Genomic DNA, 72,089 nt, shown 5'->3' with positions numbered 1-72,089 from the left:
TCGGACTGCTTTCCCGTCCTTCTCAAAGATTACTAACCCTTTCTAAGTCTATCATACTACCGCCTCAAATACTTGAAGGGTTCTCCCCCACTTCGATCTGGCTAATTCCTTTACAACTCATAGTTCAAAAGGATTTCCAATTCTTCCTATCATCTAACGGTTCGATCTGCTATCAACCACGTTTACCTCTGTTGGCCCTCCAACTAACCCTTTACTAGACTTGAACTTGCCAACTAACAGAGCACCTTTAAATCCCCGATTGCATTTGCCTCAGTGACTGCATCCTGAGAACCAACGCTTAAGGGGGAAATGCCTTCGAACCACAATCCTATCGTCCTCTAACTACTCCGCTGGAAACTCTAGCTTACCACTGCTGGGGTTATAACTGGTCTATACTCGAATGACACCTTCTCAAAAGTAGTGAGACACTTCCGAGTCTTACACTTACATGCTACAGTTACTGCATCCGAAGTAACTTGTTCTATAGGGGACGTCCTCCAACTACCATTCTAAAATCCAAGGTATGCAGATGGCATATAACTCAATCACAAGCAGATAATATAGTACTCCACTATATGCACCTACTAACATCGATGCAGTACCCTAGCAATAACACCATAACATAAGCTGACAGAGAGGAAATATATATATACATATATATATATATATATATATATATATATATATATATATATATATATACATACATACCCATAACCTTCTCTGAAGAACCCTCGAATCCCCTTGTCTTTCGAAGCCTACTATGACACCGAGGTTGTCCCAACCGCTGAACGGGACAGTTCGCCCTAACATGGCTAGACTGATGACAACGATGACATAACTCTACTTCTACCGTACATTCTTGATGTTTGTGACCCTTCCACCCGCATCTGCCACACTTGGACCTACTACACACATCACCTCGTGTCCCTTCCTTCCTTAAGCAACCATCCCGACTCCTCGGGTCCTTGGCACTATCCATGGTAGCGTCTGTCTGTCCTGCTTGCTGAGCCAGACCGGAAACTCGCTTCCTCTTTCTCAACTGACTATCAGAACCCATCTCCTGCTCCCAGGTCACCCTGACCATTTCACCCACTGCCCGGATAGCTGAGGTCCACCTTTCTATCCAGTCGATCACTTTATCAGTGACACGTCCGATGGTGTCGGGTAACTCCTCGTGGAGGGCCCGTGAAACCTCCGCAACAATCCAATCCTGCAGGGAGCTCTCTTGGGGGTAAGGTGTACCACCCACTCCCGACCCCTAATGGCAAGTGCTAAAAATGGGATTCCCCTCCCTGATGGATCCTTGGGATCCATAAGAATCGGGCTCTAGACGAGCCCCAAACTGTCCTGAAACTGTCTCGACCCTAAAGGCCTTAAGTCGACTGTCCAAAAGCTCCACGATGGCCTCCATGACTGAACCGAATATCACAGGAGTCTGATCAATGATGTTGCACATAATTCTTGTAGAAATAAAATCTCTCATCTGATCGTCAAGCTGCCCGACTCCAGAGCTCGAGCCAGATCCCTCCCCGACACTTGGACTGCCAACTGGTATCTCGCGCAATGTCACCATGCTGAAAACATATCACATTAACTATCAGAATACTCATCACTGCTAAGGGATCTATACACAGTCTACAAGTTCCCTGGTTTTGTCTTGACCCCTCTTGAATCGAGTACGGATCCTCTGCTTTCAGTAATACGGGCCCATACTACCTTCCACATCTATACGTACTTTCCTCAAGAACTGCCTCGACTCCACCAAGTCCCTTCTACTACTACTACTACTGATATCTGATACTCTCATCCTCAGCTTGCACTAGGGAAATCTCTGACTCTACCCAAACCAGTCCTTAGCTGCTGCAAGTCTCCTTGTAACGCCAATTAGCCATCACCTGAATACCATCACATGCAGCGAGGCTCAGATAATCCTTTGAGTAAGGGACTCATCCCTACAACGGTTAGACTCAAATGAGAGCTGCACAATAGGGTCAAATGCAATACTCTAAGATTATTTAACCCTGATTACATGTGACTTGTCGTATTCACCTAATGGCTAACTCCCATCACTCGAAGTCCCACAAAGCACAAAGCAAGCAACATTCAGACATAGGAAACTACTCAAGCAATTCTATCCTCATATCAAGAAACTGTACTAACATACAATGCTAAGCTCATACTATCAGGCATAATCTAAACATGCTATCCTACTACTGTCTACTCAATACTAGCATGCAATTCTCATAAAAGTGAAACACATATATAGCAGGCACATAAACCATCATCCCTAAATCCTTATTCATATTCTAGCATGCTGTTCTATTGAAACTGAAACTGATAATCATAACATAAACTTGTATGGGTAATTTGGGAGTACTTACTTGAGCTCGGTTGATCACATGCACCACACCCTTTTTCTTGTTTTCAAAACTCTTTTCTTTTTAAGTCTCTTTCTCAAAAATTCTTTGAAAATATTTTTCTTTCGAAAATCTTCTTACTATTTCCTTAGTTTGAGTTCAGTCACACCCGTAAGCGTGCCTGAATCCCTCAAACCAAGGGTCTGATACCAACTATAAACGTCCCAAAATACGACCCAAAATTTTTTGTTTAAATAATACTAAAATCATAATGTCGAATGTCATAAAATAAAAATCACACATCAGTATCTCAAAACCATTATAAAGTGTCGTGATAAAAACTATATCAAACTGTGTCAAGTCATATCTAAGAAAAACTGAACCAAACCCCCAGGATAGAAAGTGAATTTGTGGTGTGTGCGATGCCATCATCCCGAGCTCTTCCCTTTACTTGCGGAAGTGCCTGAAACCAAAACTGAAATTGTAAGCACGAAGCTTAGTGACCCCCACCCCAAACTACCACATACCATACTAACATATAAACAACTACTGGGCCTTGCCCACTGCATCGGACCGAAGTCCGGAACTAACTAGGGTCGTGCCCTCTGCATCGGACCGAAGTCTGGAAACTGCATCGGACCGAAGTCCGGAACTAACTAGGGCCTTGCCCTCTGCATCGGACCGAAGTCCGGAAACTAAATGGGCCCCTGTCCCCTGCATTGGACCGAAGTCCGGAACTAACTGCATCGGACCGAAGTCCGGAACTATCTGGGACCTTGTCCCCTGCATCAGACCGAAGTCCAGAACTACTGAACATAGCATGGCATAAACATATCAACTTGTATAACAACATATACTGCATACTGCATCAGACCGTAGTCCGGAACAGTTAACATATAAATCCTGTCCGAGCCACGAAGGCATCAAACATACTAACTACTGCATCGGACCGAAGTCCGGAAACCACTGCTAACTAAACGGGCCAGCATTGTGGCCTTAGACCCGTTCCTACTGGAAGAAAACTCACTTGAACTGCCGAACTCGACCGATAACCCTCCGGCTGCTAACCGACAACTCTCCGAATTGCTGCTCCTCTAGCTCCCTGAGCAACCAATACCAATAACAACACTTAGACTAAATTGTCTTCCCGGGGTCAATTAAGTCAACTTTGGTCAACGTCAACCTTCCTGATTGACCCTACTCGCCGAGTCAACCCGTCGACTCGTCGAGTTCTTATACTTAGAAAACTCCCATAACACGACTCAACTCGCCGAGTCGCCCCAGGACTCGTCGAGTTGAACGATCTCTAAATTCCGTCTTGACCAACTCACTGAGTCGCCAACCGACTCACAGATCCGAAGCTTAACCAAAAGAGGTTGGGGTTCTGCGACCTGACTCGCCGAGTCTAAGAACAGACTCTCCGAGTCCAAGGCAATCTTCAACGGACTCGCCGAGTTGTTCTTCCATCTCGTCGAGTCCATGCACATGTTCATACAACTCGTCGAGTACACCCATGTGACTCGCCGAGTCTCTCCAGTTCTCAATCCATTCAGAGGCTTTTCGAGCCATACAGGGGCTCCAAACCATAGATCCACCCCTCTACAATCTAACCCTCACATAAAGTTGCAAACTTTATGTGAAACCAAAGAGATATAGGCCCAAAACACACTATGGCTAGGGTTAAGGACTAAGGGGCTTCACCAACAACTCTTAAACAAATACTTTATGACATTATGGACCATCACAAGCCTAGATCTGAACTCCAAACTTGAAATAGATCTCAAACAAGTTAAAGAATTCCCAAAACAACCACCAAGGATGAACCAAAAAGGAAATAGCTCAAGATAAAGGCTCCTTACCTCAAAGATGTGCCCAAAATTGATGTAGATCCCAGATCTATACAAGCCCCTTGAAGCTAGCTTCCAATTTCTCAAGCTCCTTCCACCAATTTCCTCTTCCAAGCCCCAATCTCCCCAATAATGAAGTCTCACACGAATTTAGGGTTTTTCTTGGAACTCTCTGGGGGATTAGGAGGCTGTGAGAGGGACATGAATTCCTTTAAATAGGGTGCAAACCCTAAGATTAAGGTTTTTCTCATTCCAGCACCAACTCGTCAAGTCCAACTTTCGACTCGACGAGTTGATCACTTAATTCGCGACCCAAACCCTCTCCGACTCGGCGAGTAAGTATACTTACTCGTCGAGTCCTTTCTTCAATTTACACTTTATGCCCGTAACTTAGACTTCTGAAATTTGGGATGTTACATATTAAATGAAAAATGAAATTTTTGGTCTTAAATTTTAGGATGTTACAATGATGGTGGTTATGGCGACGTTAAGGGGTCCACCGTGATGATGGCGATTCTTCGGATCCAGAAATCCTCTACAACTATCTCACTGAAGATTGTGATGATGACAATGTTGGTGGTTCCACCGAACACTATTGGTTCTTCTTCTTGGGTATAAAAAAGAGAGTGTGGTTGAGTTGAGAATGTTGGGGTGGGTGAGGGTAGAGGGTAAGGAGTAGTGGGAAGTGGAGTATTGTTTTTAATAAAAAAAAATCAGAATAATAGACAAAAGAATAATAAATCGAAAAAATGTATTATAGTCTTTTCATGTGACAAAACGTGTAAGTTTTATAAGGGACAATACAAGTTAATTTTTGAAAAAAAAGACTAAACATGTAATTTGACGCTTAGACCGCGAGCGAATCATGTAATCTCCCTATATTAATAAAAAAATAATTTTGTTTGTACTTGTTTCATTCTCCTAAAGCTCTGTATTTAATGTTTGCAATGTGTCGATATATCATAGCTTTTCTAAGAGTTTATCAGATGTCAATATATTTAACACAATCTTTTGATATGAAATTCTTTAATTTAACAATACACCGAATTACCATTATATCTTTCGTTGATACCATAATTACTTCTTAAATGTATTTTACTATTTAGCTTATGATTTATACAATCCCTACATATTAGGCATATAATTAATTCACATTGAATATCAAATTAAAAAAATTAAACATACTTACAACATAAATATATGCTTATCTTCCTTTTTTAAATCACCGTTCATATTTTTTGTATAACTATATCACGTAAATGAGAAGATTTTGATTTCCATTTCATTTTTTATCCCGCTAATTAAGTAGATTTTTATTTCTACGATAATATAAACGATCAAACACTGAATTTCTTTTGCCATTCTTCATCTCAAGTTGTATTCTTTACAATCGACAATAACTTCTCTAAGTGATTTATAAACACATGTACATGCCTTAGTGTATTCTTTTCTTATTGACAAAATTGCAAGAATGGTCCCTGTGGTATGTCAAAACTAGCAACTTTGATCTAAAATGAGTTTGGCTCGCAAGGATGGTCCAATAGTTTCGTTTTGTTGCGAGTTTGGTCCAATTTCCTATGAACTTTTTTATAATGATGGATTTGCCCCTTATTATTTTATTTTTCATTTTTTTATTACAACAATTAAAAATAAAAAAAAAATAAAATACCCTCTCTGTCTCTTATAAAATACCCACCGTACACCACCAGTCTCCTTCCCTTGTTCCGACCTCCACCTTCATAACCCCCTTCATAGCCACTATCGACCATCACTGCATCACATACTACCTATCGACTCCGACGGCGAAACCACCTCCTAGAAACTCTAGCGTCATCGATTTGGATTACATCTCTCAACCACTGCCGGCTGCTTATTTTCGTCATCGACTTGTGGACGCGGTAATCACCGCTCTTCCCCATATGTGTGTGCGTGCTTTTTTTGGTTCTGTTTTATGTTTGTGTCTTAAACTGGAAATCACAAGTGAATCGTGAGTAGTTGACCCACATTCCAAATTTCATTTTTGAAATCGTTGTCAACGATGGTGGTTAACATAGTTCTATGGTTTTGATTTTTAGGAAAATAGATGGCAGGTTGAACGTTATATGTAGCATATGTAGCATTTAAACGTTCCAATCTACCCATATGTAGCATAATTCTTTTAATTTAAACGTTATACTTTCAAAAAAATTCAAGAGATTGTACATTTTTTAATCTATTTAGACATTGTACCATGATAATCTGAGCTTTTTATTTTTAAATAAAATCTATTGTCTAACCAGTTAAAATGATATACCATTTTTTCCTTATTAAGACAATGCCATTGTGAAAAAAGAAACTTTAATAAAAGTACAATGTCTTAACAATTTAGATTTCTTAAAAATCAATATTTTAAATGGAAACTTCAATAAAAGTACAATCTTTTAATAATTTAGATTTTCCAAGTGCAATGTTTAATGAGAAAACACTTAATAAGACAACGAAATATTGATAACCTATTCGGTCCAACATACATTCAAAATTTGTATTTTGACAACTTTCTTTATTTTTTTTATTGAGAGATTGCATTTTAAAAGTCTAAACTTGCTTCGGTTTTATAAGTAGCTTTAAAAAAGGTTACTTTTAATATTGCTCTACATTTTCAAAAATTAACAATCAAATCATATTTAAAAAGTACAATCTTTTGAAATTTTTTCAAAACTTTTACAATCAAATCATCTTGAGCTTGGCTTCATCGTTGTTGATCCCGTTCTCAGTAGAAACTAAGACGGATGAGCAATCAATCGTTTTTTTCCTTAGTGAGAAGTGAAAATGCCGATCATATTTTTTTAAAGAGCAGCCGATTTTTTTGTTTATTTTTTGTTTGGGAAGTAGTAGCACAAGACATTTAAAATTTTGGTTAAAAAGTTTCCTACGATTATAACGGTGAAAAGCATTTCCACTAGCCTACAAAATGCTTCCCACGTAATTTGATGTTTGAAGAAGCCGTGATTGACGTACAACAAAAAATTGATATCCTCAGTTGGTGGAGACTTAACATGTGAAGGTTCTCGATAGTTGCTCGAATGATAAAAGAAGATACTGACTTTTTTTTTTCAAAACTTTATCAATTTTAGTCGTAGAGTTTAGAGTTTTAACCGACTATCGTGCTAACTTGTCGAAGGTGATAGTTGAATATTTGCTGTATATCCAAAATTTAGTTAAAAAGAGAAAATCCCATAATAACGATGATGTAGCTTTGAGAAAGTTTTAAACTCTTTAAACAACGATAAGGCAATAAGGAAGATGTCAATGGAGAATTAGATGGTAATTACTTTGGTAAAAGTGATATTAAATTGTTTTTTGGGGTTGCTGACAACCATATCTAAAAGTGCATTGCTATTCTCAATGCACATCACAAAACCGGTTCCATTTCGACATTGATGTCCCAGTTTTTGTGTGGGTTGGATGTATGAATACAAACTATTTAATTTAACCAATTTCTTCTCACATTCTGAATATATGAATATGTATTCCAATTCTTTTTTGCGGAAGAGCTACTAATAGGTTCTGAATGTACCTTCTTTGCTACAACGGCCAAATTTGGGGTTTCACCACCAATCTATTTGATCCACTGTCAATGCAGCCGTTGTGTTTTCGCCATTGAGGAGATACCTTTCTTTATTTGGAATGTTACAAATTGCTCTTGTAACAATGGTCACTCCTCATTTTCAGAAAATCTATTAAAGGATTCCATGACACCGGTGGTTTACTTTGCATAAAATCATGGGTTTATTTAGTACTTTCTTGCATTATGTCTTTGATTTCCCCTAACATATTATCCATTCTCTAATAAATCTCACTTATTTTAGGGCCTTCACGATCACAAAACTTTATAAGTAGAAACGAATCATCTTTAATTGTATTGCACACTTTTGCCCCATTAATTTGTGTATTTTCATCCCAAATTTAACCCTATGTCTCCAAGAATTAAGGAGTGTAGTTGTGGCAAAAGTCTCCCTGCACTTCATATTTCTTTTTAAAGGAATAAAGTACTTCATAATTGCTTTTTCCCTTCCATATGTATCATTCATCCAATATAATTCTTGTGTCATCTTTAAACATAAAGTTTAAACTATGAACAAAAACAAGGTGACTAAAAGATATGTTTGAATACCTTTTCGATCCTGTGTCCGGTGGCTTTTTGAATTTAGGCGCATTGTCCGTCACCACTTGCAGGACATTACTTGGACCAACAACTTCAATTGCTTTTTTCTGAAACTTGGAAATCGCCACTATTGTTTCTCAACTCTCGAATAATCTTCTGCATACATGAAACACCACACCACGAGCATTGAAGGCAACAACAGTGAGAAGTGGCTTATGTTTGATATTAGACCACCCATCCGGAATAATAGAAATACATTAAGTGTACAAAGTATCTTTCACTTGGATTAGGTCTTGATCACTTATCTAGCAACACAGTTCTTGCTTTTTCACTTCTTGATGGCTTGTATCATTTCAATGAATTGAGTATTCTGCAAGACATTTAAGAAGACACTTCTAGCACACAAGCCTCTCATGATTTTCATGTCTACCATATTATGCTCAATGACACCAAAAGCTACCTCAAGTCTTTTTTTTGATGTTGAATTTTTTAAGGATCTTGAACACCTCTGGCTTCTTTGACCTTGCTTGATGAAGTGTTTTTTTGGTGAATAATTGTTTTTTGGAATCGTCAATGCAATTGCTGCCCAATCGCAAAATAGATCGTTCGATCGTTGTACCATAAACACGAATCAGAGCGATCCGAGTTGATAGAAATGCGTTCCCACCATCGTACCGGTTGATTGATTTGATCGTCGTGTTGTCGTACTAGAAAGCGTTTCGGTCGGCGTTGGGTACGAATTTTTATCTTGTTTGGGTATGAAACGTTCAAAACGTGGTATGCGACCTACAGAGCGACTCCTGTGACAATGTATAAAACATTTTCTCAATCCATATATCCATGTTCCAAACATGACTACCCAAACGCGATATGTTTGCAATCTAGTCGCCTCCAAAATGCACTTAGGTATACCTTCTAACCCCACCTAATCTTCTGAACGACCATGGAAACATGATTTTATCGATTTTGATTTTCTAGAAACACGATTGGGACCGCTAATTGCAGATTAGGGTTGCCGATTGTAGATTTTGGCGGGAAATAGGTTGCGTGAAAAAAGATGCCGACTCATGATGGTATCCAGGTATTGTACGTCAAATGCAGATTAAGACCATGCAACTTATCCCACATCACCACCACTCCATTTCTTTTTTTCTAGTGCTCTGTTCTGCACAACCATAAAACATTGTTGAACTTGGGGTGAATGATGAAGAAAAACCATCAAATTCTACAGCAGGAAGCCAAAGACTTTGCAAACATTGCAAAGTCCAATATACAAGCTCATACACTAGAATCCACACATTTCTTTGGGGCTCAAGTTGGGTAGAATGCTGAAATACGAAGATGTCTAGCATTGATTAAGGATAAGGAGAAACTACAATGACTTTGGAGCAAGGTGAACGAAGTCGAGATCACAGGTGTTTCAAGATCCTTAAAAAATTCTATACTTTCAAAAAAATCCAGCATAAAAAAAAAACAACTTGAAGAAGCTTATGGTGTCATGGAGCCTAATATGGTGGACATGAAAATCATTAGAGACTTGTATGCTAATGATATATCGTTCAATGTCTTGGGGAACCCTCAGGAGGCACTTAATGGATATAAACCTCCATCTAGTCAAAAAGCAAGAATTGTGTTGCTAGATATTTGGAACACTCAAAAGGTTTTTATTGTTTCAGATGGGTCGTCTAATGTTAAACATAAACCACTTTTCAACGATGTTGCGGTCGATGCTCGTGATGCGGTGTTCATGTATGTAGAAGATTATTTGAAGGTTGAGAAAGCGGGAGCGGCTATTTCTAAGTTTCTAAAAAGTGTTATTGAAATTGTAGGTGCAAATAATGTCCTGCAAATGTTAACGGATAATGCAACTAATTGCAAAGCCACTGGGCGTGAGATCGAAAACGTATACAAGCATATCTTTTGGTGAAAATTCAAAATAAGAATTGTTGAAGTTGGCTCAAACTCGGTTTGTATCACACCAAATTCTGTTAAAAAAATATCGATTGTAAGGAGGCTTTTGTCACAACTATAGTCCTTAATTCCCGAAAAGATTGGGTTAAAAATAGGGACAAAAGTTGTAGATACAATTAAAGACGATTCAAGAAATTGTTGAAAGTGTTTTGGCTTTCATTAAACCTTTTTTTCTACGTATAAAGTTTTATTATGGTGAAGGCCCTCAAATGGGTGAGATTTATAAATGAATGGATAACACTGTTTGGTTTGCATTAAATCCACGATTTTCTAGCTGTTATTTAAAAATTCAGATAATAATTTTAATTATGTCGAGAAAATGTATATTCCATTACATTGTTTGGTTTGCATTAAATCCACGATTTTTTGATAAACAATAGCTTCAAAAAAAAAATGGAACAGAAGGGTATGCAAAAAAGTTATGCAAGATTTCATAGAAGCCTTTCGTAGAATTTCTTTAAATGAAAATGAGGGATGAGTGTTACGAGAGCAATTCGTAACATTTCATATGAAGAAAAGAGCAAATAAATGGGTTTACATTCACTCCAACATTTGAATCCTATCTAGTTTCTCTGATTCATATAAATTCGGCCCACACAAAAAGTGGGACATCAATCTTGAAAGCACTTACATTGAAGGCTCAAGAGTTCACGACTAAAAGAAATGGGTTGGGAGAATTTAGATGAAAAAATGTAGAGAATGGACAAGGGAAAAGAAAACAGATAGATTGACTTCTTAGTGACCAAACATTCTTGTTTTTTGTTTGTTCCTGTTTCTGTATTTGGATTCTATTTATATAATATGTTGCTGGTCCAATTTGTCTTATTAAGGTTATACAAATAAAGATTACGACATAGTTTAGAATTCAGTAACATTTTTAACGTATTGTTGGACATATTTTTGTTTTTTTGGTAAACGATTTGTGTTATTGCTGGTAATATTTATGAAATATAAACTCTATTACTTTATATGAAGTATGAATTGGAATTGTGTTTTAAATATCGATACATCGTATTGGGGCCTTGGGACCTGTGGTACCACTGTATCTTTTTCCTACCCTCTTAATACATTGTATGGGGGACGTAACGAGATGAACCTAACCACAAACTATGTGACTATGCCTCAATCCATCTGCTATCTTTTTCCTTTGCTCATTCTCAATGTCTCCTTTGTGTGGGCTCAATCTATATGAATCTGAGAAATACAAAATGAGTCAATTGTTGGAGTGAATGAAACCAATTTGTCGGTAAAAATACGTATTCTAATTTCTTTCGGCCAAAGAGCTACTATACTGTTGGGAAAGTATCTTCTTTGCTACTCCGGCTAATTTCGGTGTTTGGGCGCCATAGGTTGAACATCAATTTATTCCATAAATTGTCACCACATACGTTTGTCTTGTCGCCATAGCTCCCTGTTTTCACATGGAATTCATACCTCTAACCCATTTTTTATTGTATCAGCAACTTTTTTGATCTGATAAATCTTGTGTTTTCATCTACTTTTTTAACAAAACATAATGAGATGCAAACCAAGTTTTAACCACCTTTAACAACTCTAATTTTGAATTTTCTCGAAACTATGACAAGGTTGTGCTGTTTATCTTTATCTGTGACCACTTGCAACACGTTACTTGGTCCGACAGATTCAATAGCTTCTAGAATATATTTAGAAATTCCCACTGCTATTTTTTGACCCCCCCCCCCCCTCGGAGAAATTGTCTGCAAATATGAACATCTCACCACAGGCATTCACGAAATCATTGAAAAGTAGCGTATGCTTGACAATCGGAAACAATACAAAACCTTGTGTATACCAAGGACAATTAGGTTTTTCTCAACATCTTTTACACAGTCATCTAACAACACAGTTCTTGCTTTTTTACTAGATGAAGGTTTGTATCCCTCCGGTGCCTTGTTGGGTGTGTTGATCTTGTCAATAAATTGCGGATTCCGCGAGGAGTTGAATGGGATACCATTAACACACAATCCTATAATGATTTTTGTTAGAATATATATATATATATATATATATATATATATATATATATATATATATATATATATGCAGATGCAGACTAGGGTTTTGGTTCTTTCTAAGTAGCTTTATCTTGATTTCCTTTCATGGTGTGTAGTTTGTGTATATATAGAGGCTTTAACCTCGATATCAAATGCAAGAAGCATATTCCAGATTTCTAAATTACATGGTATCAGAGCTAGTAGATTAGTGCATTTCCGTGTTGTGCCCTGTTGGTACAACTAAGATCTGCGTTTGTTTTGAAGTGTTGTAACCCGACAGAACAATTCAGATATGATGGGAAAGATAACGTCGGTCTAAAGTAGCCTTGCTCACATCCCCACGTGTCGGCGCGTGAGAGCGCGTGGACCACTGTTTCGGTGCTGGATTTTCTGTACTCCGTCGTTTTTTTTATTCTGACGACACCCACAGTGAGTATTCTTCCAAACGTTTCTGTTTGAAGTTCTGATTTGGTATTCGTGAGAAATGAGAGACTGTAAATCTTGCTTCCACGATTAGCATTTTAGCTGTTGGAAGAAGTTTGTTTTTTTTGGGGTTCAGACGTGTGATGTTCATCCGACAACACTGTTCATCTGGTTAGCACCTGTGAGTGCCTTGTTTCTTCTTCAACACCACGTGGAGACTTGATCCCCGTACCCGTAGATCAAGAATGACTCGTGTTATATGGTTTTGAAATTACAAATAAAATTCCCACCTCTAGAATTTGGTTCTATATGTACGAAAGAGTATGCTCGACTTTTGGAATACGAAAATCGCATACTCCCGCTGTCGTTTTTGCTCAGACTAGCAACTCTAGTAACTGTTTGTTATCTTCTACTTCCAAATGGATTATTGATTTGGGTGCTTCAGATCACATGCCAGTAATACAAAAGAAACTTTAACACAACAAACATACAACATCAACAGTTCTTATTTCATAAAGAACCAGAAGGTTTTCAGGATTACTTACAAATCAAACCTCTCTACATAAACACTCTTCTCTCTACAAAAGACCTCACTACAAATCACTCATCTAATCTAAACTCTTCGTGAAAGAACAATTAAGAACAGAAGAAGAACACTCTAAACAGAGAACCCTAAAAGACGAGAGAAAGAAGAAGATATTCGTGCTAAAGTATCAGTACACTTCAATCCTTATACAAATATCAATTTATATCTTTGACAAGTCAATTCGGGTTACGTGATCAATAATATGGGTCAAATATAACCCGCGTGTACATATCTTCACCACATTATTAATCCAGTCCAATAGTTATACAAATTGTCACAATATATCCTCCTGCACAAAATCATAACAAACACAAGCAAATATATATATTTATAATAAATTAAAACATTAAAGGATACTCAAAAGTATACAATGAATTATAGGTTTGTACTCATTAAATTCATATAATTCAACGGTAATCCTAATGTCCCCTCTTACTTTCACACTCATACATCCACATCCCATGTTACCATTGTTGATGGGTCTACCTCTCGAGTTGTTGGATCTGGTATTGTTGATTTGGCACTATCTATCTCATTATCTTATGTTTTAAGCCTACCAAAATATTTTGTTTAATTTGCTATTAGTCAGTAAAATTACTTGTTCCTTGAATTGTAGTGTCAAGTTTTTTCTTGATTATTGTGTCTTCAAAAGTCTTTCAACGAAGCAAATAATTGGTAAAGGACGAGAATCCGGTGGACTTTATGTATTTAAACCCACCATGCTAAAAGCCATGGTAGGATTGAAATCATTATCTCTGTTCGAATTACATTGTTGTTTAGGTCACCCATCTTTCAAAGTTTGAAGAAACTATATCCCCAATTTAGTCATTTGTCATCGATGAATTATGATTCGTGTCAGTTTGCTAAACATCAGCGTGTCTATTTGATCCCTAGGGTTAATAAACGAGCACTATTATCTCATATGGCAGTTTCAAAACTGTGTTGGTGGTGATATTCCATTTTTAGTTATGTTTTCGAATAAATATTTGTTCCATATTAAATCTAAGGTGTTTGGTTGTAGTTGTTTTGTTCGGGGATTCTTGACCTTACATCGGCAAACTAGAACCGAATTCCTTCAAGTGTGTTTTCCTTGGATACTCCCGCCTTAAAAAAGGTTATATGTGCTTTTCTACTATACTCAATCGTTACATTGTTTCATGTGATGTCACTTTTGTGGTGAAAGTATTGTTAGGAAGTTAAATTATCTTACGATTACTCAGTCGGACATTGCTTTTCTAGCAAGTGTTGTGAGTCAATTTATGTCATCACCAAGAGCTGCACATTGGGACATTGTCATTCACATGTTAAAGTATCTTACGATTACTTGGTCGTGGTATTTTGTATCAGAATCATGGTCATCATGTTGTAGAAGGGTTTACAGATGCCGACTACAATGGTGACCCCACAAGTAGGCGGTTGACTACCGGGTATTGTGTTTTTGTTGGAGGAAATCTTGTCTCTTGGAAGAGTAATAAGCAGAATGTAGTTTCTTGTTCGAGTGTTGAGTCCGAGTATAGAGCAATGACTCGATGATGTTATAACGTTCATATTGGCAACAATGTAGTATTTCATGAGAGAACCAAACATATAGAAATAGATTGTCATCTCACTTGAGAAAAGATAGAAGATGAAACGATCACAACTTCCCATGTCAAGATAAGGGGTCAACTAGCTGATGTGTTCACCAAAGTGTTACCTGGGAGTAGAATTAATTACTTTTGTAACAAGCTTGGCATGATATCAAATGCAAGAAGCATATTCTAGATTTCTAAATTACAATTTTCATGTCAACCATATATCCCTCCATGAGCCCAAAAGATTCCTCAATTCCTTTTTTTTGATGTTACATTTTTTTTTGAAAGTATAAATTTTTTAAGGATCTTGAAACAACTCCACTCAGTTTCTTTCACCTTGCTCAAAAGTTGTTTTAGCTTCTTCTGATCTCTAATCTTAACCTGACATCTTCGTATTTCTACCTTCTGTCTTCTTCCTAGGTTGAGCCCTAAAGAAATGTGTGTGACTTTTAATATAGGAGCTTGTGTACTTGACTTTGCAGTGATTGTAAATCCACATCTTTGCTCCCTCTACATTTTTACTATTTCCAGAAACAATAAAAGTCACTTCTTCCAACAGAGGCCTACTAGCATCCTTATCTGAGCTTTTCTAGCTTCCGGATGCACCTGAATTTGATGGCCTTTGGTCCTCATTCTCCTCAAGATCAACAAAGGTTTATGGTTCTTGTGTTTCACTATCTTCTTGGCAACTAAAAGAGTTGCCAAATACCAATTCGAAAGATGCAAATCAATAAAGAAACAAAACATAAGAGAGGGTCTCAGAAAAAAAAACAAAACAATAGAGTAATGGTGGTGAATTTGTGAGTGGTGATGTGGGATAAGTGACACTTGGTTACCACATAATTAGTTATAACATTAATATTTCAATATTTTTCATTATTAATTATTGTAATTTAAGTAAATTACTAAAATCGTCCCTATGGTTTGGTCAAAATTGCACGTTTGGTCCCTAACTTTTATTTTGCACTCGGATCGTCCCCGTGGTTTGATTTTGTTGCGTTTTTCGTCCCTTAACATACATAAAGTTAGGGACCAAACATGCAATTTTGACCAAACCATAGGGACGAAAAACGCAACAAAATCAAACCACAAGGACAATCCGAGTGCAAAATAAAAGTTAGGGACCAAACGTGCAATTTTGACTAAACCATAGGGACGATTTCAGTAATTTACTCTTGTAATTTTAATTTATTCTCTTGTTAAGCACTGGAGTTTGATAACCTAACCATTTATATGAATATACTTTAAGATTTTGTCATTTCAAGACAAATGTACTTTGAAATTTTAGACTTGTTTGATGTTGTTTACTAATTATAACAATATGTTTTTTATTTTTTCCTATTAAAACATTCAAGATTCAACTCTTAACTTTTTTCCTATTAGGACATTGTACTTCGATAATCTAACAACAGGGCATTATTCTTTCAAATATTACATTATTCTACTAAAATCTAACGTGTGATAGACTACTTTTTTCCTATGGCATTGTCTTTTAAAAATTGGAACTTGTTTGATTGATTACACACTTAACATTATACTTTCATCTTTTTCCTATTTAGATATTGCACTTTCAGTTTTCTGTACTTACTGTTTTTTTTTTTTTTTTTTTTTTTTTTTTTTCTATTTGGTCATTATACTTTAAAAAATCTAATCTCTTATGACAGTGTGCTTTTAAGATTCCCCTTGTTAATACATTATACATTAAAACCACTTATAGCTTTATACTTTCAAAATTTAATCTAGTAAGACAATATGTTTTTAGATTTTTTCCTATTAAGAATACTTCTTGCTATTAAACATAATATACTTGGAAAATCTAATCTTCTAAGATGTATTATACCCATAATTATATTTTTTTTCAATGAAGTTATTCTACTTTATTAAGACCTTGTAGATTGAAAATCTAACTAATTATAGCATTAGATTTTTAAAATCCAACCTCTTAAAACACTCTACTTTTAATTTTCTCATATATGTGTTTTACCTTTTCATGAATTTTATTATTATTTGATATGTGATACTTTAAAACTGTGGGATTAATCGAGTAAATCTTGTGAAAAAAAAGCCAAAAACACAAGTGCTCATACTTTCTCTACACGTGTTGAGAGTAACTTTAAATAACATTTTACGAGCACTTGTTTCATAATTTTGTCATTCAATATGGCTACTCATATTTGATAACTTGTGATCATAAATATTTTTATCCCTCCAATATACTTGACCTCCCTTTCAGATAATCATTGTGCCTCATTTAAAAAACCCTTTGAAACCTTTATTGTGTTTTGATCCACATTTTTCAAAATGTTTCATCGAAGGAATTATCTCTAGTGAAACCAGTTTCCCCACCCTTTTTATTCAACAAAAAGGGGGAGAATGATTGATTATTGTTTTCATTATTTGCATATAGATTTATCTGGTTGTGGTTCATTTTTATATTATATTTCATTTTGACCACAAAATTTGCTACATTAGTTTGTCATCTAAAGAAAAGGAAATTGTTGGTCCATGTGATTTTTAGAATCTAGCAATCTATTCGAATTATTACGATGATCAAACAATCAACATGAATGAGTTATATTGTTTAGTAACTAACCATTTTATCTAAAGTTTAAGGTATATTTAAGCTAATCTTTTTGCTAGTAAGCCAAGACATCTTGACAAAACCTAAATGGAGAGACAAAAACTGAGGCAGTGTTGTTTGACCAATTTGCCCCCTTTAATGATTTATTTGATTCTACGCGATCACAATGGATGACATGTGATATATCTCCTTGTAAGCATGATGATACCTTTTAATTTGCTAATAATTCACATGTGGCTAATTACTTTTTTGGTATCCTAGGTAAATCGATGTATGGACTTTTGCTTTTTGACATCTGTGGGTAGGTGGAAAAATTTACTTAAGTTGGAGAAATGAAACCTTGGCTTGGCTTGGGGACAATTTTGGTTCAACCTAGACCACCAAATTCAATTTTTTAATGTAAAATAGTTTTCTAATTTTGTATAACTATAGTTGTATATGTTATGTAGGCTAGAGATCATGAAATGTTTGTTTGCTTTAGCAACTCGTGCGATTCATTATCCAAGTATGAGTATGTGATTATACTTGGTATTCGATGCTTTACATCGTGGAAGTTGTGTGAAACTCAAAATCCTTTGGTGACCACTCGAAACCTATTTCCAAAAATTGTTCTCATCTTTTTTATTTCATGTGCATGTAAATATTAGTCACTTGATTATCCAACAGTGGTAAAGAAAGGTATTGTTGTGGTTAAAATGAGATGTTGATGTTGATGATGATGCTTGTAGTGTTTTTCATTAGATGAAACCAACCAACTTTGTTGCTTTATTGGAGATTCCTTCCTTACAAGCATATATATGAATGAACAAGAGTTTTGAATCTATTGACTTGTCATTCATTGTACTATGTATGTATCGAATTTAGGAATTTTTGAATCACTAGCATCGACATGACAAAAAAACATCAATGGTGAATTAAACTGATTAGTGTTTGGATCTCCATTTTCTTATGGGTTGCATTTAATACATCACGTTTTGGTAATTGACTAATTGTGTTGTGAAATTCCATTTTCAATGACTACTGATCAGTTTGAGTTATGACAATGAATAAACTAGGAATCAATCAAGTATTATTATATAATTATGACCTGGTCTTGAATTCTATATTCCAACGACTTTGTCTTGCATTCCATATCATACATAGGAAACAAACAAACAGCCCTCTAATTCAAATAACCAGAATCTAAAACCAGGAATATAAATCCTCCATACATATATATCATATATCCTTAACAAAATCAAAAAGGGGTTTCAAAGTTTCAACAAACATACAGTGAAAGTGAAATGGAAATGGCAGAAGAGCAGGTATCAACTGTGAGGAGGGTTAGGAGGCAAGGATCATCTGGTTACTATTGGGATGATGAAATCTTGTCAAGTGAACCACAACAAAAACATTCATCGGATGATTTTGATTTTGATTTTGATCTTGATCAAGGAGAATCACAATCACAAACGGATGGACAAGATTCGTCCACAACAACCATCACCATTCATCGGGACCCACCTTCCCCAAGGGACCCTACATGTGGGTTATGTATGTGGTTTTTTCAAGTGGTCAAGAATTGTCAAGGCTCAAAACAAACCTAGATGTCCTAAGTTTTCAATTCTAAACCCATGTTTTTTTTTCTCGATAGAATGTTGTCCAGATAAATGGATAAATGATGTCTGAAAAATATTTGAGAAAATGATGACATGTTTTTGCAAATAAAGGAAAAATAAACAAAAACAAATGTGTAAAAAGTCGTGACGTTATCGAAAAACCTCATTTTCCCAACTTGTTTTTATTATGTCGTTATTTATTCAGCATTAGAGCATCTACAACAGTCGACCTATACTATTAACTTATTATTTTTGGCACATCAGTTTTCCATTAATTTTAACCAATTATCCAAAATTTCTCCGATAGGTGAAGTCTTTCAAAAGTTTCCCTAAACTTTACCCATTTATCAAAAATGGGCTGAATGGGTAAAGAAGAAAGGGATATTTTTGTAAATGATGATGGCTGAATGGGTAAAGCTCACATTTCTCATTTAACAATCCTTGAGGTGTCCAATTTAGTCCATCAAGCACTAACAAAAAGAATAATTCATATATAGGTTACCAAATTATGGGTTTGTTTCTTTTTTTTTTTTTTTTTTTTTCTTTTCCATCATGTGTAGTAGACTTTGTATAAAATGCTCAATTGATAAAGAGTAAACGACTATTTTACCCTCATGTCTAAAAGATGATGCCAAACAAAAAGGATGTTTATATGAGAATGGTCAAATAATGAATGGTTTGGGTGTGAATATGAATCAAAGAAAAGAAACTGACAAATAATTCAAGTTGCATTACATATTAATGGAGATCCAAGTATTTTCATTTCACAAGAGACATTTTTAAGCTTCCGTTTTCACAGTAAAAGTAAATGCTTAATTGACATTGTCACAGCATATTACACTCTAATTTGTGTCCCTCTCAATAATAAGTATTTTCACAGTAAAAATCAAGGGGAAAATGTAAGATGAAGGACTCATAGATACTTTCTTGCAAGGGCTCTTACCTTGGTATCAAAATGTGAAGATGTTACACGGGATCCTGGTAGGTAGAGAGGATTTAGAAGTATCTGCAAAAAATTGTCATGTAACCATTTTATATTATATAACATATTACCTAAATGATCCATTTAACATAAAGTAATTACAACCCTTATAGTATTTGAGAAAAAAGATAGACTTCATAAATGTCACCTTTATATAAAGCTCATGGACTTCCTGAAAAAAGCTCTTAATCCCATCATCATTACGTGAGTCATGAAGCAGCATCAATCGTGTATGTGTAACTTGAATTAAGGAATATACATATTGTTCTTCCATGTAATACTATATAATTAAGGGTAAATTCACCAATTAATTACCAAAAATTAAAAAGGATATGACCAGCTGTAACGTATACTGACACCACCAAATCATTGAATCTATCGATAGATTTCAAAAACCTAAAACCAGAAAAGTTGGGAACTTTATGAGTGAGAAAGATGAGCTAGAGAGAGAGAGAGAGAGAGAGAGAGAGAGAGAGGGTCTTACATGGCACTTGTAGTCCATGCAAGATCCTGGACAACATCCAAAGCTGCATGAAGGATGAACTGGTGCTGATGTGCAGCCTCTTCTTTCTATAATGTAATTAGAAGAGCATATGTCAGAGTTAAAGCTTTACAATTCAATTCAAAATGTTTAAGTTAATTAGAAATAAGCCTTTTTTGTATGTGTAATCTAACATGTTTGGTGAAATCTTGAATTGATTAGTCACAAGAGATCATACTTTAGGAGCGGATCCAACTTCAGCTTCATAGATAGGAATGTCATTTTTGCTAATGATCATAAAGCAAGCTGTACTAGCCATTTTGATCCAGTATACAGTTGCTGATTAACTGGATTTTTTTTATTGATCTGCATCAAGAAATGGAAGTGTTACCTATGAAGCAAAGCAATCAAATTCCCATAACTTATTACTTAATAGAAACCCAAGATTTGCAAATAATCAATTTCAAAACATCAAACTGCAAACTTAAAATCAGACTTCCAACAGAGACTTGGGCCAGTATGTTGGTATTCTACTTTCCACTTTCCAATTCCTATCATGATTCAAGCTTTTAACCCCATTTACTTAAGAAACAACTACTTAAATGTGCTCTATAAACCTCTAAGCACTTGAAATTCTATTATTTTGCAGGAATTCAGACATAGTTACATCTTAATTTCATAAATTCTTGAGAATTTGATACCTGGAAATCCACATAAATACATCATCCAACCAACCAGGAATTGAAATTAGCAACCCTAGCCTTTTTCATGATGATCAAGCGCAATCTTTATGCATTACCAGAAAGATCAAAAGATAGATACAAGAATACGACAATGTGACACATCAATTGGATCATCTTTTCAACATAGACACGTACAACTACACAACTGTGCCCTAGTTAGATCGGAGTGAAGCAATGTCCGGCAGGTAATTAATGTATTCAATTCTAGAACGTGTATGTATGTGTGCCAATTGGAATTAAATGAAATCGGCAGGGGAACTTACACTATAGTCTGATCGGAGATCTTCACTGAAGAGGGATAGAGATGTCGGGAGGGGAGGGTATAAAGATCTGTCTTATGCCCTGCTAATATGAAGACGAACATGGATAAAATTTCACTTTGGCCCTTGTAATTTGAACCAACGACGTTATGGTCCTCTTCAACTTCAATTAAGGTTGTTAGTTAGATGGATAAAACTTAATTGTCTAATTCAACATTTTAGATTAGACTATTATGTTAGGTAATCAAATATTTAGATTGTTTTTCAGTATTATTGTCTTGGATTGTTTTTTTTAGGGAAGTTTATGGGTTAATTTAAACTTTTATTTTTTATCAGAAAAGTCTTGATTATTTTATATTTTGTCAAAATTAATGAAATAATCTTAAATTTTTTTTAACATAAAATGACAGATTATTGTATAAAATTAGATAATTGTTTCTGTTCAAAAAATAAATGTTGAGATTAAAATATAAACTGATCCAAAGTATTATGACTTTATTGAAGATTTCTCTTTATTAATTTACTAAATTATTTTTCAAATAGATTATAAACGTTTCACCTAATAAAAAACCGAATTATCTAACGACATTATGGTCCTCTTCCATTAGGGTTGTTAATTAGTTGGATAAAACCGGATTATCTAATTGGACAATTTAGATTAAACTATTTGGTTTTAGATATTCAAAATTTTAGATTGCTTTTCAATAAAAATGTATTATTATTTTGGATTGGTTTTAGTATTTAAAATAAGAACTAAATAATCTAAAAAACCGAATTATTATTATTTATTAATTTACTAAATTATTTTTCAAATAGATAAAAACGTTTCACCTAATAAAAAACTGCATTTTTTCTTAAATGTTTTTTTATATGTTAAATATTAAACTATAATATATATTTTTTAGTAGTTGTTTATAAATTCTAATACACAACTAGATAATATGTTTTTGTTTCTTTTATGAAGTTTTCAAATTTTATATTTTTTTCTTAATGTTCCAGCTCTTGAAAACCGAATTATAAAAGCCAATCAAACTGAATAGTAATTTGGTTGGATTCACTAAAATTCAGATTTATTTTGGACTATTTTGATCCATGTTTTGACAATCAAAATCAATTTAGATTCAATTGATTGTATCACATCGAATCAATCCATCCAAACAAACACCTCTGTCACCAAGTTAATATAGACCAAAACCATTTGGACATCTATTTCTGATGTCGAATCTATGATATGGCTAATCGTGTGGGGTTTTAAAGATTTGAATTTTGGATCTTTAGTATGAAATTCCACACATCAACAACTTAGCTCTCATCGTGAGGATAATAATATCAAATAATGTATGTTGAGTATGTAGGTTAAGTTACTTATGGAAGTAGGGTGATCCGCATACGCAGTGCTGCTTATGGCAGTAAGAAGCCAACATTGCTTAAGCGATCAGTAAGTGCTCGAGCAGCATGACATGTTTTCTTAAAGAGCAAGTTTTGACTCACACGTTCAATGGGGGGCAATTTTGTCAGTATTGACTTCGGCCCATGACCTTTTTTTGGCACATTTTATTAAGTCAATCTCTCTATAAATAGTGTAATTTATTGTAAATCTAATGTATCGTACGAAAAAAAAAACTTTACAACAGGAAATAATAAATCTCTCTCTCTCTCTCTCTCTCTCTCTCTCTCTCTCTCTCGTGTTCGTCGTGAACGTAGCCGATCATCCTCATCGTGTGGATCACATAAATTGATTGTCGTGTATTTTGATTTTACATTTATTACTCTGATTGAGATCATTTATCATTTATTGAAGTACTGTTTTAACCATAACAATGTCATCTCGTATTCGGTATTTCTAATATCTGTAACGACCCAATTTTCATGACCAAAAATTTCGTTTTAAAAACATTACCTTTAGAAAATATTAACAACTAAAACATTGTCCGATCGAATTATCACACAAGTGAACTATGTCTAAAAGCCAATTCATACATTCAATCAAATATCAAAGTACAAATCCCAGTGAAGCTCGTAAATGCGGAAACCGGAGAGTGTGTGTGTGTGTGTGACGTGCCGCTACCGCGCCGGCTCCTTTCCCCTAGCTGAGGAGGTACCTGAAACCAAAACTGAAAACTGTAAGCACAAAGCTTAGTGAGTTCCCCCATTATACCACATACCATGCAACATATAACAACCATTGTTCAGCTAGGAGTTACGGGCCTTGCCCACACTCGGGAAGATACGGGCCTCGCCCACACTTGTGAAGATACGGGCCCTGCCCACACTTCGCTATCTGGGAGATACGGGCCTAGCCCATACTCCAACCTCGGAGAGATACGGGCCCTGCCCACACTCAACCGCTAACTCATAACATACAAGTATCACGCAGACAACAAGTATTAGCAATTCTATCATATTAACACATATATCATACTTGACTAAACCCAGAGATACGGGCTCGGCCCACACTCTAGTACTAACATCTCGTCTACACGGGTCGGCCTTGGTGCCTTGGACCCGTTCCTACTGGAAAGGAAACTCACCTCGAAATAGCTGCTGGTCTGTGTGGGAATTGATCACCTACTACTGCTGCTGCTGCTCTGGAAACCCTCCGGCTGCAATTCCCACAATAAACTCAATCAAACACTGCTCACTGACCTTTGGGTAAAATGACCATTTTACCCCTGACCTTGCCCTAAGTCAAAGTCAGAGTCAACTTTTCAGTTGACCTCGACTCGCCGAGTTGGCTTTCCAACTCGCCGAGTCCCTACGCAAACGACTGTCCTGAATCCTGATCCTACTCGTCGAGTTAGGCGACGACTCGACGGGTTCACCTTCTTAACCAATATCCAAGTCCTTCATCCTACTCGCCGAGTTGTATGAACAACTCGCCGAGTTCATCTTCATCCGATGAACACTTATGCGAAGACTCACCGAGTTGTATGAACAACTCGTCGAGTCTGTTCTTGATCTAAGGAGATTGCCTTGAACTCGCCGAGTCAGGGCATTGACTCGCCGAGTACCTCCATAGATGAGTTAAGCTTCCGACTCACTGAGTCACACCCCGTGACTCACTGCTCACTCGATACTACGAAAAAGGGGACAAACTCGGAGACTCGCGAATAGACTCGCCGAGTCATATGAACGACTCGCCGAGTCGTTGCCATGCACCTACTGAATACACGGATTTGCTCGATTCCAGTCCATGCCATTCATAGATCTGGACTTCTAGGACACGAATCACACGTAAAGTTTCCAACTTTACGTGTGGATATTCACCAATATGGATTTTAGGGCTCAAAATGTCTCAAAAGGGTAGATCTAGGGCTAATAAGCAACATGGGGCCAAAAAGCTAACAGATCTGAGCCCCTGGAGCTCAATCTTGCCTAGATTCAAAGGCCAAACGCCTTATTACAACATACAAGGCACATACAAGCTTGGGGATTTGATCAAGAAGGACCCAAATGAAGTTTTAAGCATAGAATCAAGGGGAAAACGGGTTATACCTCAAAGGAACTGCTGGAAGAACACAAATAACGCTTGGATGGCTTCCCTTCTTCTGGATCTACTTCCTTCCTCTTTCAAAGCCTTCAAAAACACACACACTAACCTCAAACTCTCAAAGAATAGCTTAGAACGAGAGATACAGGGCTTTAAGGGTCAATGGGGGCCGGCTTGGGGCTGATAAGTCCTTTAAATAGGGTGCAAACCCCTGAAACTTAGAGTTTCATCCAACAGCTGTGACTCGCCGAGTCCAGGATATGGACTCGCCGAGTCACCAACTTAAACGTGTCCCGGGTCCCGCATCCACTCGGCGAGTCGGACCTATGACTCGCCGAGTCCAAGGCTAAATGAAAGGAAATACTCAAATAACATTTACGTACCAGGAACCGGGTGCTACAATATCTTTCATATTAAGATAATTAAATTTTAAAACCATTTAGTCGCCTACCCACTTTAAAAAACAAATTACTCTTTTTGCGACCCGTTTTAAGCCTTAAGTCTTTTGTTTATTTAAACGAAATAAAATACTTGAATTCACCAAGCACTATCGGTCACCCAATCTTAGGTTTTTATGAGAAAATTCTTCCGTGATTATTGATTTTAATTTGTTATCGTGTCAAAAGATGTGTAGTTGTAAAAGCATATAAAAATAAGAAAAATACTAGACAAAAAGGGGTAAAATATAAATAAATAAACAAGGAAAGGGAAAAAAAAAGAGTACCAAAAATATAAATAAATAAACAAGGAAAGGGAAAAAAAAGAGTACCAAAAAAATATATGGTCCTAAATATCAATAAAGACCGAATACATCTATTTAATCAAACCATTCATAGTTAGGGAATATTTCTTTTCCCTTCTCTTTATCTTTCATTTCTTATGTTTTTCATTCGTTTTAATCTAAAATATTTCACTCATGTTTACCAAAACATTCCCCTTGTTATCCATAGACAACATTACAACACGAAAAATAACCTTTGATTGGTGTAATTGCATGTTACTTCGTAATAGATATAGGAAGTTATAGAAAGCCTATGGTAGGACAACCTCTAGTGACCAACTCTTGAGTTTATACACTTAACCTTGTTTTAAACGTACAAGAATAAGTATACCAACGAGCTCTGTATTGCAAATTTTAAATGTTATAACTTTCTCCAGTACCATGGTTATTCTATTCTTTTGTGATTCTTTTTTATTATACCAAACATACTCCTATCATGTGTGTTAACACCTTAAAGAGAAAAATATCGAAAGAAAACACTCAGTTTTATACAAATTTAACTTTATCATTTCATACAGTTTCCTGCTATGAATTTTTTTGGTTTAAATACTTTAAATTGTGGGACAAAGGGTGGTGTTTTAAAACCTAATTTGGTCGATTTCCAGTTAGCATCAAAATAATCATTTGATTTCGTTTGTAAGTTCATTTATTGTTGTTTATTGCATTAAATCTTGGAAGTTAAGTGACTAAATCACTGATTTTGACATTTTGTTTGTAATTATATGACAAGTTTTGGATTTGACATGTAAAGTTGTTGATTGTGTTTCTTTTTTTCTTTTCTTTTTTCTTTATGATTTTTGTTTATATAATTCCTTGCTGTCTCAATTTGAATTTGATGATTTCAATGTGATTTAGATAATATATGGTTATGATGGTTGTTTGATCACGTGATCAACTGTTAGATCAATTTAAGTAACAAACAATGTCGTTGATTTTGTAATACATATTGTTTGGCATTATGAAATTCATAGTTTTTTTAAGGGTTGGTTAGTGGTGAGAAGTTAGTATTACTAACTACTAAGTTAGTATAAATTACCAACATTCAGATTAGAACCGGGGACCTCCAATTTAAAAGACAAAGTTTCTACCAACTTATGATCTTCATAGGTTGATAAGTTGTTCGAGTGTTAATGCAATTCACACAAAGTTACTAAAATTTTGTTTAGTAATACTCTAGTAAAGTAGTTGCGTTTGAAGAACTATTCTAATTGGATAATTAAGTAACTTGGTTAAAGAACTTGTTTTAAGTGTAAACAAATATGATCACTAGATCTTGTTCTGACCAACCTACAAAGAATTCAAGAGACCATTTCACAATCACTACTTATAATCATGTTTTTCCGACAATTATACTGAATGTCAATTAGGTTATGCTTATCTTATTGTCTTATAATCTAATTTACTTGTTTTCGAAATCCCCTTATTTACCTGTAATGCATCTTAATTCTAGCATGATTAGCGTGGTGTATTTTTTGAATTAAAAGCAAGTCCCTAAGGATCACCCATGTTTGCAACTACTACAATCTTTGTAAGCCGCATATGTGCAATATAAAACCGTGAACAACACCTTTCAAGCACTATTTTATAAAACGACAATGTATGTGAATCATAACTTATATAACTTTGCATCACTAGTGATCCACATAAAAAAAAACTACACTAGGCTGTTTAGAGTCTAATCGCCATTTTTGGGTGCGGATGAATTTTTTTTAACACAAATGGAACAAGTGAAACCACAAGTTATAATACGTGAATCACAAATTCCATGGTTGGGATTCCATTTTCTTATGGTATGTTTACGTCCAATAACACATGTTTTAGATTCCATCTTCTTATGGTTTGCATTTGATAAAGCATGTTTCAGATTCCATCATCTTATCAAATTGTCAATCGTTCTATATAAACATTTATAATCACTAATTTATCAGTGTTTGACAATATTGTATAAACCGTAAATCAACTTTTATATAATAATGACTTAATTGGTCTTATATTCTATAATCCTACAAGTTGGCAACACGACCTAGTATTATATTCTATATTCCAAAAAGTTGGCAACATGAGTTGGTCTTGTATTCTATATTCCAACATTAGAGAATAATCAGGAATATAAATCCTCCTTGCATGTATCCTTACAAACTCAAAAGAGGTTTTCTATTTTCATCAAACACACAGTGAAATGGCATGGGGACAGGGATCAAGTGTAAGGGTGAGGAGGCAAGGCTCTTCTGGTTATTTGTGGGATGATGAAATGTTGTCAGCTGAAGAAGAACCAAACCAATCATGGTCACCTTATGATGTTGATCAGGGAGACTCACAAGATTGGTCCATTCAAAGGGACCCACCTTCCTCAAGGGACCTTACATGTGGGTTATATACATGGGTTTCACACTACTTTTTCTCTTATCAAACCCATGGGTAAAAAATACTTTTTTTAATTAAATCTTGTATCTATGAAAATGCTGCACAATTTTTTTTTTGTGAAATGGATATGGCCCATTGTGGGAAATTGAAAAAAAAAATGTGTAAAAGTTGTAAAAAGTTAATACAACAAAATATTGTTCGGGTGTGAATCTGAATCTATGACAAGAAAATAACACATGATTCATGTTGGCTTTACATCTTAAATATTTCATTTCAAAAGAGATACATTTAGAGTTTTGTAGTCAAGCTTCCATTGTCACCATAAAAATCAAATATATAACTGACATTGTCATGGAAGATGAAGGACTCGTAGGTATTTCCTTGCAAGGGCTTGTAACTTGGTATCAAAATGTGAAGATGTAAAACATGATCATTATAGGTAGAGAGGATTTAGAAGTATGTGAAAAAAATGTCATGTAAACATTTTATATTATACAACATAGTGCCTAAATGATACATTTAACTTAAAGTAATTTCCCTCGTAGTCTTTGACAAAAAGATAGATTAAAAAATGGTCACCTTTATATAAAGCTCATGGACTTACTGAATAAAATCTCTTGATCCCAGGAGCGGATTTACTATGGTGCCCATAGTGGCATCGGCAACACCTAGTTTTTCCGGACGTAGTGCAAAATTTTTCGATTTTTTTTTCTATTAATGTACACCTACAAACAAATGATTATATTATTATAGTTTAGATAAATTATCAAAAATTGAATAGTTGAGTTGGTTAGATGTCTTGGGTTCAAGTCCCACTCTCAGCAAAAAATCTTTTTGATCTCAAAAGTTTTCACAAAATTAATTTGGGCGACTTTTCAATTCATTTTGGCGCATTTTCGGTTCTAAAATTTTTGGATATCTTTCTCCCTCTCCAATATCAAAGAGACCACAACACAGGTACACGATTTCTTTCTTTCTCGCACTTTAATATGCAAATACGAACGTTGTCATGGAGAGAGACGAAGAACGACTACCCTGTACCATCGGTAGAGAAGAAGCACCACCACCACCCACCAGAATTCATCTAAGCACTAGGTATATCTCCAATATAACCGAAACAAAAATTTCGTTTTTAATGTTCTAGTGTTGAACTTTAATGTAGTTGGGGTTTACCTTTTTAGATGTTTTAGGGTTAATAAAAAATTATTGGAAATGGCATCTTTTGTGAAATGGATTTCCACAGCCTTGGTGACATCGATTTAACAGTCAATTAAGGTGGTGTTAATGGATAAATTGACTGATTGCCCCTTTATTCGCACAAAACCAATATCCCCCTGCTTTAACAGTTTGTGACCAAACTGCCCCTATATACAGTTTCTTGACTTTCTTCTATTGCAGCATCATTAGGATTTTCTTAATAAAAGCAAGTCATGTTAACTGCTTTGTTGGTTTGTAATGATACTCAAGCTTGACCAAACTGCCCCTGCTTTAGGGTCTGTTTTCTTTTTCTTCTTTTTAATTGAAATAAACAACCTGCACTAAAAAATCATATGGATTCCAATATTGCAGCTTAACAAAGAGCTTGATACATGGACTTTAACACATCTACTTGATATAGCTTTCGGCTAGTCTTGGAGCTGGATTGCATTATGATAAAAATGAAACATATTTACCCTTATAAAAGCTTTTGTTCACTTGGAAAGTAAAAATATACATATATGATTTCCCTTATAAAATAAAAAATATAAATATATGATAAAACTGAAACATCCTCACCCTGCTTTTCAAGTCATTTTCCCTTGCTTGGAAAGTAAAAATATACATATATGATTTGCCTATTAAAGCTTCTGTTCACTTGTTGATAACTTGCATCTAAGTATTGGACTAATTTTCCTTATTTTTATTTATCTAATTTGATACCCATTTCTCACTCTCAAGTTTACCCTTTCCTTATACACAAGTCATGGGTTTGTTAATCTTGACCGACCCGACACAAACCCGACCCAACACGAACCCCTTTTCCAGGTCTATGTTATTTTATTTTATCGGATTTTTTTGTGCAACTACTGCTAGTTATTCCTGCGTCCGCGCCTGCTTGATCCCATCATCATTAAGCGAGTCATAAAGAAGCATCAATCGTGTATGTATTACTTGAGTGAAGGAATATATTTATTGTTCTTCCACGTAATTAACCAATTGATTACTAAAATAAAAAAGATATGACCAACTGTAACGTATACTGACATCACCAAATCATTGAATCTATCAATAGATTAAACAAACCTCTAACCACTTGAAACTCTATCCTTTTTTTGGAATTCAGACAGAGTTACATCTTAATTTCATAAAGTCTCGAGAATTTGATACCTGGCAATTTACATAAAATACATCATCCAACCCACCTGTAATCTAAAACTATCAACCCTAGCCTTTTCATGATAACTTTTACATGAAGAAAATTGATCATAAATTCTCATTATTCATCTCTGTAAGAAACAAAGGAGTATATATAAACAAGAAGAAGAGCATCTAATTACCAAAATTTACACTCTAATCCTTCTAATAACATAAGTAACAATTAAGCCCTCAAAGTAACTCTTTCTTGCTATATTTGTTGATTCTGCATAAACTTTGACTTCCACGATTATTAACTCCCAATATCCCCCCTCAAGATGGAGGCTTAAAAATATCTTTAAGCGACATCTTGGATGTAATCGATTGCATCTTTGAATATGGTAGGGGTTTGATAAAATATATGCTAGTTGTTTGGAAGTATGAATTGGCATCAATTTGATCGTTTTATCCACAATTTTATGGCGTATAAAGTGACAATTTATCTCTATATGGTTAGTACGTTCGTGGAATATAGGATTTGTAGCTAATTGTTGTCACAAAAGATTAAAGTAGGATTTGAAGATTGTATGCCAAAATCTCGTAATAAGTTTCGTAACCAAATAACCTTAGCAGTGGTAGATCCTAGAGCTCGATACTCTGCTTCTGTTGAACTTAGAGAAATGGTTGTTTGTTTCTTTGACTTCCACGATATCAAAGCTTCACCCAAAAAGATACAAAAACCAGTAACAGAACGTCGTGTGTCCAAGCAACCAGCCCAATCTGAATAACTGAAAGCTTTGAGAATCAAGGATGACTTTGAAGACAAAAACAATCCTTGACCAGGACTTTGTTTTAAGAAACGAAGTAAATGTTGAGCTGCTTGAAAATGAGATTGTCTTGGAGAAGACATTCCTTGACTTAAACGATTAACCGAATATGCAATGTCTGGTCTTTTTATAATAAGATATAACAATCGTCCAACTAAACGAAGAAATTGAGAAGGATCATCAAGAAGATCTCCTTCAAAATCAGAAAACTTGTGTCATGGATCCATGGGATAAGAGACTGGTTTTGTAGCTAACATGCCTGCATCTTGTAACAAAATACAATACATATTGGCGTTGAGAGATAACAATTCCTTTAGGTGATCGTGCAATTTCAAGACCCAAGAAATGTTTCAATTTTCCAAGATCTTTTAAGCGAAAATGATCACTCAATCTCTATTTGATATCATCAATTGCTTGAATAGAAGCACCAGTTATAACAATGTCGTCAACATATACAAGTAAAGCCATAAAATTACCATCTTGTCCTTTCGTAAACAAAGAAAAATCTGCTTGAGATTGAGTATTGTTAACATCTAATTGAATCAAAAGCCAAGATTTTTGAGCAGCAATTGTTAATATCATCTTAATTGTTACCAACTTTGCAACAGGTGAATAAGTATCCAAAAAATCAACACTTCGTGTTGGTTAAACCCTTTTGTGACCAATTTAGCCTTGTATCTATCAATAGATCCATCTGCCTTTCTTATGAGTTTAAACACCCACTTGCAACCCAAAGGTTTTATATATGGAGGTAGGGGTACTATTGTCCATGTGTTGTTTATTCCAATGCATGAATTTCTTCCTCCATAGCTTGTTTCCACTCAGGAATTAAAGCTGCTTCTTTGTAATCTGAGGGTTCTTTTTCAGTTGAAATGGCAAGAGTGTATGCTATATGTGTGCTGGACAATTGAGAATAAGATAAGACATCAGAAAGAGGATATTTAGTGAAAGGAGGAACAAAATAAGGATTTGTGGATTCCATTAATTTCCAATGGTAATCTTTAAGGTATGTAGGAGGACCCCTATTTCTGATTGGTCTTTGATGAACAATAGGATCAGGTGTATCTTATTGATCGAAAAGAGTTGAACTTTCATTGGAATCCAATCCAGGAATAGAATTGGAATCATTTATAGGACTTGAATCATGTGTATATGGCTCATTTGTTGTTTTATTTAAATGGTTGTTAGGTATAGGAGAATCAATATCATATTGAATTAGTTTAGGGACAACATGGCCAATGAAAGGATTTTCAAAATGAGTGGACTCCCAAATCGTCGAGTCGAGCCTTCTGACTCGTCAAATAGGTCTCGATCCAACGTCCACCAAAATGTCTCCACTCGCCGAGTCTATGCAGAAAACCCTAAAACTTAAATAAATTAAGTAATACCTGGAACATGTGTTACAAATCTCCCCCACTTGAACTAGACTTCGTCCTTGAAATCTGTTGGTCCAAATAAGTCCGGGTAGAGGTCTCGCATCTCGTCCTCCGGCTCCCATGTCCATTCAGAGCCGCTCCGGTGCTGCCATTGCACCTTTACTAGGATATGCATACATCCTATCCTCGCCCTCTAGAGAGCGGCTAAGCATTCCAAAACTGGCCGACTACGTCCATACTCACTCATAATGATACTCTCAACCCCTGTAAAAAGTGCATCATGAGCACTACATACTCCCAGACTATCCTAGGATCCACATCTCACCCTCCCATCAACTTCAGAACGAACCCCATTGGTGCTAGTTAACTACTTCATGAATAAAATCACATGCAACATACCTTAAGTAATCTTAGATTAAAAGATTCAACCCTACAACGGTTAGACTTAGACAAGAGCTATGCAATAGAACTTAATCCTTCACTCTAAAATTATTTAACCCATGTAGTATGTGACATAACGTATTCAATTAATAGTTAATTCACACCCGAAAGAGTCCTACAACAATAAGAAAGAAACTCTCTAGGAATAAGGCATCATTTATCAGGCAATTCTATCATGCAATTCCTGAAGATCCCTAGCCTATCACTAGTATGTTGTTCTACTAGAAACATCTATCAAAGAACAATGTGGTAACTTGGGGTATACTTTCTAGCTCCGGGTGATCGTACACATCACACCTGTAACAACGTGATTTTTCAAAATAATTTTTCATTTTTCAACCACAATAGAATCTCATATAATGTTCTCAAAATCACATGTGCCAATATCATAACGATGAAATGTGTCCCAAAATAATAATAAAAAAAAAACACAATCTGCTGCCAGTGTGTACAAATCATGCCGACGCCTTCCCGTGATCCTCACTGGTCACTGAAACACATACACAAAACACTATAAGTATAAATGCGTAGTGAGTTCTCCAAAATACCACACACAAATAATTAGCCACTCAAGGCTATAACTCTGCATGACCCTCTGGTCAATGTATCTCTGTGGGACCCTCCAGCCCCATAACTCTATGGGCCCTCTGGCCCTAACTCTAAGGACCTTCCGGTCCTAACTCTGTAAACTTTGATACATACACAATATATAACAAATATAATAATATTGTGCATCACACCACACAACATCATATAAAGTACTCTGTCACACCACTCTAATTACCACCCTAGGTAAAGTATAGTGAGAAGACTCACCTCGGGAAATCTTGGAAAGTCTCGAACTCAGGAAACTGATCTAGCCTCCGCCTAATCACATAAATAAATTACTCTAAATAAATAACGACTCTCAAAAGCTAGATAAATCTCATACTATGACCTCTAGAAGGGTAAAAGACCATTCTACCCCTCTACTGAGCTAAAGGTCCACTTGTTGACCAAACCCTAAAAATCAACTGTCCAATTATGACCAGACTCGTCGAGTACATACAACGAATCGACGAGTCCTTGCGTGTTCATGGACTCCTCGTAAGGCCTCACTCGACTCGTTGAGTCAACCCTCAAACTCGTCGGGTCACCACTGGTGTCAAATCGCGGGCAACCCGATCCGACTCATCGAGTCTTCTCATGGACTCGGCGAGTTTCCTCCATGGTTATGCTCATTCGACCTTCTGAGGTCAGATCTGCTTCTCTAACTAATAGATCTAACCTTCTAGCACTCAAAAGTCACGTAAAGGTTTAAACTTTACGTTCATGCAACACACATATAGCCATAAATGGAGAAATAACCCTCAAAATGGTAACCTACTCTCAAAACTCTCATGAAACGACATAAAGCTGGAAGGTTGGGACTCTTTGGACCTCTCATGGTCCAGATCCAACATCTACACCACCTTGGGACATCACATGCTTCATAATCCAACCCAAAATGATACAAAGAAACCCTAGATTCAAGCAATCTATTAAATACATGAAACGGGAAAGGATTTGTACCTCCAGAAGTGAATCTCAGGTTGAATAACATAGATCCAAGCTCCACAATCGATCTAGCTTGGACTTTCCCACTCCTTCTTGCAAGAACACACAAAAAGGATGATGAATTAGCCTTTCCCTTGCTCTCTAAGCTCTCTTTGCTCTCTAGGGTTTCTCAGGGGTGTAATTGGCCATAAGGACCTTTAAATAGGTCCCAAACCCGAGAAATTAGGGTTTTCCTCACCAACACCGACTCGTCGAGTCCAATCGCTAAAACGCGTCAAAATCGATGAGTTGAGGCACCAACACGCCGAGTCCTTCCAATAACTCCAAAAATTAAATGATTAAATAATTAAAATAGCATACCCGCAATTCCAGATGTTACAACACCCTTCCTTGGTCATTTTTGAAAACCGTTTTAAAACTTTTGCAGTTCCTTATTTTGAGTCTGGATTCACACGAATGCTCCTCCAATTCGCTCAAACCAAGGCTCTAATACCAACTTGTAACATCTAAAAAATCACAACAAATTTTAACTTTTCAAAAACAATAACTCAATTCATAATGTTTACAAAACCATTGTTTCAAAAGTGTTTTTCAATAATTAGAGTGTCCCAAAATGCAGATAACATAAAACGGAAGGATGTACGCAATCACGCATGCCCTTTGCCACGATCCTCAGAAGTACCTGAAACAATAAGTAAAACTGTAATTCAATGCTTAGTGAGTTCCCTCAAAGTACCACCACATAACATAACAAACAACAATATGCATACAGAGCCTTCAACATGACTGGACCGCCTCATCGGGCCTTCAGTCTATCTGGACCGCTCTTTGGGACTTCGGGTTGACTGGACTGCCTTGTAGGCCTCCAGTCTATCTGGACCGCCCTGGGTGTGTTGTCCTTCAGTATCAACTGGTCCGCCTCAACCCAGTAAACCATAACCATATCAATATAAACGTCATCACAATAATTAACAACACAGGTAGTCCGAAAGATCTACCAGTCTAATCACATAACCAGTAAACACATATCTCAGCATAATAACATATAACAACCAAGATATCTAATCCAATAGGCCAACCTTGGTGCCTTCGATCCATAAGTACAGTGAGGAAACTCACATCTTAGTCTGAATACAGTCTGAATTAATCTCGAAAACCGGCTCTACCCGACTCTTAATAATCAAAACATTTCTCATTCTAGATTAATAACAATTTCCCAAAATACCCTTTGTCAAAATCAGTCAAAATCAACAAAATTAGCCAAGTCAACCTAGCCGTGTTGACCCAGACCTCGTACGCAGGGCGTACTTCGAATGTACGCGGGGTGTACTCACTGTCCGAGGAGTTGGGGGCTTAACATGTGTACGCTCAGTGTACCAATTGGTACGCCCAACATAGGTAGTTGGACCTCCACTTAATGAATTAAGTGCTTGACTAGGCTATTATGACCAAAATATAGATCTAAGTCCTAAATATCGTCCTTGACCATAAAGTTTCCAAATTTATGGTCTTGCATGGCCAATAAGTGCTAAATGCTAGAAACCCCATCCTCTTAACCCATTAAGACAATCAAATACATACATGGAGAAGGATTAAGAGCCAAAACACTATTTTTATGCTTATAAACCCCTCAAAACATCTGAAAGGATAGCTAGAAAGGACTAGAGCATGCCATACTCCAAAAAGTCAAGTGTTGGGACCAAAATGCTCATGAATCAAAAACTTAGCAATATCTAAGGAAATACAAGCCAAGTTTAAAGCTTTATACCTCTTGGAGGTTGCTAGAGAGGTGAAGATCCCAAATCTAAAGCTCCTTCAAGTGTCCAAGGTGGTTCTACTTCCTTCTTCCTCTTTCAAGACCACCAAAGCACACCTACAAGGTCAAGAATGCTCAAACAAGTGGCTAGGGTTTGTTAAAACCGATTGGAGATGTTAGAGGCTGATGGGAGATGAGGTTGGAGGCTATAAAGATATTTAAATAGGGCCTAAACCCTAAAATTTAGGGTTTGAGAACCTCACACATACGTCATGCGTACGCGGTGTACGCTCATCGTACTAAGCCCTCACACGTCCGCCATGCGTATGCGGTGTACACCCAGCGTACTAGACCTCGGCCTGAAATTACAAAAATACCACTATGGGCCATTTTCCAAGCTTTCTCATACACATGGGCTAAATACCAAAAACCTTCATACTTAATGGTTAAATTTGGAAATACCTCATTGTCTGGATGTTACATAACCATATGAACCATTTTTTGTAGTTTTGTCATTTTTTTATATTATCAATGAACGAATCATGAGTTTTGGAATTCAAACGATGGATGAATGGTCAAAGACGATAATGTGTATTTATTAGTTGAATCGCCATATGTACCAAATTATAGCAAAAAAAACTCAACTTCAATTTAAATTTTTAGGTTTTATTTTTTATATTGATTTAATAAAAGACGAATATTATTTCGCATTATTTTGATTACGTAAGCGAGATTTTAAAACAATCTCTAAATATTATTAAAAGAGAACCTTTAATTCTAAATTGAAGAAATCAGGACCATTGATTGCATTTCAATTATATATTTTCCACCTTTGGATTATTTGATGACATCATCTTTGTCAACCCATTTATTTTTGTTAATAGATTTTATAAAACATATATTACTTTTTAAATTAGAATTTCATTAATGACACTTAAATCTCACCAAAAATAAAATAAATTAAATTATTAATTCTATTAATGACAATTAAATATCATCAAAAATAAAATAAATTAAATTAGGAATTCTATTAATGACAATTAAATCTCACAAAAAATAAAATACAAAAATACCCCGTCTCCCTCAATTCTTTACATAATTTATCTAACCTAAGTTTTGTAGTGGAGAAGAAAATGGAGGAAAACATGTTGTTTTGATTTTTACTTAACAATTTAGATTTGTAGTCGAACAACTGGAATTATAAATACATCAGATAAAGGTAAGAAAACAAGTAACTCAAATTCCACTTGACAACTTTTTAGTCATCTCATATATGTTTATTTCTTGATAACTAATATTTGTACTATTTATCGATATTTATGCTAAAGTTGTGACAACATTAAAATGATTGTTACTCAAGTTGCTTGATTTTTTTAGATTTCTTGTAGGTCGAAATTGAAGTTGACAAACAACAGAAATGGTCGAATTCATCTGGGTTCTTGTGAACGTAAGTAAAATATATTTTGATTTTTATGTTATGAGGGTGTCAAATTTTGTGGTTTGAAAATTAATTGTCACAGTTGTGTTATTTAGAAATTTGAATCGGATATTTCTATGGGATTCCCCATTTTTTCATACTTTTGACGAATTGTTCAATAAGTTGAGCAATCAAATTATAAACGATAGACTCATACACAATGTGTGTAATATCCTTTGCTTTTGGTTGTTAAAATCACAAATTTGTTTTTTTTTTTTTCGTTTTTTTTATGTGTTAGGATTTGAGACCTTGATTTGGATACTTGGAAATTTTGTTTGATCTACCTGTCTACTACCTGTTCGATGAAATGCTTAAGGGAACAATATTGGGATAAACTTGCGGCCCGGTTTAATTTACTTTAAAAATATATTGGTTTAGATTACTTAAAAAATATACTTGTCGATTTTTGTTATCCTTCACGGTTTAAATTTGTATGTTTCTCCTTAAAGTTTAATGTTTCATCCCTAATAGTTCTTTGTTTATGTTTTAATTATAATGCCTTTTTTGACCCTTGATCACATTGGTTAGTTTCTCATACTAAGTTTTATTTGAAAATTATATTTAATTGCAAATTATTACACTATCTAATACCCCCAATAATCTCTAATATTTGTATAAGATGGTGACAATTATTATTTTTTATTGCAGCTTCTCTTCATATTGATTATTGGATGTGGTTTGAGTTATGGAATGCTGTGACTGAGGGGATTCCACATTGTGGGGCGTTGGAATTCATTACAGAAGGAAGCATGATTTATATACCTTATTGGGTATTGATGGAAACGTTTAATTCTTGCTCATGTAAATCAATAAATATTTTACAATGTGTTCTTTTAACCTTATATTATGACCTTTTTTGGAAAAAAAATTGCTTTTAATATTAAACTTTGAAAAAAAAAAGTTCATATATAGCATCATACTCTTAAAAAAATGACTTTTTTGGATTATTTTTAGTTGATATGGAAAGTTATATTTTTTGTATATTGAAACTCATTTAAACGATTGTTTTCTGGAAAAAAAATCATTAATAGCATTAAACTTTGCAAAAAAGTTCATTAGTAGCATCGAAGTTTCAAAAAATGACTTTTTCGTATTCTTTTTGGCTAATCTAGAAATTTTTTTCTACATTAGAGCTAATTAATAGGATTTTTTTGAAAACATTTTATTAATGGAAAATACATTTTCATTTTCTTTCGCTTAATAGACCATTTATGTAAGAAAAACATTTCAAATATGGACCATTTGTGTACTTTTGTTCACATGAACCATTTATGTAATATATAAATTTAATTGTTAATAAGTAGGTCATTAATATGACAATTTTCTAGGGAAAAATTGTTTTTAGTATTGAAATTTGAAAAAAAAAAAGTAGAATGATAACAATATATTAATTTATTATATATATATATATATATATATATATATATATATATATATATATAAGTTATATTATAATATAAGTTTTTAAATAAAAATAAGATAGCAACCAATTAATTGATTCTTTATTTCAATATTTCATTATTATCTTTAAACGATTAATTATGTTATAAAGTTTTGTTATACGAAAATTTTGTCAGATATATAAAAGTAATCATGTTTTAATTTTTCAAATTATAAAAGTAATCATGGTTTATGTTTTTCATATATGAAAATCATATTATGAAAAAGAGTGTTAGCATCTACCCGTTTTAAAATAAATTTCACATATTATTTTAGTTTTTTAACAGATATTTTGACAAAATAACTATTTTTTTTAGGATTAATGTATACTTATATATGAATAAGAGATGATACAAGAACAATATATTACATGTTCTTTAAAGTATAGCATGTTCCTGCTAAGAACATATGAAAATTTGCATTCATAAATAAGTCTCATTTTTTAACCAATTTGCTAATATTTATTGCAACACACCCTCCCTGTAAACCTTAAGCCCCTAAATAGTCGTCTGAAACTTATCATCAAAAGAAACTATTTGGTATCGTTACATCACTAATAGTCAAAATAAACTATCTAGAGATTTGGTCCAAGGTTTCCTCTATGTCCGCATGAAGATGACATGTTACCATTCAAGCTGATAAGAAAACAATTTCTAATCAAATTATGTTTCGCGATGGCAATCTATAAAGCTTACAGAGAAACAATTCCAAATGTAGGTATTTATCTCCCAGAATTGGTTTCACGCATGACCAACTTTATGTGACATTGTCTAGAGGGATATCGCGTGCCAATACAAAAGTATTAGTGAACTCTGACGAACAATTCAACGACAATGAAGTTTATACATCAAATATGGTCAACAAAGAGGATATCATTGCTCTGTAGATATTTATCTTTAAGAATCGTTTGGAGGCAAGACCATTTTATATGGAGATGACTTTAGACAAATTCTTCTAGCAATACAAAGAGGCAATTGTTCGGATACTATGCATGCATCATATTCGTCCAGATTACGGCGTGATGTACAGTTTTACGTTTAACCGTAAACATGAGATTTATTTTGGTTGTATAACTAAGATTTGGATGAGACAAAAGCATTTGATGAGTGGATTGTTAAAATTGGTGATGGTAATATCGGCGACCCTAATGATGGTGAAGCTGAAATTGAATTTTTAGAAGACGTTGTTGTTCGCTCTTTAGGTGACCATATTCATTCAGTTGTATCCATCATTTATCTATCCTTTGAAAATCATCTTGATGATCAATCATATCTTCAAGATAAAGCTATTTTGGTCCCTACAAATGAAGAATTTGATGCTACCAATGAATACATTTTAGGATTGATGAAAGATGAAGGGAAAACATAGTTTAAATTCTTTACGTGATACATAGTTACCAAGTTTTTTTTTGAGGAATCAATTTACTCTTCAGTTGTGTTGAATAATTTTAAGGCATCTAGAATTTACAACCATAAACTTACACTAAAAATAGGTGTTCCAGTCATATTACTTTGTAATATCGACCAAACCAAAAGACTATGCAATTGTACTAGATTATATGTTAGGCTTGGAAGAAACGTCATTGAAACCTGAATCATATATGATAGATTCTTTATGGAGACTACTTATATACCTTGCATGAATTTAACTTCGTCTAATGAAAGAATCTCATTATGTTTTCAGCGGAGGCAATTCCCTATAGTAGTTTATTTTGTTATGGCCACTAACAAAAGTCAATGACAATAATTATCAAATGTTGGATTATACTTGCATAAGCTTGTCTTCACTCATTTTTAGTTATATATTTTTTGTTTCTCGCGTCACAAGTGAAAATGGATTGAAGGTACTCATATATTACGATGAAGAATGTCAAACTAATAAAACAAAATATTATGTTTACAAAGAGGTCCTTCAACTATTATAGATATTCAAGTGTTTCTTTGTTTTTTTTTTCAAACATTTAAATGTTAGCAGTAATGTTAAGTCTGTTTATTTTACTTTATTTTTTTTATAGTGCCAACTTTTTTATACATTTACATGTACATTCTTATATGTTTCCCCGCGTTTTACGCGGGGTTATAATCTAGTATTATATCAAACCTAAGGTCAATAAATATCTCTAAAAACATAGAGATAAAATAATATCACTTCATCTCCGTGTCAAAAAAACAATAATAATATAATAGTTATATGAATATAAAAATACCGAATCATTCCCTATAATCAACCGACAAAATAAATAAATCACACTTCATCTTCATGTAAAAAAACAGCAATAATATAATAATTATATATTGTATACGTATTTGTGTATTAAATATTTATAAAAATGATTGAAAATTTGGGTCAATCGAACTAGCTTTGGAGCAATTTGTGAAAGCCGAAGGAGTCAAAGGGTAATTAAGAAACTATCAAAGGGGAGAGAAAGAGAATAGCATCTACTGTCCTCAAGGTTCAAGCTTGCTTCACCCATCATGATTCTTTTGTGAAATTAGAGAGAAAGAAGATAGAAAAGAACAAGGAAATGATGTTTCTGTTATTATAAATTACAAAAAGTAGAACATGTTTTCTGCTCTAACATTATGAAAATGCCAAAAGCTGAGTAAAATTTATGATATGAAAACCCTGTGAATTTTCAATATAATTTGTCTGTAATCTGACTGTAGAGAGATGAGCGAAACAGGATTTTTGTATGCTTCAGCTCATAAGTTTGTTAGTCTCATCATTTACTCGGTATTTCTCTTTTCGAATTTCGCAAATGCACGAGTTTTTGATTCTTTACTACATCAGATTCAGCTTCCACAATTCGGAGCTTTCAGCAAGATTTTCGAATCAAAAATTCTTCTGAATGTTAAGGATTATGGAGCAAAAGGAGATGGAATTGAAGATGATACACAGGTGAGGTGATTAAGCTTACATCAATAGTTGTTCTTTAGTTCACCAGGTGTTTGTTGAAACGCCAAAGAGGGGTTTTCCAAATGTTACATGGAGTCATAAGGTCTCACGAACAACACTAATTATAAGGTGTTTCTGATTAAATCCGAGTTTGGACTTCAGGCTTTTGCAGATGTTTGGAACAAGGCATGTTCATCAAAGGTAGAATCAAGAATCATAATCCCCGATGAAAGTTCTTATCTTCTTCGACCAATCAATCTCGCTGGTTCTTGCCACTCGAAAATTACCTTGATGGTATGAAAAATATCAATCGATCAATACAATATTCTTCAATCTCATCACAATCTTTTCAATCAAATCACTGTTTCATATCTTCATAGATCTTCGGCTCCATCGTTGCTCCAAGTAATCCCGATGTCTGGAATGGCAACGACACACATAAATGGATATACTTCCATGGCGTGGATCACCTCACAGTAGAAGGGGGAGGAACCATTAATGGCATGGGACAAGAATGGTGGGCTAGTTCTTGCAAGATCAACCCAAAAAACGTATTTATTGTTCATCTTTCTTTCTTCTATCTGTATCATATAAATACAATCTAATTTCTCTCTTCTTTTTTCCTTTTTTTTCCAGCCTTGCAGACATGCTCCAACGGTTAGTACTAATGGAAAATCGAACTTATATCCAAAAGAGAAAAAAAAAATTATGTGATTTTACACATTCATGGACATTAAAATTACCATATTGCAGGCTATAACCTTTCACAAATGCAACAATTTGGTAGTGAAGAATCTGATGATTAGAAATGGTCAACAAATGCAAATGGCATTCACGAATTGTGACAGGGTTTCAGTGTCACATGTGAGTCTTTTTACTCCTTCATGGAGCCCTAATACAGATGGCATTCACATAAGTTCATCCACTCATGTTGAAGTCAAAGACAGTGTCATTAGAACAGGTTAGTTATCCACTTTATCAGAATGTTACGTTTGTAAATTTTGTATAAAATTAGGGTTTTTTACTTTTTACCTAATGATTCAGGTGATGACTGCATATCTATAGTCAGTAATTCCTCAAAAATTGATGTGAGGAGGATTTTCTGTGGTCCAGGCCATGGGATAAGGTAAATAAATAAAACTTTTTTTATGAACTTTTTACAAGAGTGTATAAAAAAATGAATTTTATGATATTTGAATTTGGAAGTATTGGGAGCTTGGGAAAGTCAGGCACATGTGATCAAGTATATGATGTGAGTGTTCGAGGGGCAATTTTGTCAAACACTGAAAATGGAGTCAGGATCAAAACATGGCAGGTATTTCGATGTTAACTTGTTTTTTGATTTATGTTGAGTTAATGAATTATGTGAAGTTTTAATTCATCAGGGTGGAAGTGGTTTTGTGAAAAATGTTAAATTTGATGATATTTGGATGCAAAATGTATCAAATCCAATCATAATCGATGAATATTACTGTGATTCAAACACACCATGTCCAAACAAGGTACATACATGTCTTATCATATTAAGGGGGTGTTTGGCTTAGCTTTTTACAGCCAAAAATCCTTTTTAGAAAAGAAAAAAAAGTAAAAGATGTTTGGTAAACTAGTTTTAAAAGTCACTTTTGAAGTTTTTTACACAAGAAAAATGAACTTTTTGGAAAAGTCAGGAAATCCTGACTTTTTGTAACTTTTCCAAAAAATACTTTTAGGGTTTGAAACACCCCCTAAATGCAAATATGGATATATCTAAAACTATATATACATTTTGTGTAATATTATTGTAGACTTGTGGTATTAATGTGGAGAATATATCATATGTGAATATAAGAGGAACTTCAGCAACTAAAGAAGCTATAAGATTTGCTTGTAGTGATGTTGCTCCTTGTGAAGGGTTATTTTTGGAAGATGTTTATCTTGTGTCAACTTTTGATGACGTCACCACCACCTCTTTTTGTTGGGAAGCCACAGGGACAACTTCAGGGACTATCTACCCTCCTCTTTGCTACTACTCAAATTCAGCAACCTTCATTAAACATATTGTTTCATACATACCTAATCTTCAACCCATAGAATCAATAATGCTATAATGTATTAATTAATTATATTTATGCAAAAAATTTATAATCGGTAAAAAAATGTATGCCTTTGTGTTGGTGTGTCAGTTTGTAGGTTGGATAACATGTCAATACGGTAATTTTAGGATGAATCTAGGGCTGGCAATTCTCGACACAACACGAAATAAATGGGTTTGGGTTGAGTTTTTCAACCCGCCAACCCGTCAACCCGTTTATTAAACGGGTCATATATGGGTTTCTCAAAAAATTAACGGGTTGACCCGCCAACCCGTTTATATTCTTAATAAAAAAATTATTTTATTTTTAAATGTATTTATGTATCAATTATTAATATTTAATAAGTATTACAAAAATATACTATTTATTCATAGACCATTTGACTGTTTTGACATTATGACTCGTGGTGAATGGTCTAATGTCATAAGTTGTAACCTATAAGGCTAAGTTTGTAATATGTTTCTATGAATGTTTTTAATTTTCATTTGGATGTTTAAGACTTAAATATGTAAAATTCGGACCCATAAACCCAAATCTGACCCACAAACCTGCCAACTTGTGAATCCGTTTAAATAAATGGGTTGGTGGGTCATATATAGGTTTATGTTCCAAACCCGTCAAGCCGTGACCCGCCAACCCGTGACCTGTATATTTAAATAGGTTGTGTTTGGGTTGATATATTTTGACATGCCAACCCGCCAATCCGCGACACGCCAACCCGAACACGACACGATTGTCAGGCCTAGATGAATCAAAATAGATCACTTTTTAAAAAAAAAAAAAAAAAAAAAAAAAAAACCTTTTTTGAAATGTTTCTTTTTTAGCTTAACTTTTTAATTATACTCATTTGACTAGTTATCAATAAAAAAGTAACCCAAAATGAACCTTTTAAAAAAAACGTAATTGGAGTAAAATCTTTCTGTCCTTTGTATGTAGTCATGTGAATTTACGCTACATGTGGATTTATGTTCATGAACACATTTCCACATTGGGCTGAATCATAACGAAAAAGGCCAAATGCAAAATTAACCACATATTTTTATTTATTTATTTTATTAAAAAACCTTATCTTTGTCTCTTTCTATTACTAGATAGTAGTGTTAATCTTTTTCATGTATATGCGTTGTATTTTGAATAATCTATTCAATTATCGCATTGTAATAACAAAAAATTCATTAGGATATTGTAGTGTGAATAATTTAATTGGGTAGTTTCTTGATCTTCATTTAACCCTAATGAAGAAGAATAAACTATTTTGTAAGTAATGACTAATAAAGTCTTAACTCAAACAATATATAATCAATAATTTTCGGAAAATGCTCAGGAACAACGCCAAGCTTAGGACAACCATTTGGTAGAGGCAAGTGCAAATTTTTAACAGTTCTAAATGTTTTTTTAATCATCTTGTCAACATATAAAATTCCTGCTAAATGATCACATTCGTCCAGCCCCGAAACCTCTACTTCTAGGAACCTTTCCACCATTCCCCCATATCCATCAACACTGCACAAAACAAATCATACCAATATAAAACATTTCTATCGATGGTATTAACAGTAACATTAATCGTTAATCGATCTTTATCGTTTTTTAAATATGGATAAAAGGTCACCTCAAGCAGCCTTTAAAAAAATGTGCGGATTGTTGCTCTTCTTCCGAAGATTTGGATTCATGGTGAAAATGGGGATTAGCATAAGCACTTGCCAAAAGATCAAAAGGTTGTCTATCTCGTGCCTTGGTGTCTTCCTTTGGTGCATGCCCTATGTATTCTTCAGTGTCCTCCAACACAATGATCTCAATAAAAAAAAATCAATTAATTAAATAAAAGATTGTTAAACATAAATAATTAAAGATAGTAATTATTAAATGTTAATTTTTTAGTTTCAGGAAAATATAAGAGTAAATTGCAAATTTAGTATCTGGTTTCCGGCCCGACCCGGACATTTTCAAGGTCTTGTGTGAAAATGAAAGTGAGGCCCCATAATTTTTTTTTTGTAAAATATTATTTAGTAATTTTGCTACTATTAAATTCAAAATTTAAATTTGTTAACAAACATTTAGTAAATTCACTACCACAACATCATTTCTTCACTCATTAGTAATAAGTTATAATTGTTACACACAATTTTAAAAAATAAAAGATAAAATGAATTATTATTTTCTAAATAATGATTTTCTAGCATTTTTAGAAGAAAATTTAGGAAAAATACCAGGTATAGACATTATTTGGGGTTGAATTCTAAAATATAGACACAAAATATTGAATTATCGGGTATAAACATGGATTCCGCGGAGGTAGCTCCGCGGAAGACACTATAGCTCCACGGAATGGCAAAATCGTAAATAAATGAGGGGAAAAAACTCAAGATCCATTCCACGGAGCTACAGTGGATTTGGGGGAGCTCCGCGGAGGTAGCTCCAAGGAATGGATCTTCAAAATCGATTATTCGGGGTTTATATTCATTCCCTAACTAATTATTTTCAAAAAAAAGATTATGATAGTATTAATTTTTCTTGACAATGTTTGGAATGAATGTGAGGTGGAAAAAAAATTGGTCTTTTAATTGAAGATCATTACCTAAAAGAATCATTGAAGGAGATTTTTTTTTTTTTTTTTTTTTCTGAAGATCCATTCCTCGGAGCTACATCCACGGAGCTCTGCGGAATCCACTGTAGCTCTGCGGAATAAATCTTGAGTGTTTTTTCCCTCATTTATTTACGATTTTGCCATTCCGCGGAGCTACAGTGGATTCGCGGAGCTCCGCGGTATTCATATATATACTCGGAAATTCAATTTTTAGGTGTCTATATTTTGGAATTCAACCCCAAATAATGTCTATACCCGATATTTTTCCGAAAATTTATCTATTAAACTTTCCCAATCAATATTATCAATAAATTCGTTCTCAATTGAAATTAAAATCAAAATGTTTAATCTTTCTTGAGACATGGTCAAGCACAAATAAGATTTTAAAAGATTTAGTTTTGAAAACCCTTTTTGTGTTGATACAATGGTTGTTTTCTCTATGCTTAATCCTAGATTGAAGTTTTTTTCTCTATGCATAGAGTTATAACTTCTTATTTAGGAATGATACGATGTTTGTTGAGAAAAATAATTAAAGAAATATTAAAAAAAATGATGAGAGTGATGTTGGGTCATTAGTATATAAACTTTCAACTCAATAGTCATTGACAATTCAATATTTTGTGTACATAATTGATCGAGCTAGTGGTTCATTGAAACGAAAGTTTGAACAATGCAAGCAATATAAAAAACATTTTTCAGTTTTGGTTTTTTATCCACAACAGAAAAGTTGACATCACTCAATATTAGTGAGTTAAAGACAAGTTGTAAAAATCTTGAAAATAGGTTGCAAAATTGTCACATCTCGAACATCGATGCTGATGATTTATCCAAAGAACTAGAATTGTTACAAAAAGATTTACCAGTTGAAAAATAATACAACTAATACAATACTAAATTTATTAAAAATAATAAATAATTATCTAGTTTCTTGTCTAGCATACACAAAATTGTTGACTGTTTCCATTACCATTGTATCAACACAAAAAAGGTTTTCAAACTAAATCTTTTAAAATCTTATTTGTGTTTGACCATGTATCAAGAGAGATTAAACATTTTGACTCTAATTTCAGCTGAAAACGAATTTCTTGATAATATTGATTTAGAAAGTGTAATAGATGAATTTTCTTCTAAAAATTCTAGAAAATCAATGTTTAGAAAATAATAATTCATTTTATCTTTTATTTTTTAAAGTTGTCTTGTAACAATTACAACTTATTACTAATGAGTGAAGAAATGATGTATGATGTTGCAGTGCAGTAAAAGGTAAAAAATGGTCAGAAGTGGTTTTTTCTGAAAAAACAAACAACATCTATCTCTTTTACATAAATGATCCCTGCAGTTTCGGGAGTAAATAATAAAGTTTAGGGAGTAAATAATAAAATACAAAAATATGAAAGAAAAGGGGTAAAAATATCGTTTTACAAAAATTCAATTTTTTGAAGATGTGTGTCGGAATCCTTCTGAAATTGGATTAGAAGTGCCTATTTCTCCGTACAACAAGGACCATTTATGTAATTTTGTGTAAAGAATATTATTATTAGATAAAACTTCAAAAATGGTCCCTGTGGTTCCCGAAAATATCAAGTTTAGTCCCTAAGTTCAAAAAACCTCACAGATGGTCCTTGTGGTTTCAAAACTTTTAACAAATGGTCCTTTTCGCTAACTCCGTTAGCTTTTGGCCGTTAAGTAAGGGGTATTTTTGTCATTTCACTAACCAGGGACCATTTATGAGGTTTTGTATTACTTTTTTTAAAATAAATAAATAAATAAATAAAATTTAATATGCAAGGTTCTCTCTCTCTCTCTCTCTCTCTCTCTCTCTCTCTCTCTCTTTCTCTCTACACCATTGTTTTTGGACAACATATGCATCTTCGTCTTCTTTGGGATCCACTAAAAACAGCACACATACAAACACTAAATCATCTTAACCTTCATCCATATCATCTGCATCTTTCAGCCAGATCACTTGAAACCCAAGCAAAGATACGCTAAATTGACATCTCCTGTTGGGTTTTTTTCCCCAATATTCGAAACAACTTATTGGCTGATGAGTTTTCCGATTTGAAGTCCTACGAGAAGAACCCAATAAGGAATTCGGTTGATTCATCTCATCCAATGAGATCTGTAGTGGAGATCAGACACCAAACCTTTCTCTCTTCTTTTCCTGCGAGTTGTTGGCCAGAAAAAATGGTTGTCGGAGTTAGACCAGGAACCATCTTCCAGATTGGGATTCAGGGGAGAAAAAAAATGAGTTGCAGAAAACGGAAATCAGTTATCAGTTTCCGTATGTTTCTTTTTTCTTTTCTTAAACTGCTAAAATATATCAGCTTCCTTGGAATGAAGATGGATTTACTAGAGAAAATCCATCGAATTTGGAGCATCACCGGAATTAATATGGATTCACCCGAATCAGCTTCACCGGATGAGTTCTCAGATTCACTCATTTACAAACCAAAAACCTGATACACCGAGTTTTGATTCCCAGATTTAAACAAATCGATTTCGATTATATGTTCAGTTGTTCATAGATGAACACGATGGACACAAATAGACCTGCAAATAAAATTTTATTTATTTATTTAAAAAAAAAGTAATACAAAACCTCATAAATGGTCTAGGGAAATGATAAAAATACCCCTTACTTAACGGCCAAAAGCTAACGGAGTTAGCGAAAAAGACCATTTGTTAAAAGTTTTGAAACCACAAGGACCATCTGTGATGTTTTTTGAGGAACTAAACTTGATATTTTTGGAAACCACGAGGACCATTTTTGAAGTTTTGTCTTATTATTATTATTGTTTTTTTAAGCCTCCAACCTATCAAGTAAGAAGGAACAGACCTTAAGATACCGTTGGTCTAAGATCCTTTTGGTAAAAAAAAGAAAAACAACTATGTATTTCAATTGATTTGTGTATTATATGATCCAAATACAAAGTAATTTTTACTTATATAATAAGAAAAAAACTAAAATTATAATGTTATAATTAGAAAGATATTCCAAATTACTATGTCTTAATAAAAAATGAAAGTACAATGATGTAATAAAAAGAAATGAAAGTAAGATGCTATAATACACAAATATATAAAAGTACATTACCATTTTCTGCACTTAGCCCTTTTCTTTTTTAACCAAACTTTCTAGTTTTACCCATTTGACTCGTTCGCTATAAAATATAACCAAAACTGACCAATTTTCACATAAATGGGCTGAACCATAATGAAAAAGAATAAACTATATTGTAGTCAAGTAATTACTTTTAAAGTCTTTCATTCATTACTCATATATAATACAATTAAGCCTCTACACAATCTGAATAAAATTTGGCAAAATATCCGTAAAACATAATAATAATGCTAGCGAACACCAAGCTTAGGACATCCATTAGCTAGAGGCAACTGCAAATTCTCAACAGTTCTGAATGTTTTCTTAATCATCTTGTCAACATATAAAATTCCTGCTAAATGATCACATTCATGTTGTAAAATACGGGCCTGCCACCCTGAAGCAACAACCTTTATGGGCTGCCCATATCGATCCAGCCCCGTAACCTCTACTTCCAGGAACCTTTCCACCATTCCTCTAAATCCATCAACACTGTATGTATCAAATATCAGTATCAGTATCAGTATCAACATCAATAACAGTTAATTGTTGATTATTTAATGAGGGATAAAATCTCACCTCAAGCAGCCTTCAAAAAATAATGCGGATTTGTTGCCTTTCTTTTGAAGATTTGGGTTTATAATCACCTAAATTTTCAAGATTTTTAGTTATTTTATGAGGGAAAAGTTGGAGAATAAATACTTACCAAAAGATCAAATGGTTGTCTGTCTTGTGCCTTGGTTTCTTCCTTTGGTGCATACCCTATGTATTCTTCGGTATCCTCCAACACAATGATCTAAATAAAAAAAGGAATTCAATCAGTTAAATAAAAGACTGTTAAACATATAAGATAATTCCTAAACAATAACTTGCCAAAAAAAGTAAATAATAGGTATATTTATGGATTTAATATTTAATCTTATTCAGAAAAAAAGGTTTAAATAAATAAATAAATATATAATTACTTTTAAGGGAATACCGATTTGGGGAGCAGCGAGGCCAACCCCAGGTGCTGTCCTCATGACCTTCACCATGTCATCAATAATCTTCTGGATACGCTCCGACCCGATTTCCTCGGGCCGTACTTCTCCGGCGGGTTCGTGAAGAACCGGGTCACCGGCTTTGACAATCTCCGGTATATCTGTAATGTTCTTCTTCTTCTCCCCCAGGCCTAGAAACCAGCCGGCCCGAGCAGGACCGGTCGAAAACGAACTGAGACCCAGACCTGTGTTCTTCTTCATGAAATGCACTTTAATGGCGGATTTTGACGGAGAAATTTCGGGTCTTGCCATTGGTTTGTATTGGGATTGGAGAACTGGAATCTGTGTATGAAACGGAGAGGTTTTGCCGAGTGTGGAACATTTTCCGGCGAGTGGTGCCGGCGAGAGATGATGTGATAGCCGCTGAATTCCATCCATCATTGACGATTTTGCTCTCGCACAGCTGAATCGTAGATAATGTGTTCTGGACACCGGCCCTAACTGGATTTATCTGGATTCACTTTCAATTTTTTTTTCCTGGTGTCAATTATAACACAAGAATTTCGTATTTACTTAAGTCAAAATTTCATATTTAAATTTAATATTATATTGGTCTTTTTAAAATATTATATTTATCTAAATTAATTTTTTTAATACTTTTTAATAATTTGTAATCATTTTTTATGTTGTATAATCATCAAAATTGAAAATAATAATTAAATGGGCTATATTTCCCTTACCTAACTCTCACTCTCAAGGAAATCTTAACACCAATAGTTATGCATTAGCATTAGAAACCTTGAGTTATATTTTACACTCTCATCTTCTTCTTTTTTGCCCTTTTCGTCATCTTCCTTCTTGTAATCGCCAAACAACCGAAAGTAATTCGAAATACCGTTGCAGGTTAATTTTAGAACATGAAAGTGATCAAAATCTTGGGTTCATGATTAGGTTATGGATCTTGTGCAATTAAGCTTCTACCACCTGACCAAATTTTGCAACACCTAATGTTTTTATCCATCTTCATGTTGGATTTGTCATTTGTTGTTCAAATGGATGTAAAACATATGTTGAAAGGACATGATTTCGTTTCCCGTTCTAGTTAACATGGGACTAATCTTGTATCTATCCACCCTGATTATAGATACCATTATCAGACTCTGTATCTAGCATTGTAATTTCATATTTATTCAGTAAAGATCCAATTACAGTAAGTGGATATGGTTAAATTGTAATCTAGAACTTAATCATGAACACAATGTCTTTATCATAATCCAGAGATGATGATAAAATCTTGAAAATTCATGCCCGCCAAGATGTACACTTCAACACTTATTTAACATTATAACATGCTAATGATATTATCAAGAAATTGCACGCACCACTTTACTCATTTTCGATCTCCTTAGGTTTACTTTCTTTCACTCTGTCAAAAACCATATGATAATTGAGCCATATGATTAATGAAAGAGAGAAATTCAAGGTTCTTGATGAAAGTATGAAACCAAAAAACAAGAAGAAGGGGAATATAAAAGCTAGCTAATAGCTTAGACCTGAAAAGAGGGGTGCCAACCGTGACCAACGTAGTCGTGACCAACAATGACTCGGAGTGGTGGCTAGGACCAAAAGGGGGTGCCAACCGTGACCAACGAGGACGTTGGCTCTTCAAAGCGTGGGGTATTGTTATGATCCCACATCGGCCGAAAGTATTATATGTTGGTGGCTTATAAGTCTAAGTGTCCCCTCCTCTACACTTGGGCTTATGACATGATGTGAGCCTAGTATGGGATGGGTCTGTATCAATTGGTATCAGAGGCGTTCCCATCTTTCGGGGTGTCAACACTTGGAGTGGTGGCATACGGAGTGGTAGCTTGGACCTGAAAAGAGGGGTGCCAGCCGTGACCAACAATGACTCGGAGTGGTGGCTTGGACCAAAAGGGGGTGCTAACCGTGATCAACGAGGACGTTGGCTATTCAAAGCGTGGGGTATTGTTATGATCCCACTCTCAACACCAATTGGTATCAAATCCGTTCCCATCTTTCGGGGTGCCAACACTTGGAGTGGTGGCCTACGGAGTGGTTGCTTGGACCTGAAAAGAGGGGTGCCAATCGTGACCAACATAGCCGTGACCAACAATGACTTGGAGTGGTGGCTTGGACCAAAAGGGGGTGCCAACCGTGACCAACGAGGACGTTGGCTCTTCAAAGCGTGGGGTATTGTTATGATCCCACATCGGCCGAAAGTATTATATGTTGGTGACTTATAAGTCTAAGTGTCCCCTCCTCCTACAAGATGGTTTTTGGGAGTGAGTTCTACACTTGGGCTTATGGCATGATGTGAAGGGAAATTTAACACAGAAGTTGAATTTTTTTTAACACATTTACTAATGAATTTACAATAACGATTGTGTTTGAAGTGTTGTTTATCCATGCACTCTTAATCTTGTAACAAAATATATTATTGTAACCATGTTTAACGACTTAGGGGGTGTTTGGCTTAGATTTTTTAAGCCCAAAAGTCCTTTTTGGAAAAGTTACAAAAAGTCAGGATTTTCTGACTTTTCCAAAAAAATCATTTTCCTTATATAAAAACTCAAAAATTAGCTTTTAAAATTAGTTTTGCCAAACATCTTTTGTCTTTTTTTCTTTTCCAAAAAAAACTTTTTGATGTAAAAAGCTAAGCCAAACACCCCCTAATTATATCTAATGTAACTCATTTGTCGTGTGATCTTGTAACAAGAGAGGGGGATGGATGTTGGCATGTTGCCGTATTTTTAGTAATGGACCGTCCAAATCCATAACTTAAGCCACAACCAACTCGTAAAAGTAAATGTGCTACTTTTAATTTTTTATTTTTTTTAAGGGAGAGGTTTCTACTTTCTACAATTTGTACTCCTTTCAAAGTCCCTTTGTTTATACGGCTACGCAATATATTCCATTTTGCACAAACAATTTTCATTAGACAAACTGTAAGATGAAGTACAATCAATGAAAATAACAACATCAAAAGAAATATGCAAATTATAATAACATAATTGGATTAAAATCGGTGATACGTATTTATTCTTGAAGATTGCAAACAATAAAATCTACGGGGCCAAACAATATCGTATAGACAAAAACTGTTTCGGTATGTGTTTATATTGAGTATACAACAATTGAATTTAAGAAAGATATTGACAAAATTTGATCAACCCTCAAATCTATCAATTGTTCGGCTTTATATAGTCTACCTTATGACAATTATTAACGTCCGAACGACCAATAACCGTCAAAAACCGAAATTAGTTGTTAAGACGATTTATAACCGAATTAGTAGAGTTTTTATTTTAACTAGTAAATAAATAATATTGGAAGTAATATATAAAAACAATTCAAATTGTCAAAAAATATATATATCTTTAACCATTAAATATGTATTAATTCAAGCTTAATATAAGCCTGATTTAGCTAACCCACCTCCCAATCCAACCCATTACCCAGTAACTCAGTTCATTTTGATAAGTTAAAATGTTTAATAAAGCCTTGTAAGGAAGGTTTAAGTTCAAAGAAATTAAATATCCTTCTACTTTTGTTCCTACAAATCATCCTATCCAATTAAGGGCGTGTTTGGCACGGAGCTTTTGGAAGCGTTTGAGAGCTTCTAGCTTTTAGCTTTTGACAAAACGCTCTAGTTTAAACAAAAAGCTTCGTTTGGCAGTACGAACGTTTAGCTTTTAGTTTTAACAAAACACTACGATTCTAAAAGCTACTTCATGTAGCTTTTAACAAAACGCTCCGGAGCTTTTGAAATCAATTTCTATAATTACCCTTAAAAATATATTTATATATATATTTTTTTTATTTTTAATCAATTGTCCTTTTATGTAATTTTATATATTTCAAAAGCTTCCAGCTGCTTTTGCCAAACATTCATTTAACAAATAAAAGTTACAGCTTCCCGCTACCAGCTACCAGCTACATGCTACCAGCTACCAGCTACCCGCTACCAGCTAACCGCTACCCGCTTCCAGCTAACAGCTACTTTTGCCAAACACGCCCTAAATGATGAAATATGTCATTTTAGTATATTAAAATATCATTAAATAAGCATTAAATGTAACACATGTCGTCATTTAATTGGGTAGGAAGATTTGTAGGAAGAAAAAATAAGAGGATATTTAATTTCTCTTAAGTTTATCCTTTATCCTCCTTACTTCCGTACAAGTCCCACAAGTTTCTTTTCTAACGACAAAGTTTCTACACAAATAAGGCGTTCTAAATTTGATAATCTTCTATAAAGGTGATTGATTGGGTATAAATCCAAAGTTATATATATATTATTACAATAATCTCTACATTAATTTAAAATCATGTTAAAATATATTGATAGCATACGGTTTGAAGTTTCTAAAAGTATCAAACAGATTTTTTTACCTATGTCACTTATTTTGTAGTGCGGAATATCATCATTCAATCATTCATTGTTGTGTGTCCCAAAAAAGTTGTAGCGGTAATACGAACCCATGTTAGAATACGTGGAGTCTATCAAAGTAACTAAAGAGAATTTTAAACTTGAGTACGTACCATTAGAAAAAAAAAATGCACATGTTGAAAGGATAGGTTTGCCCCTCATCTAGCGGATGGTGGAAGAGATAACATGGGATCCTAATTCTTTTACGCCACAAGTTGACTTTTTAAGGTTTCATCCTTATTGCACACTTATAAATATGAAGGACAAATGATCAAGGCTCTCTGTGTATGAGCAAAGCAAATCTAAAAATGAAGAGATCCACCAAGTCGCTTCTTTCCCACAACAATATCAACACCAAGAATTTGCAAATAGGGGTTCAAGAAAGAGACCCCATGGCGAGTTTAAATAAGAGGGAGGTGGTGTTGCCGCTAGCAAAGGTGGTGGTGCCGGTGACAAAGGCAGTGGAGGAGAAGAACAAGCCACCAAAAGCAGCGGATATAGATCAGAGTGCGGAGGAGTTCATCATGAAATTTAGAAACCAATTAAAGATTCAGAGGATGGAGTCCATTGATAATTATAATAAAATGTTAGCCCGGGGAACTTGACATATATGCATAATTATATATATGTTGCCTCTTTGATAATTTTATAATGAAAACGCATAATGATTGATCATTTCATTTGTATTTGTATATGTATTTGTTATTATTTTGTAGTTATTGTCATTTTATGATTGGTATACTATAGTTATTGTCATCTTATGATTGGTATACTATCACTTTTTATGACTTTATGTTTTGTGATTATTGCTTAAAACTTAAGTTTGTTCCTTTTTATACACATACACATAGGTATCATGTACTTTCATGCATGATACATGCATGCAAACATGTATGTAAGTATGTATGTTAGGATGAGCAGAGAAATTTAGAAGTAATTTCAATCAGGGACACATCTATATATAAAGATGACAAAAGATGGACTCACAATCTTAAACGAGCTAGCTTCTATGTATATTAGCACTTAACAATTCAGTTTTAACAAACTCTAACTTAAATTAAAATTATTCATATTAGCAAATCGTATCAATGATATTTTGATTTTATGTTGGAAAAAAAAATGAGTTTTCTCATTTTAGAAAAATGGATTTTCCCATCTTTGAGCACAAATCACCCTCCTCATATTGTTTCTATCGTTAAGCTTCTATCAAGGTAACATCTAAGCCTTGTAGAGTTCATGGTGGGTTAATCTTGATGGTTCGGCTAGAGTACGGGTTAAGTCGGCTACGGGTTTGAATGGGTCCAAGTTCTTTATACACAAGTTTAATAATGAAGACTTAGTCCAAAGAAGGGCCTCGTTTGGTGGAGTTTCAATAAACATGAACTTAGAAGTCTTATCTTTGTGGTTTTAGCTAATAGTTTTTTCCTTTTTCTTAGCATGATTATTAGTATAAATAGAGTAGGGTTTATCTTCTAGCAAGAGTTGGACGTGTATGTATTTTTCTGTTTTCTATGAATGAGCAATACACAGAAACTTGTCTCATCTTGATATTGCATGTTCTTTCTTTTACACCTCATTCACGAGTTCAACTTAATGAGAGAAAAGAAGGGAAATGAATGGAAATGAGAAGAAAGTAAAAGAAATTGGTGTTTCCGAGTTTCATTAAAAGAAGAAAATGGAAGGAATTTGAGAGAAATAAAATGATCACTTTCCCTATTAACTTTCCTTCCGATTTGGAAAGAAAGAACAAAATTATTAACTTTCCTTTCCATTTCTCTCCGGGAACACAAAAGAAACTTTTATTTTATTTTCCTTTCCTTTCTCTTCTTACTTTTTTTTTTCTCTTTTTTTTCTTTTATTTGTTTAAACTCGGGAACTAGGTTACTGTGAAAATCAGTGCATGTTTGATCTTGCATAGAGCATGTTCCAACACTTCAGTGGTTTTGAAAGAACAGTTCTTGCTATTGTATCATGTAAAACAAATATTTGTTATTGGTTGATTATGTTTTAAGGAAACACAGTGTTTAACACAAGCCTTAGCTTTGAGTTTATTTTTATATTTCGTTTTCATTATGTGTTTAACACAAGCCTTAGATTTGAGTTTATTATCATTTCCTACAATCTTTAAAACAAATTCTTACAAAAATGAAGGGGAAAAAAACGCAGGTTTCTCAAATTTATTAAGTCTACTATTTTACAGTTTCTGAGATTTTTGTTGGTCTAGAAACTTTGTTTCTATTGGGTTGAAGGATATTGTTTTCCTTGTTCTAAAGTTGTTATTTCTGGCAAATTCATTTTACAGTTTTGAAATTCTAAATTTCCGTTTATGTTTAGAAACATTTGAGAAAACAAAAAACAAAACCATGAAACCTTTGCCTTATAATGTTTCTTTAGTTTCATAAGTTTTAATTTTATGCATTCCCACGTAAGATCATCCGGTATGGGAGAGGAAACCACGTGTGAAAGCTGATGTGACACCTCTACCCATGCATGAACACCGCCCCAATGGGGAGTAGGGGTGTTGTGGCGTGACTTCAACTACGGACGAAGACGAGGAAGCTGATTCGTTAATACTCCCTTTGACTGTTTCGTCTTTCTTTATGAACGTTGGAGGATTTAAAAAAGAATACATTTTTTTTGAAGAGTGCATCAATTGCTTTAAATTTGGAGTTGTAGGGTAAAAATGGAGAAAAAGAGTTGGACAGGAGCTGCCTTAGGGGGCAAAGTGGGTAGCTGCATATGGTCCAATCTTTTTATTATATATATATATTTATTTAAAAATAAAAACTTATAATAACGACAAAGGCTCTATTTATCTAGTTCGTCCTGAGCCTTTGATGATATTTAATTCCTGAGGACCGACCCTAGGAGCTGCGAAGTATAAGGAGGAAGAAGACAACAAAATAAAGACTTGACAGCTTTGGTCTCTGAAGTTTTGGCTAATTACACCTCCCATTCTAAATCAGATTTGTTATACTTAAATGATTTTTGGAAATTACATATATCACACCCTTGACTTAGATATTTCAATCACCCTTTTTTCAATTTCTAATGTAGCTTTAAATATTAATTGAAGTTAAAATTATGTTTTTATTTAATTTAATGTACCTTTTTATTATTAAAATATTTATTTATGTTTAATAAGTGTGTTTTTATTTAATATAATGTAAAAAAATAAAAAGATAAATAATATGGAATGGTAATTATTTCCAAAGAATAATAGACTTGTAGTTAATATGTAGTGGAGCTGATATAACGCTGACATGACAACACTTTTCTAATGGGTTGGTGGTGACCATACCTCTTAGCCTAATAAGTAACATCTTATAAATTTCATTTTCTGTAGTTTTGGAGATTATTGTAGAAATGTAAAACATGCCTAATTTTCTAGAATTTTAACAATATGTTGAATAGTCTGGATTTACAGAAGGAATGAAAATATATAATAATCCAGATTTTACAAAATCGATTAAAAGTAGCACAGTTTTTGTTGAAATTTCTGAGAATCTATCGAGGTTTCTGGTTTTTGGCTGTGCTAAATTAAACTGAAGTTTTACAAATAGAAGTAGAAACTTTTTTGTAACAAAAGTTAAAAGGCACGCTTAAGACAAAACAATTCCCCTTTGTTTCTGTTTTTTTGGAGTTTAAGAACAAATTAACCAATTTAAATATTTTTTGTTATGTTAAATTTCTGGATTTGTCCATATTTTATTGTTTGATCAGATTTTTGCAGTTTAAATTTCAGTTCCGCTAGGAAATATAAATATGTTTGTTGTTTTTATTTCAGTTTCTGATTATTGTGGTTATATCTCCACATAATAAATATTAATTAGTTAAATTAAGCGCTAAGTTATGTGGCTGTTCAAAAAAAAAATTAAACGTTAAGTTCGGTGTTTAAAACTATTTCAAAAATTGGATAAAGTCATAAAACAATAAGAACGTTTTTTGTGAAATCAGCTTCGAGTTCATCAATGGCACCACCCATAATGGCTGCCACCATAATTACCTGCCACCATAATTACGAATCATGTCGAGAGACCAATTTTTTTTTCATGTGCGAACTTTAAAATTTAGCTATGATTGTTGGTTATTTTCATAACCAAAACATAAAACGCGGAAGCATAATTTTGGATCTTTAATCTCGAATCTGATTAAAAGAAAACTTAAACATGAAAGAATGATTGCATACCTTGTTCCATTGAGATTTTCTGATCTAGAGACTAGGAAGAGTTTTCCAGTTGATCTCAAGAGTTCTCTCTAAAATCCCCCAGCAATGAACTATACGAATTTCTTAGTGTATTTTTGTGTGTCTTGATTTGCTCCTCATCACATGTATTTATAGATGGATATAAACCCTAATGTGAGAGATGGAAGGGATCTTGAGGATCTTGAGTTAAACCGGGAACTCAACCCACATGGTAAGTAAATATTGTATAAATCGGTCCATCAACAATTTATATTCTTACCATAATAATTGGATTTAATGATATATCGTACATATTTATGAAGTGGTCCCATAATTATCCAACAATCTCCCACTGGACCACGAATATATAAATGTACGTATAACTATATAAGCGTTTTAATTAATATTATTATAACATTGGTACCCTTAAACAATCTCGTCCACTAATCATAATAGTATAGGATCAAAGCGGCCTTCGTTACAATTTACGTAACTAAACCTATCAATGGTCACATATACATATATAACTAACGACATAGATTAAACATGATGTGTGGTTTTAAATCTAAATAGATTTACAACGAGTTCCTCTTGAGATTGAAGTGAGATCAAACTTCAAATAAGTGCAACTAATAATGGAGTTAATCGAATTCTTAATTCTGTACAGAAAAACATAATTGTTTTAAACAAAACATAAAGCACCAGAAAACTCCCACTAAAACCAAATATCACACCAACATGTGTAGTATGCTCATGAAAGACCTAGGGAGGCAATCCCTTTATGAGCGGATCCGCTTTCATGGAGTTTGTTCATATGTGCTATATATATTTCGATTTTGCACTATTGTGTTAACAGAAGGAAACTTGATGTCAATATGCTTTGACTTAATAGAACTTCTGTTATTGGAATATAACATTGTTGATTTATTATCACAACCTTAATGGTCTTTCAATACCAATAATGTGTAGCCTTGTGACAAATTTTCGCAACCATATTCCATGCTATAAATTATGATGCCATTATGGAAGATGCTACCGAAGTCTATTCCTTGAAGTGGTTCATCATGCTAAAATGTAAAAGTATCCCGATATGGATTGGTAACTATTTTGGCATCTAATAAAATCAGATTTTTAATAAAAATGATCTCCAAAACATCTGATTTCCTATAGTTGAGCATGTAGCCTTTTGTTATATATAGATATCTCAAAATTCATTTGGCTACTTTCTTATGATCCAAACTTGGGTTGCATAGATATCGACCCAAAACCATAAATATAAATTTACTCCCACTTAATATGTGATACACAATATCATTTACTGTATTTACCCTAAAACCAAAAGAGATAATAAATTGATGAAAAAAAATGGTACCACGCATAGGATATCCAAAGTTGAGGTTGTTGAGTTTGTGTATTCAAAATAGGAGATTGAAAAACATTGTCGAAAACCGATTCATAATTTGCATACTATCGAAGGCAATAATAGGAATCAAGATTGATTCCTCCTTAAGGATAATGTTTTAACCTTGTTTCTCCCCCAAACTCAACATCCTCAAAGAATGTTGTTCTATCCAAAATGAATGATCAATATCCATGCAATTGAGAACTAACATAATGTCCTCATTGGATTCCTTAAAGTTAATCTCATTAAGTAAGAATCATAAATGTGATCAATGTTAACAAATATAATACCATAATTCAAATTTATGTTTTGAGAATATAGGCAAATCTACTTTTATGCTCATTAATCCATAAACCGTAATCAATAATTTCAATTTATGACATCTTTACAAGGTATCAACACAACATTAATATTAAGTCTTTGGACAATAATACTAACTTGCAAGAGATACCCCTGTTTTAGAGATAAACATTGACAATAAATCATGTTAATTAACAAGCCCCTCTTTGGATTGACTTATTAATCACATGGAACCAAAAAATCACCACATGTTTATCACCACATATATGTTTATTTGGCCAAATATCAGTCTACCTTTGGGTCGGCTAATACCCGCATTAATAAACACGTAAACTACAAATTTTGATAATAAGAATTGACAATATATCATGTCAATTAATAAGCCCTTCTTTGGATTGACTTGTTAATGACATGTAACCTAAAAATTGCCACATATTTATCATCAAACATGTGTTTATCTGGCCAAATATTAACCTACATTTGGGTCGATTAATATCCGCATTAATAAACACAAACCATAAAATTTAAGTTCTTTGTAAATTAATTTTCACAAAAGAGATCACTTTAGCGATATATTGTGTCAATTAATTTACCATTAAAATAAATAATATGTCATAAATGAAATGTATCAATAACCAAAAACATGTTTATAAATTTCCATAAATGTTATCGCATGTTTTCATGAAACCAAACTTTGATAATACAATGAAAACATTATCAACAATAAAATGAAAATCTAAATCAATTTCCAAAATTAGGAGACAAAAATCTCCCTATCTAATAAACAAAACCATTTTGCCACTTGTCCATTCCAAAACACTCCTTTTGTCCAAAGTTAAATACCAGATTTGCCCCTTTTTGTTTCACCTTCTATTTCTATTTCTATTCAATATTCAATAAATCACGTCATCCCTTCCCTAATCAATACTCTTAACTCAATCTTGATTTTGTTCCTGATTTTAAGCAATTTCTTCGATTTACTTCACGGTAGAATCACATTCATGTATAAAAGTCTCACTAAATCAACCACTGATTACCGAGATTTATGCGTTTATTGTCGACGCTAATTTTAGGTTCGATAAGCAATAACTATTGGGGGAAGAATAAGGTCGATTACCTACACCGTTGTCGCCACAGCATCAAGGCATTGCCATCCGTCTGACCGTCTCCACTACTGGGTTTAAGAGTTTGGTTGCTGGTTGTATCGATGTTGCTTCTTCTACTAAAAAGGTAACATCATATCTCTTTGTTTTAAGTTACAACTATTTCATAAGGCACGCCAACTGTTCGATGATTTGACCAAATGAAAACTTTGATGTGTATGTTATCACAAAATGTTATCTTTGCGTCCTTTGGTGTTTCGGTTTAACCTAGAATACCATGGTCGTTTGGGATGGCAATTAATTTTGTATTTAAGTTTGGTTTATTTGTCTTTTGACCGGAAGAGAAGGCTTGGCCATTACAGATGTTTTAACTTTTAAGACTGTGATGTAAGTGATAGTATTATTATTATATATGTGATAAAAAAAACAATGAATTCATGGTGATTGTGTCTGCAACTTCTTATTTTGTACTAATGCTTTAAAATGGGCTGGACTAGCTTTTTTTTTTAAGCAACAAAAGTAAAATTTCTGGTTGTTCAATTTATGTATTTGACTGTCACTTATCCGATAAGGTTCAAAAGCAATTATGGTTGACATCTTATAATCCTTCTGAAAAAGTAGTTGTACTTAACTTGAAGGTTTATTAATTTTTTGTTAATATTTTGTTTGTCATTCTAAATTAGTTAACTATAGTGTGAGTTACATAAATGTGTCCCTTTTTTATGCCGACAGAAAAGATCAGTAATCATTTTCTCATGTTGGTCTCATTTCTTCCTTTTCACATTTCAAAGTATTTTTCTCTACATCATTTTTTCCCATGATGTCAAATGGGTTGTGTTAGGAAATCATGGTGATTCTCAAATTGCATCAGCTCCGCCCTTTCAGAAGCTTGGTCCTTTTTAATCCCTTACTTTACTTGAAATTTACATCTACTGACATTCATTTTGAATGAAATTAACGTTTAGCAACTTGTGAGTTGCAATTATCTAAAGTTAAAATTATATGTGGTGGATACAATGTAATTAAGTGGCTATAAATTTGTATCATATTAACCTGGGTCACCATTTTTCTAAGTTCGAATACTTAATGGTTTTTAAACTTGAGTGACAAAATTAGAGAAAATAACAAGGTTGTCTATCTTTCTTTCTTTCTTTTTTTTTTCTTTTTTTGCATTTAGGTTGATCAAGCTTCCAACCCACTATGCCATCTATAAATACTTTCCCATATGGACATCTAATGCATTTCATTTAACAGATGGCTTCCCTGTTACATACAATCTACAAGGGACCATTGGGTTTTCTTTAAGAAATAAAAAGGTATTGAAGTATACCAACTTATATCTGCTATATGAATTGTTTTTTATTGTGTATTTGAGATTGTGAAACCTTTTAGGTTTCATTGCCAATTTAGTTAACAGAGGAAATAATTTTCAATACCAGTGTCCTTTCACTTATAGCATTGTACTATGTAATAGTCACAATTTTGACATATTTGATCATATTCTCTAAAAATTACCATTTATAAGTTTGCTTTTAGCATTGTACTATTTAAAAGTCACAATTACGACATAATTGGCCAGGTTCTGGAAAATTGATATTTTTTAAGTTCATTTATAGCATTGTACTATTTAAAAGTCATAATTTTGATGTGTTTGGTCAGATTCTTCAAAAATGATAATTTTTAAGTTCATTAATAGCATCCTACTATGTAAAAATCAAAATGTTGAGATATTTGGTCAGGTTCTTTGTAATTAGTAAATTTGCTTATTTCAGTATTGTACTTTGAAAGTACATTGCTATAATGCAAGAAATGTTCTCTATGTGTTAGTCATATCAATCAAGTAAAACGGGAGAAAAAAAGTGTGTTTTCATCGTTTTAAACATGGCATTATAGGTACAAAAGAACTTAGTTGGACAGTTTTGATCATTTTGACCATTTAAGTCTATTTTGATTGTTTTGCTCAAAATGATCATTTTGCTCATTTCAATCAGTTAAAACATAAAAAATTAGTATTTTCATCATTTTAAACTTTGCATTACATGAACAAAAAACACAATAGGACCGTTTTGGTCATTTTGACCATAAGTCTATTTCTGTCATTTTGGTACGATGCTAATTTTGTTCATTTCAATCGGGTGTAAAAAGTTAGTATTCGAGTCATTTTTTAACTTGTCATTACAGATATAAATGAGCACATTTGAACCGATTTGGTCATTTTGATCATTTAAGTTTGGTTTTGTCGTTTGGTCAAAATGGTAATTTTAGTCCTTTTCTCAATTTTAAAACATAAATAAAAGTATTTTGGTCATGTTAATTGGCATTACAAATAAAAAAATCAATATAAAAGTCTAAACAAAACTTAAATTTTATTAGTTTAATAAAAATTTATAAATCTTTTATCCGTGGTTTCCACGGGTTGTAACCTAGTTTAGATATAAATGTAATTTACATTTATTGATTATTTACATTTAAACGAAGTCTAAATTTTACCGCATAATATCTCGCAAATTAAAGTAATATCACAAACATTAATAATGGTGATATCACAAATATGAATAATGGCCACCAGATCACTCCCTAAAAAATATATATAATGGCCGATTTCTTTCTTATAAAAAATGAATTGACTAAATCAATATATATTATATAATATTTGAAATACCCTTATAATGTTTCTTTAGTTTCATAAGTTTTAATTTTATGCATTCCCACGTAAGATCATCCGGTATGGGAGAGGAAACCACGTGTGAAAGCTGATGTGACACCTCTACCCATGCATGAACACCGCCCCAATGGGGAGTAGGGGTGTAGGGGTGTTGTGGCGTGACTTCAACTACGGACGAAGACGAGGAAGCTGATTCGTTAATACTCCCTTTGACTGTTTCGTCTTTCTTTATGAACGTTGGAGGATTTAAAAAAGAATACATTTTTTTTAAGAGTGCATCAATTGCTTTAAATTTGGAGTTGTAGGGTAAAAATGGAGAAAAAGAGTTGGACAGGAGCTGCCTTAGGGGGCAAAGTGGGTAGCTGCATATGGTCCAATCTTTTTATTATATATATATTTATTTAAAAATAAAAACTTATAATAACGACAAAGGCTCTATTTATCTAGTTCGTCCTGAGCCTTTGATGATATTTAATTCCTGAGGACCGACCCTAGGAGCTGCGAAGTATAAGGAGGAAGAAGACAACAAAATAAAGACTTGACAGCTTTGGTCTCTGAAGTTTTGGCTAATTACACCTCCCATTCTAAATCAGATTTCTTATACTTAAATGATTTTTGGAAATTACATATATCACACCCTTGACTTAGATATTTCAATCACCTTTTTTTCAATTTCTAATGTAGCTTTAAATATTAATTGAAGTTAAAATTATGTTTTTATTTAATTTAATGTACCTTTTTATTATTAAAATATTTATTTATGTTTAATAAGTGTGTTTTTATTTAATATAATGTAAAAAAATAAAAAGATAAATAATATGGAATGGTAATTATTTCCAAAGAATAATAGACTTGTATTTAACATGTAGTGGAGCTGATATAACGCTGACATGACAACACTTTTCTAATGGGTTGGTGGTGACCATACCTCTTAGCCTAATAAGTAACATCTTAGAAATTTCATTTTCTGTAGTTTTGGAGATTATTGTAGAAATGTAAAACATGCCTAATTTTCTAGAATTTTAACAATATGTTGAATAGTCTGGATTTACAGAAGGAATGAAAAACATGCCTAAAAGTAGCACAGTTTTTGTTGAAATTTCTGAAAATCTATCGAGGTTTCTGGTTTTTGGCTGTGCTAAATTAAACTGAAGTTTTACAAATAGAAGTAGAAACTTTTTTGTAACAAAAGTCAAAAGGCACGCTTAAGACAAAACAATTCCCCTTTGTTTCTGTTTTTTTGGAGTTTAAGAACAAATTAATCAATTTAAATATTTTTTGTTATGTTAAATTTTTGGATTTGTCCATATTTTATTGTTTGATCAGATTTTTGCAGTTTAAATTTCAGTTCCGCTAGGAAATATAAATATGTTTGTTGCTTTTATTTAAGTTTCTGATTATTGTGGTTATATCTCCACATAATAAATATTAATTAGTTAAATTAAGCGCTAAATTTGGTGTTTAAAACTATTTCAAAAATTGGATAAAGTCATAAAACAATAAGAACGTTTTTTGTGAAATCAGCTTCGAGTTCATCAATGGCAACACCCATAATGACTGCCACGAATCATGCCGAGAGACCAATTTTTTTTGCATGTGCGAACTTTAAAATTTAGCTATGATATAATAGACAAAATAAGCACACCAAGAACACAAATAAAGATGAAAACTTTTTCTGGGAAAAAATTCCGTAGGTAGAAGAATTTTGTAATATTATATAGTCAAGGAAATAGAAGACTTTTACATGGTATATATAATCGACAACATCGACAACAGCGAGAGTGTAGGTGAGAATGAAATAAATAAAACCATCACTAAAAAGGATTCATTTATATCCTTGAATCATAAAATTTTTAAAATTTTTAAATAAAAGAATATTATGTCACAAAATTGGATAACTTGAAAACCAAGTAAGCAACCCTTTGTGAAGAGGAAATTGGGTTTCACCTGATCATGCAACACACTCTTTAAAATGGCTAATGCAAGATTCTTCCAAAAATAGAATTTGACACATAAAACAACAATATCTTCAAGAAAAATTTCTTATCACAAAATACACTCACAACAAAGAATTCGAGATATATCCAACAATATCAATAATCCAACTAGTTAAAGGGGAGACCAGTGGCGGACCTTAGTGGGGCATTTGGGGTCCCAGGTCACTGCTCAATTTCCGGCACGCAATGTATTAGGTGCACCCACTTGAAGTACGAAGGACATCCCTACTAAAACAGTCTGTGTCCGCTACTGGGGAAGACTTGCGCTCAAGTTATGTGTACGGAAGCATTTAGATTTCTAATGCCGTAACTACGTGATGAACGGACTAGTGGACACATTATATAATGTATATTGCAAAGCTACATCGACAAAGGTCAAGTGGACCATAAGTACAAAAACAAAGGAAACAAAGAAATTTGTGGTTACCTAGCTCTTGGACTTTAAAATGGCAGACACCAAGATTGTGATGAGCCAAGTTCAAGAACTCCATATAATTCTCCATGACACTCATGGACAGGGTATGGCCCTTAGTGAGACATTATATATATATATATATATATATATATATATATATATATATATATATATATATATATATATATATATATAATTGCAGAACTCGTTATTCAGTACCTGCTCAGCCGACAGGGGAGTAGCGAGTACTCGGATTACTCGGGGAGTACTCGGATATGATAAATCAAGTAGAAATATTTTTAGAAAAATTATATATGTCAAAAATATCATAATTTATAATCATTATTTGACTAAAATTCATAACAAAAGGTTTAATTTCTCTATTGGCTATATAAACAACGTAATTTGCAAACCCCTTAGTAATTTAACTAATATTTTAAGTATAAATTCAATAGATATTAATAACAAAAGGTTTAATATCACTTATGTAGTCACTAATATCACTTGATTTTGTTCCCAAATATGATTAAATCATCCAAACACAACACTTACGAAAAAAAAAAAACAATATTTCTTGACTAAATACTCCAGTTCCTTACTAACAGACCAGCTTGATGTCTTGCTTCCCATGTTTAGATCTGTAATTCATTGAAAATTAAATCATTAGATGATCAAGAAGTTGAAATTGCAATGAAACAATCAAACTGGAATAACTCTAGACCACAAGTTAGATCGATTATATATATAATTATGTAGATCTAACAATTCACTCAATGATACCAATGATTAGGGAAAGTATAACTTGATTCAGATTCTTCAAATTGCAGATATGCATCGAGTTTTGATTTTGAAACTGCTATGAACTCTACGATAAAACTCTAAAACTTAAAAATCATGTTGAATTTCTAACATATCCATATCGATTTTTCAATCATAAAGCGTGCATCTCTTAATTGCTTCTAAATCCAAATAACAATCGATGCACCGATAAGCATTGTAAATCAGATACACAAAGATATACACAAAATTCAGCATTATCTGAGAAGAACATAAAAGGAATTACAAACGATAATCTAAAGAACAAAATTACAAACAAACTTATCCAATTAAGAACTCACAGAACCCTAGAGTTCAAAACCCCTCTTTCTAACTAGTGATTAAAACCCTTGTAATATAAATGGAGACAGCAAGAGGTTAAACCCTACCTTTCAATGACGGTGACGACCCGTTTAGAAAGAGAGTATCGAAGTTGATAATGACTCGAGTGAGACCAACGATTTCAATTGTGAGTTAACTTTGATTTCATATATGAAGAGGAGAAAATGACGCTAATGTACAAGCTCAGTTTCATTTGTGAAGAGGCGTCGATCTCATTTTCTAAGAGGCATCGATCGCATTGTGATATTAGACGCAACGTTTCTTTTCATTTGTCTATGTAATATGACAAAATTACATAAATGGTCCTCACGGTTGACAAAATCGACCAATTATGGTTCTTATGACGAATTCTTTACACAGATGGTCCTTATGGTTTCAAAATCTTGCAAAGACGGTCCTTTTGACTAACGACGTTAACTTTTTCAGTTAAGTCCTATTTGAAATGACATATTTGCCCTTCATGCATAAGGACGCTTTATGTAATATGTTTCTACCACAGGGACCATTTATGTAATTTTCTCTATTATTTATTATTTTTTATTTATTTTAATTATATATTTAAGGATTTAGATTTGTTTAAATTTATTGTTTAATATATATATATATATATATATATATATATATATATATATATATATATATATATATATATATATATATATATATATATATATATATATATATATACATACATGCTAACATTTTTTAACTTTTTGCTCAAATTATTTTTTCTAATCTTTTTGACATTTTCTTCAAATAAATTTATTAATGTTTTTTATGTTGACGTTTTATTCGAATATTATTTATTTATTTATTTTTTTTTTGACGTTATGTTTGAATACATTTTTCAACATATAGTATGTTTATATTTGTTAAAAGATTTCACGACTATTGTAATTATAATTCGTAATTTAATTCACTTTTAATTATGTTTTCATTTTTTTTCTTTTATCAGGTTATATAATTATTATTTTTTAATTCAAATATTTAACTATATAAGGTTATATAATTATTATTTTTGTAAGATAATTTATTAACATTTTTTATAAAAAAAAGTGTAAAATGTTTGTTAAACGTGAATATGATTAATATAGATTAGGTAGACATAGGCTACGCTAAGACCGCCTCAAAATGTTGCCAAGAACGTCTAGGTCATTTCACATTGGATTTAAATGTAATTATTTCGAGGTTTTTTTTTTTTTTTTTTTTTGTTTTTGTTTTTAGCAGTGTTATAAAAAATCACAATTAGGTCCCGATTAATCTCAGTTTAATCCCTAAGTGCTACCTGACCGATTAGAGGCCCTTGCGTTGTGATTTTTTACAACACTGCTAAAAACAAAAAAAAAAATTCACTCAAAACAATTACATTTAAATCCAATGTGAAATGACTTGGTCGTTCTCGGCAACGTTGTGAGGCGGTCTCAGCTTAACCTATGTCTACCTAATCTATATTAATCATATTCACGTTTAACAAACATTTTACACTTTTTTGTAAAAAAATGTTAATAAATTAGTTTACAAAAATAATAATTATACAACCTTATATAGTTAAATATTTGAATTAAAAAATAATAATTATATAACCTGATAAAAGAAAAAAAATGAAAACATAATTAAAAGTGAATTAAGTTACGAATTATAATTACAATAGCCGTGAAATCCTTTAACAAATATAAACATACTGTATGTTGAAAAATGTATTCGAACATAATGTCAAAAAAATAGATAAATAATACTCGAATAAAACGTCAACATAAAAAACATTAATAAATTTACTTGAAGAAAATGTCAAAAAGATTAGAAAAAATAATTTGAGCAAAACGTTAAAAAATGTTAGCATGTATATATATATATATATATATATATATATATATATATATATATATATATATATATATATATTAAACAATAAATTTAAACAAATCTAAATCCTTAAATATATAATTAAAATAAATAAAAAAATAATAAATAATAGAGAAAATTACATAAATGGTTCATGTGGTAGAAACATATTACATAAAGCGTCCTTATGCATGAAGGACAAATATGTCAATTTACATAGGACTCAACTGAAAAAGTTAACGCCGTTAGTCAAAAGGACTGTCTTTGCAAGATTTTGAAACCACAGGGACCATCTGTGTAAAGAATTCGTCATAAGGACCATAATTGGTCGATTTTGTCAACCATGAGGACCATTTATGTAATTTTGTCATGTAATATTGATCGCACATCGACTCAAACAAAGAAATAAGAGGCGTGCCTGTTATTCTCATATCAGGCCACTTTGGACCGTGTTAACTCATAGGCCCAACCGGTTTAGTTGAAATCAGTCCGAGTCTGTCCGAGTTGGACTGAGTCAGTCTAGGTTCTACCGAGTTTAAATTATTTCTGAGTTTTTAGCCGAGTAAGAACTCGCCTCGGTAGATGGTCGAGTCTGAGTAACTCGCCGAGTACTCGGCCGAGTTTTCCGATTTTTACAACATTGTATATATATAAGTTATTTTGTTTTTACTAACTGTTGTATGCTATAATGCACAGATCTGGACCACCGGATGAAATAGAATCAAAAGTCATGATCTGAGGGTCTATGATATTAGAATAGGATAACATATACCATATAATCACACAAATTTCAACATAAGGACATTTTAGTCAATTAACCTATATTAAAAAAGGAAATTTTCGGATTTTTAGGGATAATTCATTTATTTTTAAAAATCTGAATATTTTAAATTAATTCAAATTTAAAAATCCGTTTTTATTCTGTCAGAATGATAAAATGCCAACCATAAACTAGTAAATATATTTTTCGATTTTATTCTGTCAGAATGATAGAATGTCAATCATAAACTAATAAATATATTTTCGATTTTATTATGTTAGAATACACAAAATCGATTCTTGAACTAATAATATACCAAATAATTACATTGTATGATTGTGATTCATTGAATCATAACAACATTCTGAAAGAATAACAAGTGTAATTCTTAAAAAATAACAACATTCTTAAACAGTGAGTGTGATCATTCTTCAAGTCTTTCCCATCAGGTCTTCAAGCCATTCTTCAAGCCATTTCTATCACAAATTCATTGTCAAATATTTTGTAGTGATACACTTGTAACAACTGCACAATAAATATATAAATAATTAACTACAATTCTATCAGAATACAACAATAATATTCTTGCAGAATGGTTTTGAATATTCTTAAAGAATTTGTATTCTGCAAATGTTGGAGGACTATTCATAGTTTATCAATGAAATAAAACTTGATCTTTCATCTAAAAAGATAACCAAAATATAAAAAGAATGAAGTATAGCCAAGAAGAGAACATGACATCTTCAAAACCTAAACCCATAAAAAACTATGTAACTAGAATACT

General features: G+C 33.4%; 3 protein-coding genes and 1 long non-coding RNA gene across 4 annotated transcripts; 1 reads left to right on the top strand and 3 right to left on the bottom strand.

The window, feature by feature from the left end:
• Window positions 1-19,809: 19,809 nt before the first annotated feature.
• Window positions 19,810-21,677, bottom strand: LOC145054392 (uncharacterized). The gene is made up of 6 exons (XM_079002561.1): window positions 21,569-21,677; window positions 20,801-20,928; window positions 20,566-20,651; window positions 20,417-20,477; window positions 20,230-20,316; window positions 19,810-20,105 (listed from the first exon to the last, which is right to left on the bottom strand). The coding sequence occupies exons 2-6, from the start codon at window positions 20,879-20,881 to the stop codon at window positions 20,013-20,015; spliced, it is 408 nt and encodes a 135-aa protein (XP_078858687.1). The 5' UTR covers window positions 20,882-20,928; window positions 21,569-21,677; the 3' UTR covers window positions 19,810-20,012.
• A 20,168-nt stretch (window positions 21,678-41,845) lies between these two features.
• On the top strand, window positions 41,846-44,430 carry LOC145054391 (Pectin lyase-like superfamily protein). Its single transcript, XM_079002560.1, has 9 exons — window positions 41,846-42,285; window positions 42,445-42,576; window positions 42,663-42,833; window positions 42,919-42,939; window positions 43,036-43,243; window positions 43,327-43,408; window positions 43,489-43,597; window positions 43,668-43,784; window positions 44,067-44,430. Exons 1-9 carry the CDS (start codon window positions 42,058-42,060, stop codon window positions 44,367-44,369), a joined length of 1,371 nt encoding a protein of 456 aa, XP_078858686.1. The 5' UTR covers window positions 41,846-42,057; the 3' UTR covers window positions 44,370-44,430.
• Window positions 44,431-50,192: 5,762 nt separating this feature from the next.
• Window positions 50,193-51,553, bottom strand: LOC145054390 (peptide deformylase 1A, chloroplastic-like). The gene is made up of 4 exons (XM_079002559.1): window positions 51,010-51,553; window positions 50,751-50,840; window positions 50,624-50,691; window positions 50,193-50,536 (listed from the first exon to the last, which is right to left on the bottom strand). Exons 1-4 carry the CDS (start codon window positions 51,463-51,465, stop codon window positions 50,296-50,298), a joined length of 855 nt encoding a protein of 284 aa, XP_078858685.1. The 5' UTR covers window positions 51,466-51,553; the 3' UTR covers window positions 50,193-50,295.
• A 16,448-nt stretch (window positions 51,554-68,001) lies between these two features.
• On the bottom strand, window positions 68,002-68,961 carry LOC145051645 (uncharacterized). The gene is made up of 2 exons (XR_013683751.1): window positions 68,751-68,961; window positions 68,002-68,183 (listed from the first exon to the last, which is right to left on the bottom strand). It is a non-coding gene; the product is annotated as an uncharacterized LOC145051645 (long non-coding RNA).
• Window positions 68,962-72,089: the final 3,128 nt, after the last annotated feature.

Source organism: Lactuca serriola, chromosome 5, assembly GCF_051521515.1.
Source record: "Lactuca serriola cultivar US96UC23 chromosome 5, Lser_US96UC23_V15, whole genome shotgun sequence".
Classification (NCBI taxonomy): Eukaryota; Viridiplantae; Streptophyta; class Magnoliopsida; order Asterales; family Asteraceae; genus Lactuca; species Lactuca serriola.
Note: the sequence above shows the minus strand (reverse complement) of the source record. Positions and strands in the feature narration are given on the sequence as shown.

Coding starts and splice junctions, on each gene's coding strand:
- LOC145054390 (XM_079002559.1), bottom strand. CDS start 51,465: ATGATGGATGGAATTCAGCGGCTATCACATCATCTCTCGCCGGCACCA. Junction 50,841..51,009: donor AAATCGGTATTCCCTTAAAA/GTAATTATATAT, acceptor TTTTTTATTTAG/ATCATTGTGTTGGAGGATAC. Junction 50,537..50,623: donor TTTTTTGAAGGCTGCTTGAG/GTGAGATTTTAT, acceptor TGATACATACAG/TGTTGATGGATTTAGAGGAA.
- LOC145054391 (XM_079002560.1), top strand. CDS start 42,058: ATGAGCGAAACAGGATTTTTGTATGCTTCAGCTCATAAGTTTGTTAGT. Junction 42,286..42,444: donor GAATTGAAGATGATACACAG/GTGAGGTGATTA, acceptor TTTGGACTTCAG/GCTTTTGCAGATGTTTGGAA. Junction 42,577..42,662: donor ACTCGAAAATTACCTTGATG/GTATGAAAAATA, acceptor ATATCTTCATAG/ATCTTCGGCTCCATCGTTGC.
- LOC145054392 (XM_079002561.1), bottom strand. CDS start 20,881: ATGGCTAGTACAGCTTGCTTTATGATCATTAGCAAAAATGACATTCCT. Junction 20,652..20,800: donor AAGTTGGATCCGCTCCTAAA/GTATGATCTCTT, acceptor ATTACATTATAG/AAAGAAGAGGCTGCACATCA. Junction 20,478..20,565: donor GCATGGACTACAAGTGCCAT/GTAAGACCCTCT, acceptor TTCTGGTTTTAG/GTTTTTGAAATCTATCGATA.